Genomic DNA, 71930 nt, shown 5'->3' with positions numbered 1-71930 from the left:
AAGAAGCAGGAGGGCAATGGCAGAAACTGCAAGGATTCTTCGCTGGGCGGAAAATCATGCGATAGCAGTGTTCATTCCGGGAGTGGACAACTGGGAAGCAGACTTCCTCAGCAGGCACGACCTCCACCCGGGAGAGTGGGGACTTCATCTGGAAGTCTTCCACATGATTGTGAACCGTTGGGAAAGACCAAAGGTGGACATGATGGCGTCCCGCCTGAACAAAAAACTGGACAGGTATTGCGCCAGGTCAAGAGACCCTCAGGCAATAGCTGTGGACGTTCTGGTAACACCGTGGGTGTACCAGTCGGTGTATGTGTTCCCTCCTCTGCTTCTCATACCCAAGGTACTGAGAATTAAAAGACGTAGAGGAGTAAGAACTATACTCGTGGCTCCGGATTGGCCAAGAAGGACTTGGTACCCGGAACTTCAAGAGATGCTCACAGAGGACCCATGGCCTCTGCCGCTAAGAAGGGACTTGCTTCAGCAAGTACCATGTCTGTTCCAAGACTTACCGCGGCTGCGTTTGACGGCATGGCGGTTGAACGCCGGATCCTAAGGGAAAAAGGCATTCCGGAAGAGGTCATCCCTACCCTGGTCAAAGCCAGGAAGGAGGTGACCGCACAACATTATCACCACAGGTGGCGAAAATATGTTGCGTGGTGTGAGGCCAGGAAGGCCCCCACGAAGAAATTTCAACTCGGTCGATTCCTGCATTTCCTGCAAACAGGAGTGTCTATGGGCTTAAAATTGGGGTCCATTAAGGTTCAAATTTCGGCCCTGTCGTTTTTCTTCCAGAAAGAATTGGCTTTAGTTCCTGAAGTCCAGACGTTTGTCAAGGGAGTACTGCATATACAACCCCCTTTTGTGCCTCCAGTGGCACCGTGGGATCTCAACGTAGTTCTGGGATTCCTCAAATCACATTGGTTTGAACCGCTCAAATCTGTGGATTTGAAATATCTCACATGGAAAGTGACCATGCGGTTGGCCCTGGCCTCGGCCAAGAGAGTGTCAGAATTGGCGGCTTTGTCTCACAAAAGCCCATATCTCTTTTTCCATTCGGACAGGGCAGAACTGCGGACTCGTCCCCAGTTTTTCCCTAAGGTGGTGTCAGCGTTTCACCTGAACCAGCCTATTGTGGTACCTGCGGCTAATAGGGACTTGGAGGACTCCAAGTTGCTAGATGTTGTCAGGGCCCTGAAAATATATGTTTCCAGGACGGCTGGAGTCAGGAAAACTGACTCGCTGTTTATCCTGTATGCACCCAACAAACTGGGTGCTCCTGCTTCTAAGCAGACGATTGCTCGTTGGATTTGTAGTACAATTCAGCTTGCACATTCTGTGGCAGGCCTGCCACAGCCAAAATCTGTAAATGCCCATTCCACAAGGAAGGTGGGCTCATCTTGGGCGACTGCCCAAGGGGTCTCGGCTTTACAACTTTGCCGAGCTGCTACTTGGTCAGGGGCAAACACGTTTGCAAAATTCTACAAATTTGATACCCTGGCTGAGGAGGACCTGGAGTTCTCTCATTCGGTGTTGCAGAGTCATCCGCACTCTCCCGCCCGTTTGGGAGCTTTGGTATAATCCCCATGGTCCTTACGGAGTCCCCAGCATCCACTTAGGACGTCAGAGAAAATAAGAATTTACTTACCGATAATTCTATTTCTCGTAGTCCGTAGTGGATGCTGGGCGCCCATCCCAAGTGCGGATTGTCTGCAATACTTGTACATAGTTATTGTTACAAAAATCGGGTTATTATTGTTGTGAGCCATCTTTTCAGAGGCTCCGCTGTTATCATGCTGTTAACTGGGTTCAGATCACAGGTTGTACAGTGTGATTGGTGTGGCTGGTATGAGTCTTACCCGGGATTCAAGATCCTTCCTTATTGTGTACGCTCGTCCGGGCACAGTATCCTAACTGAGGCTTGGAGGAGGGTCATAGGGGGAGGAGCCAGTGCACACCACCTGATCCTAAAGCTTTTACTTTTGTGCCCTGTCTCCTGCGGAGCCGCTATTCCCCATGGTCCTTACGGAGTCCCCAGCATCCACTACGGACTACGAGAAATAGAATTATCGGTAAGTAAATTCTTATTTTTGCCTACCCTCACATCCTCTCACTTCTAACATCGTCTACTATAGTATTTCATTTCTGCACTCGTAAAAACACCACAAATATTCTACTTAATAATAATCTATTGTCGTTGTGCATACACATTAACCAACACTGTACTTTTACCTGCATTCCTGCAAATTTACTGCACCGTCTCTCATACAGCCACCATTCCTACATTATTATATTGTATACGGTGCCACAAGATGTCACAGGGCCGCACAGAGGACAAATACTTCCAGCTTTCCTCCCCCTATTTACCTCATCCACATCATGACCATCTTCATCCCCCCCTTCATTCAGTGTCTACCTAATCCTTTATTCTGCTGTTCCAACCTCTATTATCCCCCAAGGAGCACCCAAAAAAGAAATAAAAAAGCAGACATGTATTTAATGTGTGAAAGTTAAGCACACTGCACCCATAGATAATTAGCATCTTAGAGCTGCTGAGGAAGTCGGTCTTACAGTCTTAATATTACACGAACCAATGATGAATAAAACAAGTAGAGGGAGGCTGTCAGTGGGCAAAAAGTAAAGGCCACTCAGCTGCAAATTCAGTTAGCTGCGTAAACATCCGGAATGAGATCAGCCTACCGTAATTTGTTGATACTCCATATGCAGAACGCGAACTGATGACGGTAGCTCACGTGTAACTGCATCGGCCCTGTGCAAAGAAACATAGGGGCAGATGAATTAACCTGGAAAAAGCATAAGGAAGTGATAAGTGCAAGGTGATAAACGCACCAGCCAATCAGCTGCTAACTGTTAATTTGCATATTGGAGCTGATTGGCTGGTGTGTTTATCACCTTGCACTTATCACTGGTTTATCACTTCCTTATGCCGTCTCAGGGCTAATACATCTGCCCCCACAATGAGGTGTTACCAATTCCGTGCAAAGACATTACTTGTCATGTACCTTACACTTGTTCTAGATCAGAATATTACCTGGCATAAGACATACGTTAGTTGTTGGTCAGAGATGGAACTCACCTATTTAACAATCTACTAGTAATACGGACCGCACATATGCTGGGTCACCACCACCACCCTGCTATGCTGCCCCTGTGCCACGACCGTCGCAGCAGAGTTCTCCTCTCCGGGTTTGTCCAGTCTCCTTCGCTGCAATAGGTGCCGCCACTGCCTGTGACGGAGGCAGAACAGGTCACGGGGTCCTCGCTACATTCACATTTTTCATTCACTTTAATAGTAAGGCAATGTAGCCCTTGCCGCAGGGCCTGAAGCAGAGATGGACGCAGAAGCATAGCCACTGGGATTTTGCAATAATATGCTAAGGCCGCAGGAAGTGTTGTGTAAAATAGACCCCTTCTACCGGCTTCTCTGATCTGCTGCTGCTTCCAAAAGGTGCACCAGCGGGTCTTCTGCATGAACATCAGTCATCCAAGTACCCTCAGATTACTGAGGACGGCCAGTGCTTTCACGCTGGCGGTGCCAGTGACGCTGCATCCAAGGATGCAGCCGCTGGCCTCAGCACGCACTGAGGACAGGGCCAACACCCCTGCGTCTTAGGAGGCACTGCGCCGAACAGCGGAGGTGTACATAAACCATCTCTGAATTAGGCCCACAATTCCTAATTAGTGTTCACAAAACGCAGATTATACACGTCACAATATACCCACCACTTCACAGGGAGTATGCCATGTAAAAGACAGGGGCCCTCATTCCGAGTTGTTTGCTCGCTGCCGTTTTTCGCAGCGCAGCGATCAAGTGAAAAAGCGGCAATTCTGCGCATGGTACGCAGCGCGCATGCGCTAAGTACTTTCACACAAAACTTTGTAGTGTTACCCAAGCTCGAGTGACGTTTTTCAGTCGCTCGAGTGTTCGTAGTGTGATTGACAGGAAGTGGGTGTTTCTGGGCGGCAACTCAGCGTTTTCAGGGAGTGTGCTAAAAAACGCAGGCGTGCCAGGCAAAAATGCAGGAATGGCTGGAGAAACGGGGGAGTGGCTGGCCGAACTCAGGGCGTGTTTGTGATGTCAAACCAGGAACTAAACAGACTGCAGTCATCGCAAGATAGGAGTAGGTCTGGAGCTACTCAGAAACGGCATGACATTTTTCCTGTGCAGTTCTGCTAATCTTTCGGTCGCACTTCTGCTAAACTAAAATACACTCCCAGAGGGTGGCGGCTTAGCATTTGCACTGGTGCTAAAAGCAGCTAGCGAGCGATCAACTCGCAATGAGGGCCAGTATCTACACACATCGTAATACAATAAGTGTTTTTATCTAGATCAAGATTACAAGATGCCCTAAAAAAACTTCCAAAATAGTAAAACAAAATCTGTTTAGGCAGGACACACAACTTAAATTCCACGTCCCGGTTCTGAGGTAGAACAGCCCTGTCTAGTAACAAATTACCTGGATTAGGGTTAAAAAAAAAAAAAAAAAAAAAAAAAAGAAGGACAAAGCGACCTGTTTTTGCAAACCAGCTTAGTTCCAGGTATTTATCGGACACTGGCGCGAAGTTTATCACTGCATCTGATGGCCAACAAGCTAGCCCTCACCTGTGCCCCCACCTCCCCCCTGCTGCGTGGTCAGATTAGTTTGCCATAGCTTGCAACACACATTTAATATATCCACTGAAAGGTTACTATAGACACAGGACAGCACAACAACACGTGTTGTCTCCAGAAGGTGAGCAAGGTACTGGTGTGGGTCGTTCACAAATACAGCACATAATGTTCAAAACTGCACCCGTGAATAGGTTTTATTTTGTGAAAAGGAACACAATCTTTAGCAACCCTGATCTGCTGTGCCTACTTCCTTCCTCTTCTCACATTGTGGTTTGTTGTATTAGGAACTGGCTGTTCTAGGACTGAATCACTGCAGCTGGAACAGAGAAGTGCGAGATACAAACCTGAGTGTGGAAAATCCCCAGGACCGTGGCCCTGGGAGAGCAGACAGTGCATCTCTATGCGCAGATCTTACTCTGCCGCACACTACGGATCATAGCGACTGCTGACCCTCACTCAGAGTCACAGAGGGGTTTAGCCTGTGGATCATTGTCCTCCGGTGACTGTGTCCTCTTCAGGTCTACGGATTAATCATTTACTTAAGCACAGCAAGCAAGATGAAATAGCCTAATAAAAAAAGAAACATCCAAATTTGCAGATCCTCTTAAAGCATGATTTATGCCTGTTTGTTTATTAACAGTCATTTGCGCGCACAAAATCCGCAGGGCTTTACAGGGAATATTTGAGCCAATCACATCAGTCCCTGCCCCAGTGCGGCTTCCATGCTGCAGTCCCTGCGGGTGGTCTTCAGTATGCCGACTCACGGGATCCCTGCGCACAGTATACCAGCGCCGGCATACCGACACTTATTCTCCCTCGTGGGGGTCCACAACCCCCCTGGAGGGAGAATAAAATGCCCGTAGCGTGGCGAGCGCAGCGAGCCCGCAAGGGGCTCATTTGCGCTCGCCACACTGTCGGTAAGCCGGCGGTCGGGCTCCCGGCGCCAGTATGCTGGTCGCCGGGAGCCCGACCGCCGGCATACCATACTGAACCCGTCCCTGCCACACGGACAAACATGTACACTAGGATTAATTTCAGAAGCCAGTTATAACCCACCAGTATTCTTATGGGTATACGTTTAATTTGACGGCTGTCGGGTTCCCGGCGGTCAGGATACAGACGGCAGAATCCCGACAGCTGGCAATGCCGGCACCCGGAATATCGACGCACCAAGACTATTCTCACTCGTGGGCTGTCCACGACACCCATAGAGTGGGAATAGAACCTTTGGCGAGTGCAACGGGCCCACAAGAGGACTCTTTGTGCTTGCCCCGCTGCCGGCATACTGACAGCCGGCATCCCGGTCACCGGTAAATCATACCGAAACCTTCTTATGGAGTGTTGGTGGAAACCAGAGCACCCGCTGCAACCCACACAAACACTAGAGGAGAAGATACAAACTACACACCAAATAGGGCCTTCGTTGGGAAGAACTTAGTGCTGTGAGGCAGTAATGCTAATCACTAAGCGGCCCCACTAGTACACTGTAGTATATATAATATTCCTGCAGCTTGTAGTATAATATATATCCATAGATATAACAGTACTGCCTATATAGATGAAAGAAATATAAAGCAACAAGTCTGCCCCAAGCAAACCATACACCAATATTCCTGCTAAAAGAAAGGATAAAGGTCAAATGGGGTATGGGACTCAGGGTCGACATCAATTAGGTGGACACCCATTGGTCAACAGTTGGTAGGTCGACACTGGGATTAGGTCGACATGAAAAAAGGACGTGAGTTTTTTATGTTTTTTGGTGTAGTTTTCTCCGCCAAGTGACCGGGAACCCCAATTAGTGCACCGCGTCCCCTTGTATGGCTCACTTCTCTCGCCATACTGCGGGCAAGTTGCCCCGCTGCGCTCGGCACAGGTTACTGTTCCCACTCGTAGTCCGCGTGGATCGTAAAGTATGAAAGTCTCCCCCAAAGAAAAATTGTGAAAAACTCATGTCGACCTATTTCTAGTGTCGACCTACCCACTGTTGACCAATGGGTGTCGACCTGCAGTCGGGATACCGTTAAATGAACACGATACATGCTACAGTTTTGCTGTGTGCCCCACATTCTACCATGTTCATGTCCCAGCTTTTCTTCTCCAGGAAGGGAATGTTGGTCCCTACGGCTGTTGAATCTAAGCCCTGCCACAGTTGTCATTTCCTTCTATTTCGAATTAAAAAAAGAACAGCAATGCAGTTAATGGGGCTAAACACATCCGAGTACATAAACCCCCCTAATCCTCTCCTACTGCTGTCATTTTTCCAATTTCCATTTCAGTCAATGAATGGTGCTGGCAGCTACCCAAATTTGCTAAAAAAAATAAAATTAAATATTTAGGCTTATATAAAAGGCAATTCACCCTTTTGTAGAACAAAAGCCCATTCCAGGTTTGTCAATTGCTGCGTTTTAATTTCTAGTGAAATCAATGGAAAGTTATGTCACTCTAGATACGAAGGTCCGAGTCCTGCTTAATTTCTGAGCTCGGAATTGGCATGCCATGGCCGCATTATGCCGTATGCACACACGGTGATGTTTTTGGATCGGCTTCAGGTCGCTGGTAGCGGACAACTGCCAAAAAGTGGCCAGTTATAGGACAAATGCACTATTCTACATGAAATAATAAAAAAACAGAACCGTTTGCATGTGCATCATGGAACAGGGGATTTTTGTCGAAGGTTATACAACTTTCCTTTTTCTTTTTTTACTTTACTCCTAGTTCTCCTTTTATTTTACAGCCAAGTTTGCACAAGTCTGACAAATCGTCAGAGGTGCAATATGAATAATTAAAAACGATTAAAAAAAAAAAAAGCAAAAAAAAAAAAAGCTTTGACGCAAACATTTGCTGTGTTGGGTATATTTTTTTTCCGTAAAGGAGACCGGACATCACTGAATTTGTCATAGGAAGTCCCACAAAATAAAATAGGAATTTTTAATACCTACCGGTAATGCCTTTTCTCATAGTCCGCAGTGGATACTGGAGAACTGTACTTTATAGTACCATGGGTATAGATCAGGTCCACTGGAGCCTGGCACTTTAAAAACCTTTAGTGTGTATGTGTGTGCTGGCTCCTCCCCTCTACGCCCCTCCTACCAGACTCAGTCTAGGATACTGTGCATGAGGAGACGGACATATCACTAGAGAAGAAAACAGGTACAACAGCGATGAGGCACTAAGCCAACACACAACCATAACCGAAAAGGAGGGCGCTAACCAGAACAGAGGATAGCAACACCAACCTAACCAGGATAGCACAGCTATCTCAACAACATAAGGGGACCGCAACGGCGGGCCAACTAAACACTTACTCAGGTAAGCAGGAATTGAAGCACTGAGGCGGGCGCCCAGTATCCACTACGGACTACGAGAGAAGGAATTACCGGTAGGTATTAAATTCCTATTTTCTCTAATGTCCTAGTGGATACTGGGGAACTGTACTTTAGTACCATGGGGAAGTCCCAAAGCTCCCAAACGGGTGGCAGAGTGCTGAGACCCCTGCAAAACCGCCTGACCAAACTGAAGGTCATCCTTGGCCAAGGTGTTGAACTGATAGAACTTCACAAAAGTGTACGAACCAGACCAAGTAGCAGCTCGGCACAACTGTAGGGCCGAGATACCCCAGGCAGCCGCCCAGAAAGAGCCACAGATCTCGTTGAGTGGGCCTGAATAGACGTCGGAAAAGGCAAAGCCGCCGAAGTATAGGCTTGTTGAATGGTCAACCTAAGCCAACGAGCAATTGATTGCTTAGAAGCCGGACGACCAATCTTGGTGGCAAAAGACAAACAGCAAATCTGATTTCCGATGACGAGCAGTTCGTTTGACATAAACCTTCAGAGCCCTCACCACAGCCAAGGACTCTGGACCTACGGAAGCGTCAAACACCGGAACCACAATGGGTTGATTCACATGAAAAGCTGAAACCAGTTTTGCCAAAATCTGAGGATGGGTCCTGAGTTCCACCCTGTCCTCATGAAAAATCAAATAAGGGCTCTTACAGGATAAGGCCCCCAATTCAGAGACACGTCTGGAAGACGCCAATGCAAATTACAGCACCGTCTTCCGGGTAAGAAATTTCAACTCCACCCTATGCAAGGGTTCAAACCAGTCCCATTGAAGAAAGGACAGAACCACATTGATATCCCACGGAGCCGTGGGAGGTACAAAGAGCGGTTGCATATGAAGAACACCTTTTAGTTAAGTTAGTACTTCCGGCAACATGGCAAGTTGTTTCTGGAAGAAAATAGAGAGCGCCGAAATCTGAACTTTGATGGAGCCTAAACATAGGCCCATATCCACTCCCGCTTGCAGGAAAAGTAGAAAACGACCAATTCTAAATTCCACGGGTGAAACCTTTCTACTTTCACAACACGAAACATACCTTTTCCAGATACGATGATAATGTTTTGACGTAACCATCTTTCTGGCATGGACCATGGTGGAAATAACCCTGGAGGGAAGACCTTTCCTTGCTAGAATCTCTCTCTCAACTTCCAAGCCGTCAAACGTAGCCGCTGTAAGTCTGGATAGACAAACGGACCTTGTTGAAGAAGATCCTTTTGAAGCGGCAGAGGCCTGGGATCCTCCAGAGCCATGGTTAGGAGGTCCGAGTACCACGCCCGTCGAGGGCAATCCGGGGCAATTAAAATTGCTTGAACGCTTTCCCTTCTTAGTCTTTTTAGAACCCTTGGGATTAGCCGTAGAGGAGGGAATAGATACACAAACTGGTAAGTCCAGGGTGACATCAGCGCGTCCACTGCTACAGCCTGCAGATCCCTCGTTCTGGAACAGTAACGGCATACTTTCTTGTTGAGACGAGAAGCCATCAGATCTATCTGCGGGCAGCCCCATCGGTGAATTAACTGTTGAAACACCAGGGGAAGTAGGCCCCATTCCCCCAGATGGAGGTCGAGTCTGCTGAGGAAGTCTGCTTCCCAGTTGTCCACTCCTGGAATGAAGATGGCCGAGATGGCACTTGCATTGGCCTCCGCCTAGAGGAGTAATTTTGACACTTCTCACATCACCGCTCTACTTCTTGTTCCCCCTTGTCGGTTTATGTACGCCACCGTCGTGGCATTGTCCGATTGAACCTGGATCGCCCGATCCTTCAGGAGATTGGAAGCTTGCAGAAGAACATTGTAAATCACTCCGAGTTCCAGGATGTTTATCGGCAGAGCAGATTCCTGAATTGACCATATCCCCTGAAACTGGGTCCCTTGGGTCACAGCCCCCCAACCCTGGAGGCTGGCATCCATTGTCAGTAGAATCCACGAGTGGATATTGAAATTCCTGCCTTCTACCAGGTGTGGAACATGTAGCCACCATAAGAGAGAAATCTGGGCTTTCAGAGATGAGGTCACTTACCTGATGCATGTGAAGGTGAGACCCCGACCATTTGTCCAGCAGATCCAGCTGAAATGGCCGGGCATGAAATCTGCCGTATTGGATTGCTTCGTAAGCAGCAACCATCCTGCCCAGCAAGTGGATGCAAAGATATATGGATACCTTGCGAAGACGGAGCACTGAGCAGACCATAGCCTGGATAGCCAAGGCCTTGTCCATCAGGAGAAACACCTTTTGAGACACTGTATCCAGTATCATTCCCAGGCCTGAAAATGGAAATGGTCGTCCAAGATGGCAAACCTGAGGTAAGCCTGATGAGTGGGCCACATGGGAATATGTAGGTAAGCGTCCCTGACATATAGAGATACCAGGCATTCCCCCTCCTCCAGACCGGTCACCAATGCCCGCAGAGATTCCATCTTGAATTTGAACACCCGCAGATACGGGTTTAGAGACTTCAGGTTTAACATGGGTCGCACCAAACCGTCTGGTTTTGGAACAACAAAAAGACTGGAGTAAAAACCCCTGTTGTGTAACGGAGGAGGTACCGAAACCACCACCCTTGTCCGCAAAAGTTTTTGAATAGACTCTTGCAAGGTAACTTTTGCAGCAGGCAAAACTGGTAAGCACGATTTGAAAAATCTGTGCGGAGGAAGTGCTTGAAATTCCAGATGGTATCCCTGGGAAAAGAGGTCCCTCACCCAAGGATCCTGGCAGGACTTCGCCCGCACGTGGGCGAAGTGTTGAAGGTGAGCACTTACCTGAAAGTCGCCTTGCTGCTGGGGCCAACCGTCACGCGGAAGGCTTAGTGGCAGGGGATCCGGTGGTCTGGTCCAAGGATGCAGCAGTTGCAGGTTTACGCGACTTACTACGAGATCCTCTCGGCGTGGTGGAGACTCCCCGGCCCCTGCCTCTGAACCTTGCCACACGAAAGGAATGCAAGGAGGGTCATGTGTAAGAACGTCTAGCAGGTGGCGCAGCCGACGGCAGATAGGTAGACTTACCCGCCGTTGCCTGAGAGATCCATTTATTTAATTTGTCTCCAAACAAGGCATCATATGTAAAGGGAAGATTTTCTACCCCCTTTTTGGAACCAGCGTCCGCTGACCATTGACGTAACCACAGAGCTCTGCGTGCTGAGCCTGCCATAGTAGTAGTGCGCCCATTTATCTTACATAATTCCTTTATAGCCTCACTCATAAAATTTGCAGCATCCTATATGTGTTGCAGCAGAGTAATGACCTCATCCTGGGGCAGAGAGTCTAATCCATTAATAATATTATCAGACCACTTGACTACTGCCCTGGAAATCCACCCACAACCTATTGTGGGGCGCTGTGCTACGCCCGCTGCCGTATATATTGCCTTGAGAGTGGTCTCAATTTTACAGTCAGCAAGCTCTAGCCCATGGCACCAGCAGTACCAATTTTTTAGACAGTCTGGACACAGACGTATTGACTGACGGGGGGTGTCACATACCTTCCTGTCCTCCGCTGGGAGGGGAAAAGTAGATAAAAACCTCTGAGGAATTTTACATTTCTTGTCAGGGTTTACCCATGCCTCCCTGGCCAGGGAGTTTAATTCCTTAGACACAGGAAAGGTGCTGAGGTCTTGGGTCTAACATTAAAGTACAACTCCTCATCTGGTTCTGCTTCCTAATCTGGTATGTGACTAACCTCTCTTATAGCATAAATGAGGGCCTCCACCCCAGGGGACAGAGAGCTGTCCTCATCCATATCATCATCCACATCAGGCTGATCAGAATGAGACTGGAGCACCTGTGGCAGTGAGCGTTTATGTGAAACCAACAGAGGGGGCTGAGAAGCCTTTCTGATATCTGTTGCTTTGGCCATACAATCCATAGACTGTTTTAACACGTCTCTCCTTTTTAGCTGCAGCTAATTCTGAATGCCCATTCTGAATCATGCTTTTAAAATGATCTAGCCAGTCAGGTGTCTGTGCACTGTGTCCCTGTGGAGATAAGGAGCACTGTTCACACATAACCATGTCAACAGACATATTTACACAACAGTAATACAGCGCAGCTCACTGAAAAACACCTCCACACAGACTCTAGAGAGCCCCTGAAGTGACACTGAGGAACGGAGACCAGCACACAGCTGCGCAGTGTGTGAAAAGATGTGTATAACCTTATAGATGTGCAGCGGCGCTACCACTGGTGTGCTCCCCACTGCTATGACTCCATGGTACCAGTACAGAGTCTGCAACAGTGTGGGTCCGTGGAGGAGCAGCGTGCATGCGGCCATGATGATCCGCAGCAGGAGGAAATGGCGCCTTCCCACCTCTGGTCCCGCTCTCCGGGAAGCCCCGCCCCCTGTAATGGCGCACGGCCCCACTAATGTTTATACTGGCTGATTTAACTTAAGACAGTACACACAAAGCCTAATTGGAGCATAAGCCCGCTGAGCCAGTGTAGTCCGCGGCGGGCACTGCAGCTCGTGTCCCGTGACCGCTGTGTGACATGCCGCCAAACCGCACCGGGGACCCGCTAACCGGGACCCCGGTGTTAACACTCACCGCACCTGACAATCTTCGTCATCTGTTAGAGGGTGGCGGCTAGCTGCTGGCGTGGGCACACACAGTATGGTGTGTGGAACAGCACCTCAGGAGCTCAGTGACCTGTCAGCTGGGATTACGAACCATGAACCCTCAGGAGGTTGGTTCGCTCCCCCCTCTAAGTCCCACGAAGCAGGTAGACTAGTTGCCAAACAGTACTACCTGAAAATAAATAACTAAAATAAAAAATAAAGGAAACTCTCTGGAGCTCCAGAGAAATGCACCCGGCTCCTTGGGCACATTTTTCTAAACAGAGTTTGGTAGGAGGGGCATAGAGGGGAGGAGCCAGCACACACATACACACACTAAAAGGTTTTAAAGTGCCAGGCTCCAGTGGACCCGATTTATACCCTATGGTACTAAAGTACAAGACCCCAGTATCCACTAGGACGTAAAAGACAACAAAAGAAAACTTTATTACTTATTACACGGATTAGTCACATTATTATGACCACCTCCTACATTTGTCGGCAGCGCGTAGCCCGTGAAGTACGTCACGTGACGTGCGCTGGCTTGGTGGGTATATAAGGTGTGCGACAGGCCATCTGCACACGTATCACTAGTTGCCATCATGGGTAAAAGGGGCGATATAACAGGGTTGCATAAGGGATTATCATTGGCTTACAGGCCAAAGGTGGCAGTATTTCTGACTCAGCGCAGTTTGGGACCTGTACGCGTGCTGCTGTGGTGAAGGTGTATCGTGACTGGACAAATGGCACCACTGCAAATAACTGACGTGGAAACTGATTAGCACCACGTGCCATTGATGCGAGAGGTGAACGTAGGCTACGAAGGTGCGTGAGGGCCGACCGACACGCTTCATTGGAGCAGCTCACCGTCAAAATGTACCTGTGCCAACTTACCAACACCTTACTGGATCACTTCCAGCCCGTCTAGCTGCTGTCCGTGCTGCACACGGCGGTTACTCTGGCTATTAGCTGGTGGTCACAATAATGTGACTCCACCGTGTAATAATCAACATATAAAATATTAGCATTGTAGCTTCTCAGGAAGACTGTGCTGCTCCCACTCACAAGTAGATAGGCTAGGGGGAAAGAAAATCATAATTTATTTGAAATATATAATAAAAGAGTGATGGATTGTTTATAGTGGAAATTTGATGTCACTTTACACACGTATCTTGAAGGTGATGCTTTCGATTCCTAAAGAACACTGTATGAACATTGCAATTAGAGGGTTCGGACCTCAGGATGTATAGTCATGCACACAGGGTTTTGTAGAACGCAATTCACACGGCTGTAGCATACAAGAGAGATACAATGTAAATATAGATATGAATGATAATTAAATACAGAACTTCAGGAAAATGTCTGCCAGGTACAATACAACCCAGGCACGGCTTTTACTTTAGGACACAAACGTGGAGTGAATGAAACAATTTATTTGCCGATCGTTCCAGACACGAACGAAGGATACCATCTTCTGCGGGCACATGTACAGAGGGAGGTGGTCTCTGCCACAGATGGGTATCATCCTCAGAAAGGAGGCGGGAGGATGTCACACCGACCTCTGACCACAATGCAGATTATGCTCAATGTGAAAACGCATATTTACTAAGGAATAAACAGTCAATGAGCAGGAAGATACACAGCAGTGCAAGGGGGCGGGGCCACACAGGAGGAAGAAAAAAAAATAAAAAAGGACAACAGTGTCACCTTGGTGATGAACCATTGGCATTCGTCACCGTTGGCAACGCTGAAATCACAGTCTTCTGCCTGCAATGGTTTCAAAATAATAAGAATTTACTTACCGATAATTCTATTTCTCGGAGTCCGTAGTGGATGCTGGGGTTCCTGAAAGGACCATGGGGAATAGCGGCTCCGCAGGAGACAGGGCACAAAAAAGTAAAGCTTTACTAGGTCAGGTGGTGTGCACTGGCTCCTCCCCCCATGACCCTCCTCCAGACTCCAGTTAGGTACTGTGCCCGGACGAGCATACACAATAAGGGAGGCATTTTGAATCCCGGGTAAGACTCATACCAGCCACACCAATCACACCGTACAACTTGTGATCTAAACCCAGTTAACAGTATGACAACAGAAAGGGCCTCTTAAGATGGCTCCTTAACAATAACCCGAATTAGTTAACAATAACTATGTACAAGTATTGCAGATAATCCGCACTTGGGATGGGCGCCCAGCATCCACTACGGACTCCGAGAAATAGAATTATCGGTAAGTAAATTCTTATTTTCTCTATCGTCCTAAGTGGATGCTGGGGTTCCTGAAAGGACCATGGGGATTATACCAAAGCTCCCAAACGGGCGGGAGAGTGCGGATGACTCTGCAGCACCGAATGAGAGAACTCCAGGTCCTCCTTTGCCAGGGTATCAAATTTGTAAAATTTTACAAACGTGTTCTCCCCCGACCACGTAGCTGCTCGGCAGAGTTGTAATGCCGAGACCCCTCGGGCAGCCGCCCAAGATGAGCCCACCTTCCTTGTGGAGTGGGCTTTTACAGTTTTAGGCTGTGGCAGGCCTGCCACAGAATGTGCAAGTTGAATTGTGTTACAAATCCAACGAGCAATCGACTGCTTAGAAGCAGGTGCGCCCAACTTGTTGGGTGCATACAATATAAACAGCGAGTCAGATTTTCTGACTCCAGCCGTCCTTGCAATGTATATTTTTAAGGCTCTGACAACGTCCAACAACTTGGAGTCCTCCAAGTCGCTAGTGGCCGCAGGCACCACAATAGGTTGGTTCAGATGAAATGCTGATACCACTTTAGGGAGAAAATGCGGACGAGTCCGCAGTTCTGCCCTATCCGAATGGAAGATTAGATAAGGACTTTTATAAGATAAAGCCGCCAATTCAGATACTCTCCTGGCAGAGGCCAGGGCTAGTAACATAGTCACTTTCAATGTGAGATATTTCAAATCCACCTTTTTCAATGGTTCAAACCAATGGGATTTGAGGAAATCTAAAACTACATTTAGATCCCACGGTGCCACCGGAGGCACCACAGGAGGCTGTATATGCAGTACTCCCTTGACAAAAGTCTGGACCTCAGGGACAGAGGCCAATTCTTTTTGGAAGAATATTGACAGGGCCGAAATTTGAACCTTAATGGATCCCAATTTGAGACCCATAGATAATCCTGATTGCAGGAAATGTAGGAAACGACCCAGTTGGAATTCCTCCGTCGGAACCCTCCGATCCTCGCACCACGCTACATATTTTCGCCAAATGCGGTGATAATGTTTCACGGTGACTTCCTTCCGTGCCTTAATCAAGGTAGGAATGACTTCTTCTGGAATGCCTTTCCCTTTTAGGATCTGGCGTTCAACCGCCATGCCGTCAAACGCAGCCGCGGTAAGTCTTGAAAAAGACAGGGACCCTGCTGTAGCAGGTCCCTTCTCAGAGGTAGAGGCCACGGTTCGTCCGTGAGCATCTCTTGAAGTTCCGGATACCAAGTCCTTCTCGGCCAATCCGGAACCACTAGTATTGTTCTTACTCTTCTTTGCCGTATGATCTTCAATACCTTTGGTATGAGCGGCAGAGGAGGAAACACATACACTGACTGGTACACCCAAGGAGTTACCAGTGCGTCCACAGCTATTGCCTGTGGATCTCTTGACCTGGCGCAATATTTGTCCAGTTTCTTGTTGAGGCGAGACGCCATCATGTCTACAATTGGTCTTTCCCAACGGTCTATTAACATGTTGAAGACTTCTGGATGTAGACCCCACTCTCCCGGATGAAGATCGTGTCTGCTGAGGAAGTCTGCTTCCCAGTTGTCCACGCCCGGGATGAACACTGCTGACAGTGCTATCACGTGATTCTCCGCCCAGCGAAGAATCTTGGCAGCTTCTGCCATTGCACTCCTGCTTCTTGTGCCGCCCTGCCTGTTTACATGGGCGACCGCCGTGATGTTGTCCGACTGAATCAACACCGGCTTTCCTTGCAGGAGAAGTTCCGCCTGGCTTAGAGCATTGTAGATTGCTCTTAGTTCCAGAATGTTTATGTGAAGAGACTTTTCCAGACTCGTCCATACTCCCTGGAAGTTTCTTCCTTGTGTGACTGCTCCCCAGCCTCTCAGGCTGGCGTCCGTGGTCACCAGGATCCAATCCTGAATGCCGAATCTGCGGCCTTCTAATAGGTGAGCCTTCTGCAACCACCACAGAAGTGACACCCTTGTCTTTGGTGACAGGGTTATTCGCAGGTGCATCTGCAGATGCGACCCTGACCATTTGTCCAACAGATCCCTTTGGAATATTCTTGCATGGAATCTGCCGAATGGAATTGCTTCGTAAGAAGCCACCATTTTTCCCAGGACTCTTGTGCATTGATGTACTGACACTTTTCCTGGTTTTAGGAGGTTCCTGACCAGATCGGATAACTCCTTGGCTTTTTCCTCTGGAAGGAAAACCTTTTTCTGAACCGTGTCCAGAATCATTCCTAGGAACAGCAGACGAGTTGTCGGGATTAAATGGGATTTTGGAATATTCAGAATCCACCCGTGTTGTCTTAGCACCTCTTGAGATAGTGCTAAAGCTGTCTCCAGCTGTTCTCTGGACCTTGCCCTTATTAGGAGATCGTCCAAGTATGGGATAACTAATACGCCTTTTCTTCGAAGAAGAATCATCATCTCGGCCATTACCTTGGTAAAGACCCGAGGCGCCGTGGACAATCCGAACGGCAGCGTCTGAAACTGATAGTGACAGTTTTGAACAATGAACCTGAGGTACCCCTGGTGTGCGGGGTAAATCGGAACGTGTAGATACGCATCCTTGATGTCCAAGGATACCATAAAGTCCCCTTCTTCCAGGTTCGCTATCACTGCTCTGAGTGACTCCATCTTGAACTTGAACTTTTTTATGTAGAGGTTCAAGGACTTCAGATTTAGAATAGGCCTTACCGAGCCATCCGGCTTCGGTACCACAAATAGAGTGGAATAATACCCCTTTCCTTGTTGTAATAGGGGTACTTTGACTATCACCTGCTGAGCGTACAGCTTGTGAATGGCTTCCAACACCCTCTCCCTTTCGGAAGAGACGGTTGGTAAGGCAGACTTCAGGAAACGATGAGGAGGATCCGTCTCTAATTCCAACCTGTACCCCTGAGATATTATCTGCAGGATCCAGGGGTCTACCTGCGAGTGAGCCCACTGCGCGCTGTAATTTTTGAGACGGCCCCCCACTGTCCTGGGAAGGAGCTGCCTGTTGGTGTCTCTTCCCTCTTCCTCTGCCTCGTGGCAGATACGACAAGCCCTTTGCTCTCTTATTTTTGTAGGAGCGAAAAGGCTGCGGTTGAAAGGTCGGTGCCTTTCTCTGTTGGGGAGTGACTTGAGGTAAAAAAGTGGATTTCCCGGCAGTAGCCGTGGCCACCAAGTCTGATAGACCAACTCCAAATAACTCCTCCCCTTTATACGGCAAAACCTCCATGTGACGTTTTGAATCCGCATCGCCTGTCCACTGTCGTGTCCATAAGGCTCTTCTGGCTGAAATGGACATAGCACTCATCCGAGATGCCAGTGTGCAAATATCCCTCTGTGCATCACGCATATAGATAAATGCATCCTTTATTTGTTCTAACGACAGTAAAACATTGTCCCTATCTAGGGTATCAATATTTTCAATCAGGGATTCTGACCAAACTACTCCAGCACTGCACATCCAGGCAGTTGCTATAGCTGGTCGTAGTATAACACCTGCATGTGTGTATATATTCTTTTGAATAACTTCCATCTTTCTATCTGATGGATCCTTAAGTGCGGCCGTCTCAGGAGAGGGTAACGCCACTTGTTTGGATAAGCGTGTGAGCGCCTTGTCCACCTTAGGGGGTGTTTCCCAGCGCGCCCTAACCTCTGGCGGGAAAGGGTATAATGCCAATAACTTTTTTGAAATTATCAACTTTTTATCAGGAGCAACCCACGCTTCATCACACACGTCATTTAATTCTTCTGATTCAGGAAAAACTGTTTGTAGTTTTTTCACACCATACATAATACCCTGTTTTACGGTATCTGTAGTATCAGCTAAATGTAACGTCTCCTTCATTGCCAAAATCATATAACGTGTGGCCCTACTGGAAAATACGTTTGAATTTCTACCGTCGTCACTGGAATCAGTGCCCGTGTCTGGGTCTGTGTCGACCGACTGAGGCAAAGGGCGTTTTACAGCCCCTGACGGTGTTTGAGGCGCCTGGACAGGCATTAATTGATTGTCCGGCCGCCTCATGTCCTCAACTGACTGTTTAAGGGAAGATAAACCATCACGTAATTCCACAAATAAAGGCATCCATTCTGGTGTCGACCCCCTGGGGGGTGACATCTGCATATTTGGCAATTGCTCCGCCTCCACACCAATATCGTCCTCATACATGTCGACACCACGTACCGACACACACCGCAAACTCACAGGGAATGCTCTAATGAAGACAGGACCCACTAGCCCTTTTGGGGAGACAGAGGGAGAGTCTGCCAGCACACACCACAAAGCGCTATATATACAAGGGATATCCTTATATTAAGTGCTCCCTTATAGCTGCTTTAATATATATATATATAGCCATTAATGTGCCCCCCCTCTCTGTTTTACCCTGTTTCTGTAGTGCAGTGCAGGGGAGAGACCTGGGAGCCGTTCTGACCAGCGGAGCTGTGACAGAAAATGGCGCCGTGTGCTGAGGAGATAGGCCCCGCCCCTTTTTCGGCGGGTTCTTCTCCCGCTATTTTTCCAGTCAGGCAGGGGTTAAATATCTCCATATAGCCCCTATGGGCTATATGTGAGGTATTTTTAGCCTTGTATAAGGTTTATATTTGCCTCTCAGAGCGCCCCCCCCCAGCGCTCTGCACCCTCAGTGACTGCCCAGTGAAGTGTGCTGAGAGGAAAATGGCGCACAGCTGCAGTGCTGTGCGCTACCTTATGAAGACTGAGAAGTCTTCAGCCGCCGGTTTCCGGACCTCTTCACGCTTCAGCATCTGCAAGGGGGTCGGCGGCGCGGCTCCGGGACCGGACTCCACGGCTGGGCCTGTGTTCGATCCCTCTGGAGCTAATGGTGTCCAGTAGCCAAGCAGCAAATCCACTCTGCATGCAGGTGAGTTTACTACTTTCCCCCTAAGTCCCACGTTGCAGTGATCCTGTTGCCAGCAGGACTCACTGTAAAGAAAAAAACCTAAACTAAACTTTCTCTAAGCAGCTCTTTAGGAGAGCCACCTAGATTGCACCCTTCTCGTTCGGGCACAAAATCTAACTGGAGTCTGGAGGAGGGTCATGGGGGGAGGAGCCAGTGCACACCACCTGACCTAGTAAAGCTTTACTTTTTTGTGCCCTGTCTCCTGCGGAGCCGCTATTCCCCATGGTCCTTTCAGGAACCCCAGCATCCACTTAGGACGATAGAGAAAAGTGTTTTGTAGAGAATTGGGGCGAGGGGGGTCATAAGACGCCCTGTGTGTTTGGGGTTTTACCCATGATCTTTTTGGAACACTCCAGCAGGGCATTGTGTATGTCCTTCGCACAAGAGATCTGCGACTTGATCATGCTGAGATACTGGGTGTAAGGAAGGCTCTCCGTCTGCACGGCATCTGGTTTGGTAGCTGTAGGCACAAGCGTGGGGGAGTGCTTGGCGCTGTCGTAGCTCTGAGATAGGCACTCGTAGGCCAGTCGCTAGGGGAGGGGATAAGGGACAGGTCAGCACACAGCACGTACCCATTCCTCACTGCCAAGCCCCTGTGATCCCAACCTAACTTCTGCCTAGCCCCCGCCAACTCCCTGAAGTCACAGCCCCCTCACATTACTCCCCTGCAGCCCGCATACATCAATCCTCCTCCCTATGTAAGCAAAGAATCCCAAGTATGTCCCACCACATATCCGCCTGAGCCTGGTACATTATATTAACTACAGCTGTACAAGGCTTTACTGGAAAAGGACTTATGAGGTACATTTTTTTTTTTTTTTTAAAGATAGTGAAATCGCTGGCTCCTAAGCCGTACACTTACATTCCAAACATTCCCTGCTAGTACAGCTTCCAGTCTGGCCGACAACTATACAGCCAGCACAGAGGCAAACTGGATTCGGAAGAGTGTGAAAGCTTTGCCTGGGGAAAGAAAGAGCCTGCAACTAGCAATAAGGGTTTTCCACTCATGTGAGGCCATATTTAGTCTTTCCCCTAAGCTGAGGGCGCTCATTTTTAAGTCACATGGTGGTGCAACTCTGTGACCTCCATTACCTGGCCTGCAAATTAGCTCTCTATATAATATGTCACTGCAGGGAGCCCTATCTAACAGGGGCTTTCACAGTAATCAGGTGTTTAGAATATTCTGCACAAATGAGAACGTGTCCAGGCGTTACTCACCAAGCAAAGCTCCAGCTGGTCACACAGGGCATAGAACTCCTCCAAGCTCTTATCAAACCTCTGAACTGGGAGATCAGCAATCTTCCTGCAAGAAAAGACAGAGGAGACATGAGCATTATGCATGCAGGAGAGAGAACATACAAGAAACAACTACAACCCACACAGCTCTCTGTACCTGGAAAGGACTGGACAGGATGTGAGCAGTACTCGGCCCCTGGCTGGGGAAGGGAACAGAAGAGGCCTCGGCCCCTGGCTGGGGAAGGGTACAGGAGAGGCCTCGGCCCCTGGCTGGGAAAGGGTACAGGAGAGGCCTCGGCCCCTGGCTGGGAAAGGGTACAGGAGAGGCCTCGGCCCCTGGCTGGGAAAGGGTACAGGAGAGGCCTCGGCGCCTGGCTGGGAAAGGGAACACACGGGCCTCGGCCCCTGGATGGGGGAAGGGAACACACGGGCCTCGGCCCCTGGATGGGGGAAGGGAACACACGGGCCTCGGCCCCTGGATGGGGGAAGGGAACACACGGGCCTCGGCCCCTGGATGGGGGAAGGGAACACACGGGCCTCGGCCCCTGGATGGGGGAAGGGAACACACGGGCCTCGGCCCCTGGATGGGGGAAGGGAACACACGGGCCTCGGCCCCTGGATGGGGGAAGGGAAGGGAACACACGGGCCTCGGCCCCTGGATGGGGGAAGGGAAGGGAACACACGGGCCTCGGCCCCTGGATGGGGGAAGGGAACACACGGGCCTCGGCCCCTGGATGGGGGAAGGGAACACACGGGCCTCGGCCCCTGGATGGGGGAAGGGAACACACGGGCCTCGGCCCCTGGATGGGGGAAGGGAACACACGGGCCTCGGCCCCTGGATGGGGGAAGGGAACACACGGGCCTCGGCCCCTGGATGGGGGAAGGGAACACACGGGCCTCGGCCCCTGGATGGGGGAAGGGAACACACGGGCCTCGGCCCCTGGATGGGGGAAGGGAACACACGGGCCTCGGCCCCTGGATGGGGGAAGGGAACACACGGGCCTCGGCCCCTGGATGAAGAAATCTGTGGTCAGTAGGACTAGGGACCCTTTGGCCAAATCTGGCATGCAAATCAAGCAAAATGCTGCTGCCTCCTGTGGTAGCTGCAAATGTTTCACAGAACAGTTTATATTTTTCTGAAATCAGACCACGAAGCGTCTCTGTATCTAAGACAGATTAGTGGACTTCCCAAACATTCAAAGCCCTCAGTTTCTTAGAGAAACTACATTGCCACATAACATTACAGTAACACTGCTCAAATTAATTCCATATTTGTGCTCACTAGAGATTTGAAAAAGGAGAAAAGAAGGCAAACACATCCTTTGTATCAGAGCAGGCGATTTATTCAGATTGTGCTTCTCAATAACAGAGGAACCAGTGACATTGCCCCTCTTCCATGTTCCTCCCGGTCTGTGATAGGGTCCTACAGGTTTCAGCCTGGTTACATTCAAGACACAGAGGCAAAGGTCTTTAAGATTATAACACAGACCAGGGTAAATATGGAATGAAGATGGCCAGTCTGGTCGTGTTGTAAAGGCACCAGTTACTCTGACTAATAAAAAGAGATTGGTCTGATGCAAACAAATGTCATATTGCACAATCGCCTAAGATACAAAGGTCCATCAGTCTGAGAATTAAGTCAGTACAACCAGAATCTTTTCATCCAGGACACGGGTATGGGTTCATTAGGTTGACCACACTTAGGTCGACAGTCATTTTTTCCTTTTTCTGGTGTCGTTTACTTCGTAAAGTGACGGGGAACCCCAATTAGTGAGCCGTGTCCCCTCGCATGGCGAGCGAAGGCACGGTACCTCGCTCTGCTACTGCTGCACTCGGCGCGGGTTACTATTCCCAATCGTAGTCCACGTGGATCGTAAAGTATGAAAAAGTAAAACAATTTAAAACATTTAAAAAAAAAAACATAGGCTAATCAGTAACCGGTAATCAGGCTTCTAGAATAAAATATTTCCCCCTGATCGAGCGGTCAACCAAATGAGGTTGGTGAGTGGTGTCCTTCGAAAGGGTTCCCATCAGGCAATCTGCCACCACGATGCAGATTTATACGCGGTAGCCATGGAGATGTGCCACAATGAGCGATATTTCACATAAAGCGGCGATTGTACAGTAAAGGTTTCCTTGGAACAGCGGACAATCCCGCTGGAGGATGACTTCTATTTTGCATTAAGCGACGTAACAGATGTAAATACAACGTCAATCGTCTGAATGTCTGCAATGGTAAATAAACATTTAAATGATTTATGAATGTTATCAGTATTTATTGCTACATTTTATAATGAGCAGGCCCGTATTGGACTAAATGACACGGTAATAAAGGAAGTGAAGCCAGTTTTAAAACAGGAACTCAGAACTGTTGTGCGTATGCTAAGGAACGTGGGACAGAAAATATTACGGCTTATTCAGAGTTACTGACGTGCTGTTTGCTGAATGGACACTTTAGGAACCACTGAAGTAGAGTTACTAAAAAAAACTTCCAAAAAGGAGAAATGTAGGTGTTGCCCATAGCAACCAATATTGGTGTGGAGTTTGTATGTTCTCCTTCCGATTGCATGGGTTTCCCCCAGGTGCTCTAGCTTAACCGCTTAACTGGCATCATCAGATAACATGCAACTGTGCCGCCCCACTGTGTCCCCCAGTTTTTGACAAGAAGATCCGTTCTGCAGGTGTATATAATATAAGGTGTAAATATTTGAAAAAATACTTTAGAAACTATATTAAATAGAAAAAAAAAAACAATACATTTTAGGAATGATTTTGACAAGGAAAAATCGTCCGTTAAGTGGTTCAATGATAGCTAGAGTCTGATTAATTACCACGGGCAACATCTCCATTTACCCTTTTTAGAAATCTTAGTAAATCTCTCTTTAACTTTAGAATGTGGATGATCTGCTGGATCAGGCCTAAACCACTGACCTAATTATACATCTCTATATTTCTGCTGCTAAAAGCAGATTTAAACACTTCAATCTGGCCATGGCTTCACAGCTGACTGCGCTCATGCAAAACAAGGTACGCTCTCACTTCCCTTATATTGGCTTCATTAGTCTGTGGCGCCACCTTATGGAAGGATCAGAACAATCAGCTCAACAGTGCAAAGCATAACTGCTAAAGCATTCTCAATGGGTCTGGGACTCAGGATAGACAGCAAAAAGGTCGACAAACCTTAGGTCGACGCCAATTGGTCGACACACCTTAGGTCGACATGGAAAAAGGTCGACATGCGTTGTTTTTTTTGTGTCGTTTTCTTCGTAGAGTGACCGGGAACCCCAATTAGTGCACCGCTTTGCTCGCCATGCTTCAGGCATGGTGCATTCGCTCCGCTACCGCTTCGCTCGGCACAGATTACCGTTCCAATCGTAGTCCACGTGGATCGTTAAGTATGAAAAGGTTCCAAAAAATAAAAAAATCGTGAAAAACTCATGTCGACCTTTTTCCATGTCGACCTTGTTCCTGTCGACCTTTTGTCCATGTCGACCTAAGGTTTGTCGACCTTTTTGCTGTCGATCTGGAGTCCGGATACCATTCTCAATGCCTACACATAAGCGTGACAGCAGTTTCGTGGGCAAGACCCATGTACAATCAACGCCATACTGGCTAACTCTCTCAGTAAGTGTGGACGACTGCCAAAACATGGCATCATGGAAGCAGGGCCTAAATTTTGATTCCACCCCCCCCTCCAAAGTGGTCATTAAGTAGCTCTGCAGAGAAGTGTGGTAACAGATTCCAGCTGCCGTTTTCTTATACATTTACTATAAAATAAAGGGACTGTGTGTCCACGGTTCCCTTGATTACGTGTACCTGCTCGTTAATGCAAATATCTAGTCAGCCAATCATATGGCAGCAACTCAACACAAAGTGCCTAATTCAGGCCTGATCGCTCGCTAGGGTATTTTTGCACTGCGGCAAGCAGATAGTCGCCGCCCATAGGGGAGTGTATTTTTGCTTTGCAAGTGTGCGAACGCATGTGCAGCCGAGCGCTACAAAAAAGTTTTGTGCAGTTTCAGAGTTGCCCAGAACTTACTCAGCCGCTGCGATCACTTCAGCCTGTCCGGGACCAGAATTGACGTCAGACACCGGCCCTGCAAACGCTTGGACACGCCTACGTATTTCCAAACACTCCCAGAAAACGGTCAGTTGCCACCCACAAACACCCTCTTCCTGTCAATCACCTTGCGATCAGCTGTGCGAATGGATTCTTCGTATAATCCATTGCACAGCAACGATCCGCTTTGTACCCGTGCGACGCGCCTGCGCATTGCGGTGCATACGCATGTGCAGTTCTGACCTGACGGCAGCGCAGCGAAAAAACCTACCGTGCGATCAGGTCTGAATGACCCCCCAAAAAATTATGCAGGTATGGTTACGATGTTTAGAACACACACCAGAATGGGGAAGAAACATGATCTAAGGGACATTGGGCCTGATTTGGAATTGTACGGAAAGGCGAGAGGGTCACTTGGATCCTACCTAGCTGCTGTGTGCTGTTGTCTGGGGACGCCTGGTTTCTTTCACTACAACTACCTTTATGTCTGTTTGTATTTGTAGACTATAAGATCTGATAGGAGTCCAATCTTTTCCACCTTGAGGATTTTTTTTTCTTCATTTTTGTCTGATTTTATAAAATAAAACAACAGTACTACACTGATGTGAAAGCAAAGTTGAAAAAACAACAACTGGGCAAAACCATGTTGCACTGCAGAATGGCAGATGTAACATGTGCAGAGAGAGTTATAGGCCATACACACTGGCCGACATCAGTCAAAGATATGAACGATCTCGTTCATAAATGAACGAGATACCGTTCATATCTTTGAGTGTGGAGGCACCAGTGATAAACGATGCGCGGCCCCGCACTCGTTCATCACTGGTCCCCCGTCGGCTGTGCATGCAGGCCAATATGGACGATCTCGTCCATATTTGCCTGCACTTCAATGCAGCCGGGTGACAGGGGGAGTCACTGCCCCTCCTCCGCCGGGTCACCCGTCGGCCATATCCGCCGTCGGGCAGCTCGGCGGCAGATCGGCCAATGTGTAGGGCCAATTAGATTTGGGTGGGGTGTGTACAAAACTTAAATCTAAATTGCAGTGTAAAAATAAAGCCGTCTAACATTTGTGGGCTATGTGCAAAAGCAGCAGGTATAACCCTACATAGAAAACATAGAAATGTATTTCCTCCCCTTGCAAGGCAACATGTTGTTTTCCAGTACTTTTTCTGCCTTGCTTCCAAATCTGAATCAGGCCCTGCATGTGCTCCTGAGGGGTCCCCAGTACCTATAACGGAGGGTGGAGCCGTAGAGTGGGAAGCTAGAACCCGGAATGGCCAAGGCCCTCTCCCCTTCATGCGCTAGTCGCGGGGTAGCCAACCCTGGTCCTTGAGAGCTACCAACAGTTCACGTTTTCCAGGTCTCCTCACAGAATCACAAGTGAAGTAATTAGCTCCACCTGTGGATCTTTTAAAATGGGTCATTGAGTAATGAGTGCACCTGTACACCTGCTAGGTGAGCTGGAAAAACGGGAACTGTTGGTAGCGCTCGAGGACCAGGGTTGGCTACCACTGCGCTAGTGTCTACCAGAATGTGTAGCCCATGTCATTTGCTAGGAGTGTCTAAACGTTGTCTGGTTCTTGTCATCTTATCAGACTAAAAGGGGGGTACACACAGAGAGAGCCATGCTTAAATTCTAAGCAATCTGACTAATTGCTTAGAAATTAAGCACGGATCTCTCCGTGTGTAGGGTGCTGGCGACAGCGATCCCGTGCGTCGCTATCGCCGGCTCTAGATTTGGCATGCATGCCAAACCTAGTGAGATCGCTCATTTCATCGTTGGGTGAAATGAGCGGCCCCCCGCCTCGCTCAGCACACATCTCCCCCGTGTGTATGGGGCTTTACACTACTGCACACCTTTTTGTTTTCCCTGAGACATCACACAGGACACTATACTCTTAAAGGAATCTCACCTATGGAAGGATCTTCCCTACTGGAAGCAGAGGAATTGGATATGGACTTTTCACTTACTTAGGAATGTAATTAATTTGCTTATTAGCACCCATGTGGGTGTTCTCTTCTATACCAGTGGTTTCCAAACTTTTTTGAATCACGGCACCCTAGAATATCAGAATTTTTTTCACGGCACCCATAGGCCAAAAAAATTTTATTGAGAAATTTAGAAAGGGATATTACATTAAGTAGATCGCGTTTATATGTCATCCTTAGGGTCAGTTGTGTGGTGAGGGACAAGATTTGCTTCTGTTTGGCCACATATTTTATGACTGGCAGCCAGCAGCACTGGCTTTGCCTATTATATTGACCATGAATAATTTGAATTGGTTCTGGACCACCAACCCAGGGCACCCCTGCAAGTGTCCCGAGGCACCCCAGGGAGCCACGGCACAATGTTTGGGAACCTCTGTTCTATACGTTGGGTTTGTAAGCAAACCCGATGGTTTACATACAAATCCATATGTTTGGGGGTTTGCACAAGCACAAGACGTGTTATGCGCACATGCAGAACTGCTCCTGCGATATCGTTTTACAAAACGGAGGCGTATCACCCCATTTTGTAGGCATCTCACATCCGACAGATCGTCTGAGCAAGCTTCAGCTTACGCCAACTGACCGATGTGTGCTACTATTGCATCTAGCGACCGATGGTCACGATGGTGATCCGATGCTGCATCTTCAGAGGTAGCACTCTGAGCAATACCTTACCTAGGAATCAGGGCCATCGAACATGGGCTGCTGCTAAATCTGAAGTTTTATGCACAACCGTCTCTAGAGTTCACAGAAGATGGTGCAAAAAAACAAATAAGCACCAGTCAGCGGCAGTTCTGTGGGAGTACAGGCCAGGATAATGACGGAGGTCAGAGGAGAATGGCCAGACTGGTTCAGGCATAACAAGAATGGTATGGAGAAACGTACCTCTGAACGTGCAGCATGTTGAGCCTTGTGCCCACAGCTCTTGTTTTCCTCTCTCCCACTTTTACCTTCTTAAACCTATATTCAATGTTGCTGCTCGTCTCATCTTCCTGACTCAACTTCTCCTTTACGGGCACCACTTCCGCTACAGACGCCAGTTTAAGTTCCAACCCTGGGCCTAACTCAGATGCGGACGGGTGTGCTGTGCATAACGCAAAGCATCAATGTTTGGCACTTTGCATATGCGCAGGACGCAGCTCAGATCACTAACACAAGCAGGAGACGTGGGGCCTTCTGATGCATTACCATATTAGAGCTGCAGCTGCCATGTAAGTGACAGAACCTCAGTCCACATCTGAAGCAGGCCCCCTGAGACACCTTTTCACATCACTAGTCTTCACTCTAGCACCCTGCACCTCTCACAACCCGTGCAGTTCCTCCTTTCTGCCTGGGATGTCGCGCTCTGCTCTGGTGCTTCTAGCAGCCTACAGTCTGTGTCTCAGCACCGAGATATAGATCAGCATGTGCTAGAAGCCTCCGGAGCAGAGAGTGACAACTCAGGCTGGAAAGAGGAACTGCACAAGTTATGAGAGGCGCTAGAATGAACACTACATCACTCTCCCCATCTTAGATCTCTGAACTAATCTCAGTCCACGCTCCCTCTCACCCTCTACCTTCTCCCATATCCACAACATTTCCCACACTGCTCCCCTGTTCTGGAACTCGCTCCGCTGCCCTGTGAGACTCTTGTCCAACAACAAAAACAGGGAAAGATTGTCTCTTTGTTGGCGCACTTAAGAAACAATGAAAAAGAAAAATATTTATGTATTCTGAATTTTTATAAAATATAACTTTTATTAGTATTAAACTTAAACTATAGCAATTGAGAAATCTAAATGTGATTATGTGAAAAAAGTGAAAATATTTAATAATACTCACTATTAAAATAAGAATTTACTCACCGGTAATTCTATTTCTCGTAGTCCGTAGTGGATGCTGGGAACTCCTTAAGGACCATGGAGAATAGCGGGCTCCGAAGGAGGCTGGGCACTCTAGAAAGATCTTAGACTACCTGGTGTGCACTAGCTCCTCCCACTATGACCCTCCTCCAAGCCTCAGTTAGGATACTGTGCCCGGACGAGCGTACACAATAAGGAAGGATTTTGAATCCCGGGTAAGACTCATACCAGCCACACCAATCACACCGTACAACTCGTGATATGAAACCCAGTTAACAGTATGAAACAACAGAGCCTCTCAACAGATGGATCAACAATAACCCGATTTAGTTAACAGTAACTATGTACAAGTATTGCAGATAAACCGCACTTGGGATGGGCGCCCAGCATCCACTACGGACTACGAGAAATAGAATTACCGGTGAGTAAATTCTTATTTTCTCTGACGTCCTAGTGGATGCTGGGAACTCCGTAAGGACCATGGGGATTATACCAAAGCTCCCAAACGGGCGGGAGAGTGCGGATGACTCTGCAACACCGAATGAGAGAACTCCAGGTCCTCCTCAGCCAGGGTATCAAATTTATAGAATTTTGCAAATGTATTTGCCCCTGACCAAGTAGCAGCTCGGCAAAGTTGTAAAGCCGAGACCCCTCGGGCAGCCGCCCAAGATGAGCCCACCTTCCTTGTGGAATGGGCATTGACAGATTTTGGCTGTGGCAGGCCTGCCACAGAATGTGCAAGCTGAATTGTATTACAAATCCAACGAGCAATAGTCTGCTTAGAAGCAGGAGCACCCAGCTTGTTAGGTGCATATAGGATACACAGCGAGTCAGATTTTCTGACTCTAGCCGTTCTGGAAACATATATTTTCAGTGCCCTGACAACGTCTAGCAACTTGGAGTCCTCCAAGTCCCTAGTAGCCGCAGGCACCACAATAGGCTGGTTCAGGTGAAACGCTGACACCACCTTTGGGAGAAACTGGGGACGAGTCCTCAATTCTGCCCTATCCATATGGAAAATCAGATAAGGGCTTTTACAGGATAAAGCCGCCAATTCTGATACTCGCCTGGCTGAAGCCAAGGCCAATAACATAACCACCTTCCACGTGAGATATTTCAGATCCACGGTTTTTAGTGGTTCAAACCAATGTGATTTTAAGAAACTCAACACCACGTTGAGATCCCAAGGTGCCACAGGGGGCACAAACGGGGGCTGAATATGCAGCACTCCTTTAACAAATGTCTGAACTTCAGGTACTGAAGCTAGTTCTTTTTGAAAGAAAATCGACAGAGCCGAGATCTGTACCTTAATGGAGCCCAGTTTTAGGCCCATATTTACTCCTGCTTGCAGGAAATGCAGAAATCGACCTAGTTGAAATTCCTCCGTTGGGGCCTTTTCGGCCTCACACCATGCAACATACTTCCGCCATATGCGGTGATAATGAGTTGCTGTGACCTCTTTCCTGGCTTTAATAAGTGTAGGAATGACTTCCTCCGGAATGCCCTTTTCCTTCAGGATCCGGCGTTCAACCGCCATGCCGTCAAACGCAGCCGCGGTAAGTCTTGGAACAGACAGGGCCCCTGCTGTAGCAGGTCTTGTCTGAGCGGCAGAGACCACGGGTCCTCCGAGATCATCTCTTGAAGTTCCGGGTACCACGCTCTTCTTGGCCAATCCGGAACCACGAGAATTGTGTTTACTCCTCGCTTTCTTATTATTCTCAATACCTTTGGTATGAGAGGTGGAGGAGGGAACACATAAACTGACCGGTACACCCACGGTGTCACTAGAGCGTCCACAGCTATCGCCTGAGGGTCTCTTGACCCGGCGCAATACCTCTCTAGTTTTTTGTTTAGGCGGGACGCCATCATGTCCACCTGTGGACGACCCCATTGATTTACAATCATTTGGAAGACTTCTGGATGAAGTCCCCACTCTCCCGGGTGGAGGTCATGCCTGCTGAGAAAGTCTACTTCCCAGTTGTCCACTCCCGGGATGAACACTGCTGACAGTGCTAGTACATGATTCTCCGCCCATCGGAGAATTCTTGTGGCTTCTGCCATTGCCATCCTGCTTCTTGTGCCGCCCTGTCGATTCACATGGGCGACTGCCGTGATGTTGTCTGACTGGATCAGCACCGGCTGGTGTAGGAGCAGGGATTTTGCTTGACTTAGGGCATTGTAAATGGCCCTTAGTTCCAGAATATTTATGTGAAGGGCAGTCTCCTGACTTGACCATAGTCCTTGGAAGTTTCTTCCCTTTGTGACTGCCCCCCAGCCTCGTAGGCTGGCATCCGTGGTCACCAGGACCCAGTCCTGTATGCCGAATCTGCGGCCCTCCAGAAGATGAGCACTCTGCAGCCACCACAGAAGAGACACCCTGGTTCTTGGGGACAGGGTTATCAAGCGATGCATCTGAAGATGCGATCCGGACCACTTGTCCAACAGGTCCCACTGAAAAATTCTGGCATGGAACCTGCCGAATAGAATTGCTTCGTAAGAAGCTACCATCTTTCCCAGGACCCGCGTGCAGTGATGCACCGATACCTGTTTTGGTTTTAGGAGGTCTCTGACTAGAGAAGACAACTCCCTGGCTTTCTCCTCCGGGAGAAACTTTTTTCTGGACTGTGTCCAGAATCATTCCAAGGAACATTAGACGTGTCGTGGGGACCAGTTGTGACTTTGGGATATTCAGAATCCAGCAGTGCTGGCGCAGCACTTCCTGAGATAGTGCTACTCCCACTAACAACTGTTCCTTGGATCGTGCCTTTATTAGGAGATCGTCCAAGTATGGGATAATTAAAACTCCCTTTTTTCGAAGGAGTATCATCATTTCCGCCATAACCTTGGTAAATACCCTCGGTGCCGTGGAGAGTCCAAACGGCAGCGTCTGGAATTGGTAATGGCAATCCTGTACCACAAATCTGAGGTACTCCTGGTGAGGATGGTAAATGGGGACATGCAGGTAAGCATCCTTGATGTCCAGGGATACCATGTAATCGTCCTCGTCCAGGCTTGCAATAACCGCCCTGAGCGATTCCATCTTGAACTTGAATTTTTTTATGTATGTGTTCAAGGATTTCAAATTTAAAATGGGTCTCACCGAACCGTCCGGTTTCGGCACCACAAATAGTGCGGAATAGTAACCCCGGCCTTGTTGAAGTAGGGGTACCCTGATTATCACCTGCTGGGAATACAGCTTGTGAATCGCTGCTAGCACCGCCTCCCTGTCTGAGGGAGCAATCGGCAAGGCAGATTTTAGGAACCGGTGGGGTGGAGCCGCCTCGAATTCCATCTTGTATCCCTGAGATACTATTTGAAGGATCCAGGGATCCACCTGTGAGCGAGCCCACTGATCGCTGAAATTCATGAGGCGGGCCCCCACCGTACCTGGCTCCGCCTGTGGAGCCCCACCGTCATGCGGCGGACTTGGAAGAGGAAGCGGGGGAGGACTTTTGTTCCTGGGAACCTGCTGTTTGCTGCAGCCTTTTTCCCCTACCTCTGCCTCTAGACAGAAAAGACCCTCCTTTTCCCCGCTTGTTTTTCTGGGTCCGAAAGGACTGAACCTGATAAAATGGCGCCTTCTTAGGCTGTGAGGGGACATGGGGTAAAAATGCTGACTTCCCAGACGTTGCTGTGGAAACTAGGTCGGAGAGACCATCCCCAAATAATTCCTCCCCTTTATAAGGCAAAACTTCCATGTGCCTTTTGGAATCTGCATCTCCAGTCCACTGGCGAGTCCATAAGCATCTCCTAGCAGAGATGGATAATGCACTTACTTTAGATGCCAGCCGGCAGATTTCCCTCTGTGCATCTCTCATGTATAAGACTGAGTGTCTTTGATATGGTCAATTGTTAGCAGAATCGTGTCTCTGTCTAATGTGTCAATATTTTCTGACAGTTTATCTGACCACGCAGCGGCAGCACTGCACATCCATGCTGACGCAATAGCTGGTCTAAGTATAATGCCTGAGTGTGTATATACAGACTTCAGGATCGCCTCCTGCTTTCTATCAGCAGGTTCCTTAAGGGCGGCCGTATCCTGGGACGGTAGTGCCACCTTTTTAGACAAACGTGTGAGCGCTTTATCCACCCTAGGGGGTGTTTCCCAACGTAACCTATCCTCTGGCGGGAAAGGGAACGCCATTAGTATCTTCTTAGGAATTACCAATTTCTTATCAGGGGAAGCCCACGCTTCTTCACACACTTCATTTAATTCATCTGACGGGGGAAAAACTACAGGTAGTTTTTTCTCCCCAAACATAATACCCTTTTTTGTGGTACCTGGATGTAAATCAGAAATATTTAACACCTCTTTCATTGCCTCAATCATGCAGTGAATGGCCTTAACGGGCATTAAATTTGACTCATCGTCGTCGACACTGGTGTCAGTATCCGTGTCGACATCTACTTGTGCCATATGAGATAGCGGGCGTTTCAGAGCCCCTGATGACTTTTGAGACACCTGGACAGGCACGAGCTGAAGACTCGGCTGTCCCACAGTCGGCATGTCGTCAAATTTTTTATGTAAGGAGTCTATACGTGCACTCATTTACTGCCATAAACTCATCCACTCAGGTGTCTGCCCCCCAGGGGGTTACATCCCTGCTAAAGGCATCTGCTCCCCCTCCACATCATTATCCTCCTCAAACATGTCGACACAGCCGTACCGACACACTCCACACACACAGGGAATGCTCAAACAGAGGACAGGACCCACAAAAGCCCTTTGGGGGGACAGAGTAAGAGTATGCCAGCACACACCAGAGCGCTATATATATATATATATACAGGGACTAACTGAGTTATGTCCCTAATAGCTGCTTTTCAATAAAAAATATATATATACTGCCAAATTTAATGCCCCCCCTCTCTTTTCCCTCTTACTGGTACTGTAGATTGCAGGGAAGAGCCAGGGAGCTTCCTTCCAGCAGGAGCTGTGAGGGAAAAATGGCGCCAGTGTGCTGAGGAGATAGGCTCCGCCCCTTTTTCGCGGCCTATTCTCCCGCTTTTTATGGAATTCTGGCAGGGGTATTTACCTCATATATAGCCCCTGGGGCTATATATTGAGGTATTTTAGCCAGCCAAGGTGTTTTTATTGCTGCCTCAGGGCGCCCGCCCCCCCCCCCCAGCGCCCTGCACCCTCAGTGACCGGAGTGTGAAGTGTGTGAGAGGAGCAATGGCGCACAGCTGCAGTGCTGTGCGCTACCTTGGTGAAGAGTCTTCATGCCGCCGATTTTCCGGACCATCTTCTTGCTTCTGGCTCTGTAAGGGGGACGGCGGCGCGGCTCCGGGACCGAACATCAAGGCTGGGCCTGCGGTCGATCCCTCTGGAGCTAATGGTGTCCAGTAGCCTAAGAAGCCCAATCCGGCTGCAAGCAGGCGAGTTCGCTTCTTCTCCCCTTAGTCCCTCGCTGCAGTGAGCCTGTTGCCAGCAAGTCTCACTGAAAATAAAAAAATCTAAGACTATTACTTTCTAAGAGCTCAGGAGAGCCCCTAGTGTGCATCCAACCTCGGCCGGGCACGAAATCTAACTAAGGCTTGGAGGAGGGTCATAGTGGGAGGAGCCAGTGCACACCAGGTAGTCTAAGATCTTTCTAGAGTGCCCAGCCTCCTTCGGAGCCCGCTATTCCCCATGGTCCTTACGGAGTTCCCAGCATCCACTAGAACGTCAGAGAAAAGCTGATACACTGTGCTCAATCTCTTTTTAATCGTTTTATTATATCATATACCATATTTCATGTAGGTATTCTGTGCTTCAAGACAATAAAACCGATTTATTGTACTCAAACTGTTTTCGTTCGCTTAATTATATTATAAACATAGACAGCTCTAGAATTATTAATATATGTAATAATTATTAAACAAATATACGTATAGACTGATGCGGACATAAACTAATGAGACTGGAAGGTAGTTGGTTACTACCACATATATCTTAACACAGACTGGAACGATTATACAACCTCATTAGGAGGAGATTCTTTCCCCCCCCAATAAGATCACTCCAAAGTCTTATAATTATTTGGACCAAAATCAACTGACAAGTGATCCCATTACCACATTGTTTAATTATTCATAAGCAATGAGACCGTAGTTATCTTATGGATCTAATTATAACATGATCCACTACTGGTCTCTGAATAATAAATTGCACCAAACTTTCGTGCGTAAGTGGGGTCACGTCTTTTATTATGTCCTGTACGTGGTTAAAAGCCTTAATAGCTTTATTTATCACCACTGTCAATGGTTAACTGTCACACATCTCATCAGTTATTTATCAATGTCCCATGTTGTAGGGATAGCTTCCCAATATATTTCCTTTATAATAATTTTGACTGTATAATCATAAATGAACCCTATCCATTCGTCTATACGTGCTTCAATTGCTTTCTGAGCATACATTAATTTAGAAACCTACTGTATAGTTCCACTCAAGTTTGATATGCCACTTCAATTCTGTGCTAGGCCACTGTACCCGTAGAGGTGTGTTAGTAATACAGTAGCCTAGCACAGAATTGCAGTGGCATATCAAACTTGAGTGGAACTATACAGTAGGTTTCTAAATTAATGTATGCTCAGAAAGCAATTGAAGCACGTATAGACGAATGGATAGGGTTCATTTATGATTATACAGTCAAAATTATTATAAAGGAAATATATTGGGAAGCTATCCCTACAACATGGGACATTGATAAATAATACCCCTTTTACACTCGCACTCCCGGGATGCATTCCCGGGACTGACCCCTTTCACACTGCACTAAGACCTGGGATCGACCCGGGACAGCCCCATTCACATTGATCCCGGGATATCCATGCAAATGCATATGTATGTCATTAGAAATGGCCTTTTCTGGCTCACATGGATGAGGTCACTCTAGTCAACAAAAGGTAGGGGTGAAGAAGAATCAACACACGTTTGGCAAATTAAACTTTTGTTATTTTTATAGGGTTTGCGGTGTATCTCTGGGTTTTTGCGCTGTGTGTACTTTGTACCCCCAGCGCGGCGTTTGTACACAAAGTCCGTACACGGTACGGGACTCTGTACGCAAACGGTGTACAAAGTACGTAGGTTGCATACAGAGTATAGCGGCCGCAGCGGCTTTCTCTTACGCTTCCTGGATGCTCCCCAGGGCTCTGAAAGATGACTTCATCTTTTCAGAGCCCAAGAAAGCGCCAATCCGAGGCCTTTTAACAGTCCCGGGATAGTGAATACCGGGAAGGGCCCTTTCACACTACACAGCGTCCCGGGACCAACCCTGGACGAGACCTGGGTTGAAATCCCGGGATGCTCGTCCCGGGAAATTGACCCTGTACCCTTTCACACTGAGAAAAAACCCGGGATGATGCGCGTTCACGTGCAAAATCCCGGGATTTTCATGCAAGTGTAAAAGGGGTATAACTGATGAGATGTGTGGCAGTTAACCATTGACAGTGGTGATAAATAAAGCTTTTAACCACGTACAGGACATAATAAAAGGCGTGACCCCACTTACGCACGAAAGTTTAGTGCAATTTATTATTCAGAGACCAGTAGTGGATCATGTTATAATTAGATCCATAAGATAACTACGGTCTCATTGCTTATGAATAATTAAACAATGTGGTAATGGGATCACTTGTCAGTTGATTTTGGTCCAAATAATTATAAGACTTTGGACTGATCTTATTGGGGGGGAAAGAATCTCCTCCTAATGAGGTTGTATGATCGTTCCAGTCTGTGTTAAGATATATGTGGTAGTAACTAACTACCTTCCAGTCTCATTAGTTTATGTCCGTATCAGTCTATACGTATATTTGTTTAATAATTATTACATATATTAATAATTCTAGAGCTGTATATGTTTATAATATAATTAAGCGAACGAAAACAGTTTGAGTACAATAAATCATTTTTATTGTCTTGAAGCACAGAATACCTACATGAAATATTGTATATGATATAATAAAACGAGCAAAAAGAGATTGAGCACAGTGTATCAGCTTTTAATATTGAGTATTATTAAATATTTTCACTTTTTTCACATAATCACATTTAGATTTCTCAATTGCTATATTTTAAGTTTAATACTAATAAAAGTTATATTTTATAAAAATTCAGAATACATAAATATTTTTCTTTTTCATTGTTTCTTAAGTGCGCCAACAAAGAGACAATCTTTCCCTGTTTTTGTTGTTCTTCAATTTTATAGTCTATGGCAGCACCCCCAGTTTATGAAGGATAGAAGAAAAAACTTCCTGATTTCATATGATTTTGGGGAATTCCTTAATAAAATATGTAAACATTAAAAACTGTCTGGTGCAGAAGATATCCCTATCCCCCATCTCCTTTGTATTTACCGAGACTCTTGTCCGACCTGACCAGTTTCCAAAGTACTCTGAAAATGCTACTGTTTAATCATAGCTGGGCAAAACCATGTTGCACTGCACATGGGGACAGATGTAACATGTGCAGAGAGAGTTAGATTTGGATGGGTTATATTGTTTCTGTGCAGGGTAAATACTGGCTGCTTTATTTTTACACTGCAATTCATATTTCAGTTTGAACACACCCCACCCAAATCTAACTCTCTCTGCGCATGTTACATCTACCCCACCTGCAGTGCAGCATGGTTTTGCCCAATTGCTAACAACTCTGGATAACCCCCACAGTCCTAACTCCTGCCCTCTGTCTCAGGGCAGAGCCCTCTGTGTCTTCAGTGCACCTCCATTCAAATGGCAGATCTATCTTTTTCTGAAAAACGATATAATCCAGAAATCACTGCTTACTACTACTTAGACAACGTGTGCATATGTGTGTGTGCGTGTGTGCGTGTGTGCGTGTGTGTGTGTTGAGGAGGGCGGTGGGGTTGAAGCCAAGAAACATTCAGCTATGCTCAACATAAATATTGCAACACAGATGGGAAACCATATATCGGTCTGACGATGTTGCAAGTATAAAATGCTGCATTCATAATCTAAAACTGGATACACACTACACGATGTGTGACCAGCAGATAGGGCAATTCGATGTAACGGTACATCCCGCACAATACACTGTACGACAGTGTGATGAGACATTACAGCGTGCGTGTAACTGCATGGCATCGTTCAGTGCATCGTCCCATCTGATGTACAGCAAGAGATGGAAGATGCGGCGAACGACAGCGGTGCATGAGCAATTGGGCGTACACACTACACGCTGTGTCGGAACGATATATCATACGATAGTGTGTACCCAGCTCAGGCGCTCTCCTAGACCGTTATATTGGGGACACTTTCTCCAGGTGGCTCAGTTTATGGTGAACAGCATTGTCCAGAATAAACTTATATCCCTTTAGTGGTGGGGCTAACAGAGTAGATCCAGGACTGCTAATTGTACATGACAGACTGGTGACACAACAAAACATCACTTGTGTGTAGATATAACACAACCAAACACTTACTGTCCATTATCAATATTGGTGTTTTGGGCCAGGTTCAGGGCTGCAATTTTCATAAGATTCTGGGAAGAAAAACAGTAAAAAGAAAAAACAAAAAGGAATGAAACGTGTGTATCACACAACCTGTAATAGATCCAAGTGACTTGTGTTGGTGTATACAGACATAACACAGGAAACCAGTAACACTACCATGGCCTTAATCCAACTGACCGGAAAATGGAGACGCTTGATATAATAATAAAAATATCTATATCTCTCTCTCATTATATATATATATATATATATATATATATATATATATATATATATATATATATATATATATATATATATATATACACACACAGCTTTAAAGATTGAATAGGATTCAGTATGATTTGCCGGCGTATGGGGATGCTGGTGATCACAATACAGATGCAGACATCCTATAGTTGAAATCCCAACAGCTGGGAGGTAAGTCTGTTCCCCCCCCTATCCCCTACCCTCACTTCCTGCAGCCTGCCCCTAACCTCCCCCATAGTGCCTGAGCCTAATCCTCCATGCACCGCAGCCTAAGCCTACCCCCCTCCACCTTGAGGTGCCTAAACCTAACCCACCAGCAATACTTACGGTTGGGATGGCGGCATCAGTCTCCTGACAGCCGCCATCTTAACCACATCCCTTTGCACAAGTGCCAAACTTTAGATAACAGCATATAAAATGTTAGCATAAGACGAGCAGGAACAACAGAGTTACATGGAATAGTGGTGGTAATGTATCAAGAAGTGTAAAGGGCCCTACACACTTTGCGACGTTGACGGGCAATATGAACGATATATCGTGCTTATTTGTTTAGTGTGAAGGCACCGACGATGAACGATGCATTTACCCGCTGTCGTTCATAGTGGTTTTCCATTGTTTTTCAATGCAAGTCAATTTGGACGATAACGATCATCACTCAGATTGAACGGCAAAATCGCTGACATTGCTAAATATGTAGGGCCCTTAAAGCATACGTACAGACTTTCAGGCTGTCCCATCTGGAAGGGGGCAGTCAGGACGGCACAAATAAGGGCATGCCGTCATTGCAGCCCCACCCCCGCTCTACAATACCCAGATTACATGCACTGTAAGGCAAGGGTGGGGCTACGATGACAATTCAGTACGAATCACATCATCAGCCACCCTACAACAGACTGCCCCCCTTTCGTGAACGGCTGCAGGTTGGTTCTGCTTGCCTACTTTCCTGGGGAGAGGCGCCACCCCAACTTTCGTGAGCCTTCCCTGGCCGTTCCGGGAGAGTAGGCAAGTAGGGGGGGAGAGCGTGGAGAATTCTGTAAAATATCATATATCAACCAATCAGCTTCTATGGACAACTTCCCCACTCTTCCCTGCTTCATACATCACCCCCAACATCTCTAAGTCTTCCACATGGGGGATCTTTTTTCCCCATGCACACCAGACTTCCTGCCAGAGACCCCACTATAGGGATACGCAGCCTGCAGATAACAGAGGGAGACTATCCCGCACACACAATACACCCCAGCTGCAAGACCCCAACTCCCCACTACCTGCAGGCTCTCCTTCAGTTGGGGGATGAGCATCCTGTATCTCTGCACCGGGTCAAAATCCTGCTGTTGCTGCGGGAGACCGAGCTGCTGCTGCTGCTGTCCTCCCCCGGGGCCGAGCTGGGGCCCTGGGGCGCCGCCGCCCGCTGGGACCTGAGGGCCGACAGGCTGGTTCATGGGCGCCGCCATTGTGCGACCGCCGTTCCGTACAGCTGAGAGGAGCACGTGACCCGGCGGGAGGCCGTGCTGCTGGAAATCCGGCCGTCAGTCGGAGCAGGGAAAGCTGCAGCTTCTGCCCTCAGTGGGGCGGGGCCTGCTGCTACTGCGTCAGTGCGGGAAGGAACTAGGCAGCGCACCGCTCCGTGCTCCGGGGGACACAGCAGCTGAGGGACCTGATTTCCGGCCGTGGTGTCGGTGGTTCCGTGCTGTAAGCTATGGCGCCCACCATCCAGACGCAGGCCCAGCGGGAGGAGGGGCACCGGTCAGTATCTATATGAGTAGTATAGGGGCAGGGAGACTCTAGTATCACCATAGCCCGTGTGTTCCCTGCCTGACACACATACATAACATACAGGCACAGGACCTGTACTCCTGTTACCCGGGGCTGGGAAGTTACTGAGCATATTAGATCTGTGCTATTATATGTTATACAGCCCGCAGGGTCCGTGGGGTTGGGTGTGTTGTGTCTTTGCAGTTAATGTGTGTGTGTATATTATTATATAATCCCAGATGTTTATTAATGCAAGAAGTGATTTTTCACATCCTTTTGGATCCTTTTTTAAAGCTGGACAGGTTCCGAAGTTCTAAAACATCTCTGCTTGCATTAATAACCATCTGGGGTTATTGCAAGATACCTGGTTGTGGTTTCTTCATATGTCTGAGATATAGATATATATAGTATTCTCAACAAAGATGCTGCTGTTCATTACTGCTGAGCCTCCTCTTGACTGTTGATGTGCACTTTATTTGTGAATGCACCTGATGATTTGGATACAAAAGCATTTTTCTATGGATGTGCTGACTCCTGTTTTCTTGCTGTCTCTATAGAGTTGATTCAATTCAGAGCGAATTGAATAGCACCAGGAAGGAGCTCCCGGAGCTATTCAATTCAGCGTGATGTTGTCCCCGACTAGAGGATATGTGCTTGCCCCCCTACGGGGGTGCGAGTGGAAATCCAACAAAACTAGGCCAGCGATGCTGTTTTGTGCCTTAGCGCTGCGCAAACAGTATTGCAGCGAGGCACTTTAGCCGGAGAATGCCTGTTCTCGTAACTGAACACCTTGGACACTACGTCCACTTTTTGCTTTATAGAAGTTTTAGTAACTCTACGCTGTCTTCTTTTTCTAGATTCCCTATAAAGTTTAAGAAATCTTTTCACAGTGTAATATCGCAAGTTGAACCTGCAGCAGTAATTTATGGCATGCCTGATCTCTTCCCTTGCTATGTTTCAGGTCCAATTCCCACCGGACGGTTCCAGAACGGTGAGTCATCGGTGAGGACTGGGTGGCGGTGGTATGTATTCCTTGGCTTCTCTTACTCTCCTCTTGTATTCCTCTAGATCTGGCGTTGTATGTCGAGTGAAATATTGCAACAGTCTCCCAGATATCCCGTTTGATCCCAAGTTCATCACCTATCCTTTTGACCAAAACAGGTCAGCTTAGGGGGGGTGACAACTGCAAAGTTCAGGTAAACGTTGTCCCATCTCTTCTAACAACGTATCCTGTCTTCTGGCAGATTTGTACAGTACAAAGCCACTTCTCTTGAAAAGCAGCACAAACATGATCTTCTCACCGAGCCAGACCTGGGGGTCACCATTGACCTGATCAACCCTGATACCTATCGCATCGACACAAATGGTGAGAAAGAACACACAACTCTACATGGGCGAAATGAGCATTCATCCAGCTACGCCTAATACCGTCCTTTATTTGTAGTTCTCCTGGATCCAGCTGATGAGAAACTTCTCGAGGAAGAAATTCAAGCTCCCAGCAGCTCCAAGAGGTACTTCCTATAATCTCCTGTCTATAATCCGTGTCCTGCAGAGGCGTCACTCACCTCTTTTGCACCCAGTGTGACAGGGGGTGTGGCTTTGAGGGGAGGGGGAGCGACTAAGCACCCCAGCCTGCATCTTCGTCACTCCGGGGGGCCAGGACGAGTTGCAGCCTGCCCCGGAGACTGGCGTGTCTGCAGTGCCAGCTCCTGCATGGTGACAGTAGCCGGGTTGCTGCACGTAGTGCAGCACCTGACTCCTGTCACTGAGCAGGAGCCGGCACTTTGGTGTCACCCCTCGGCGGATGACACCCAGGTACGGGCCGCACCCACCTTGTGACGCCACTGGTGTCCTGTGTCTATTTATGCCTCACATTAAGGTCCTCTTGTGCACTTGCCCTGGAGACAGACTTATTGTGCTTTTTAGAGATGGGTTTGTGACTTCCTAATGTTCCGGCAGGTCTCAGCAACACGCCAGAGTGGTTCCTTGGATGAGGAAAACTGAGTATATCTCCACAGAGTTCAACAGATATGGTGTCTCCAATGAGAAGCCTGAAGTCAAGTAAGTGATATGTTTATCTCAGACTATCTCCCCCCTCCTACCCTTCCCCCTGCCTGCTAGGCTATTGATTGGTTATTCTTAGCTGCCCTTTAATAGTTTTCTGGGCCTGTACACGGCTTGCCGACATCCCCATTGGGATGAGAGAACACACATGATTCATCGCCGTTTTACAAAGCTTGGATGATGGTGCAGCGGAGGTTACTGTGCTTTATGGTGGATGAGGATTTGATGTAGTGGCAGGAGCAGCTATAGTATTAAGGTGGCTATGTGATGGTTTAAATTGGTTAAAAATTAAAATCCATTTTCTAGCGCTGTCTGCTCTGTTCAGAGCTTGAATGCAGTAATTCCTGGCATTTGTAGTTGCCGTGTCTTCAAGTCCAGAAGAGATTTCAGCAGAAATAAGTTAGCACTGAGGAGTGCCGCTTAAGTCAGTGCGCTGCCGCTGCGAGGACAGTTTATGGTGTGTCATGCAATATTGACTGATTAGTAGACTGTAGTACAAACTGATGGTAATGACTATTGGCAAATGGTGTAATGCTGTATCTCCTGATCACCGGTGAGGTGGAGGAGTTGTTATGATAAAGACCTGCTCAGTGAGTAGAAAATGGTTGCATTTGCCCCTGAGCAACAGCGACTATGGGGTATATTCAATTATAGTCGGATCCATTAGGACATGCATTTGTCGGAATGGATCCGACAAACCCTATTCAATGAGCGGCCAAATCTGACTATCGGATTTGAGCCAAATCCAACTGTCGGATTTGGCCATTCCGGTGTCCCGTCCTGCTGCTGCTGTTAGTGGCGGGCGGGGAGTACTGTCTGTGGCGTTGGAGCGTTGTCGGGAGTGAGGAGCCTGGCCGGTGGGAAGCCCTGCTATAGAGGTACCTGTGCCCTGCTGCCTCTACAGCCCCCTGCCCCGCTCCCCCGTCTCATGTCCTCAATCTGACTTTTTTTAAAGTCGGATTGCTCTTGTCGGTAAGGGGGCCAAACACTGGCGATTTGGCCCCGTTTCCGACAGAAGCACGCAGATTGGCGGCTATTCCGCCGATCCACGTGCTTTCCGACAAGTTGAATTTCCCGACTTGTCGGAAAACTGAGGGGGGATTGAATAGGCTGTGCTGCAGGACCGACGCGATATGTCTGTGAACGCCGTTGTTCAGACATTTCGTTCGTACACCCTGGCCGACGGGCATGCGATATATCGGCCGCTGTGTATGCTCTGTAACTACTGCTTTTCAGTTTGATCAACTTATGACTTTTAGTTGTGGCTATAGATACAGGTCATTTATGAATGAACACACTTCTGTATAACGGGGGTCATTCCGAGTTGATCGTAGCTGTGCTAAATTTAGCACAGCTATGATCTTCTTCCCTGACATGTGGGGGGACGCCCAGCACAGTGCTAGCCCGCCTCGCATGTCAGTCCGGCCCCCCTTGCAGAAGTGCAAAGGCATCGCACAGCGGCTATGCCTTTGCACTTCAAGAGTAGCTCCCGGCCAGCGCAGCTTTAGCGTGCTGACCGGGAGCTACTCATTGCTCCCCGGCCCGCAGCGGCTGCGTGTGACGTCACGCAGCCGCTGCGGCCAGCCCCCGTTTGGTCTTGCCACGCCTGCGTTGGCCGGACCGAAACGGCGGCCAAACGCCGCAGTTCCGCCCCCTCCCACCCAGCGATCGCCTCTGCCTGTCAATCAGGCAGAGGCAATCACATCCCTGCTGCGACCTTCGGCCGTCTGGCATGTGCCGACGCACTACGGCACCGTCGCATGCGCAGCAGGGTCCCGTTCGCTCTGTTGCGTTAAAACGTAGCGAGCGAACGGGTCAGAATGACCCCCAACATACAGAAACAGTATTGACTGACCGCATGCCACTTATGTCACATTTTCCTCGGCGTTCCTTACGTTCCACAGTCACCTTTTTAAAGCTCCAGTATGTGGCAATAGATGGCTTTCAGGGTACTTCCCAGCGCATGTTACAGAAAGAGGCAACTTGGTGTAATAAATGTGGACTCCACTCAGGGAATATGTACCCCTGGGAAGGGCATGTGGTGAGGAGGCTCTCTGATTGACCATTCTTTCTTTAAAAGTCTTAAACAGTCATCTACTGGTCACTTCAGTCACCAAACAAAACTGGAGGGGCTGAATGTCTGTTCCATACATTGGCACTGCCTAGTCAGACAGTTGCCCTTGCCCTAATCAAGACTAAATTATTTTATATTTTTGGAATTACCTGATTGTCCTTTGATCAGTTGCAGACTGGGCAGATTTTGTTAGTCTTTCTACACACACTGTTTATGTCCAGTACCATTTGACAACAAGTAGTTTAATGCTATATTTGTTTTTAAAATGTGACTATGTTCTTTTGGTCCTTGGCTAAATGGATGATGTTTGTCCGACCACAGGATCGGAGTGTCTGTCAAGCAGCAGTTCACCGAGGAAGACATCTACAAGGACAGAGACAGCCAGATCGCTGCTATTGAGAAGACATTTGAAGATGCACAGAAACCAGTAAGTGAAACGCGTCGTAAGCTGAGTAATGGAAAGGCTGCTGTTGGGTGCCTAGATTAACAATTTATTTCCTCTCTTCAGATTACGCAGCATTACAGCAAGCCACGTGTTACCCCAGTGGAGGTCATGCCAGCCTTCCCTGACTTTAAGGTATTGTTTACCAAAAAAAAAGGTTATGTCGCTAAATTGCTCTCCAAGTTTTCAAAGAAAGTAGAATTCAGAGTCGCACACATGCTACGGATGACTTTGGGCGACTCTATTGCCTTTTTCTTTCTATGTCTTCTGTTTATTTTCCACCTGTCTTTCCCTTTCCAGATGTGGATTAATCCCTGCGCTCAGGTCATCTTTGATTCTGATCCTGCGCCTAAGGAGGCAACTGGCTCGGCAGCGCTGGATATGATGTCACAAGCCATGATCAGGTGAGGGCTCCTCCTAGAGCTCTGTGAATAATGCGGGGCTTGTCCCGGCGTGACATATAGTTAGTGGGTAGTAATAAAGTACTTGGGTAACTATTCAGGTTAGATTAAATGAATGCCTTTTCTGTGTGTTTTTAACAGAGGTATGATGGATGAGGAAGGAAACCAGTTTGTGGCATACTTTCTGCCTGGCGAAGACACCATGCGGAAACGTAAGCGAGATCAGGACGAGGGCCTGGACTACATGGCCGAGGACATGTGAGTGAAACCCGTGTCGCCCTGTTTGTTTCTGTCGGACAACCTTCTGCTGCCTGTCCTTGTGTCTATAGGACTAATTGTCAGTGCTTCCCCGTATGCCCTCCTCATCGTATTCCTCATCTCAAATGTGGTGCATTTATTTTACAGATATGACTATAAGATCGCCAGAGAGTACAACTGGAACGTTAAAAACAAGGCCAGCAAGGGTTACGAAGAGAACTACTTCTTTATCTTCCGAGAGGGTGACGGCGTTTACTACAATGAGCTGGAGACAAGGTCAGTTTATGGCTGTAAAGCTACATACTAATGTGTTTGTGATTGTGAGAGTCTTGTGTTGGTTGGTTATGCGCTGCGGCATGGATTTATAAATGGCAGGAGGCTGGGGGGTAATTAGGATTCTTTTCTCATCTCTGCAGAGTGCGTCTCAGCAAGAGGAGGGTGAAGGCCGGCGTGCAGTCTGGAACCAACGCCGTCCTGGTGGTGAAACACAGAGATATGAATGAGAAGGAGCTGGAGGCTCAGGTACAGTTGTGGACATGGAGGAGGAGAGGTCTTATAGGGGAAAAGCACAAATAGATGCTGGAGGCAGAGGGGCAGTTACTGTAGAGCCATAAAAGGGGGTCAGTACCTGAATTCAGTTGTAGTGGGAGAAGTTTGTAGAGTTCTGCTAATTCACTGTTTTTATAGAAATGAAAACATGAGATGTTACATGTATGTGACGTGTCACGTGAGTGCGTCTGACCGTCTCCCCTGTGCTTGCAGGAAGCGCGCAGAGCTCAACTGGAGAATCATGAGCCTGAGGAGGAAGAAGAGGAGATGGAAGTGGATCGTGAGATTCAGCTATCAGGTACCTGATTATTCAATACAAACTCCTGTCCTCTTGGTACTGTCCTGTCACTCGCTTTCTATCTATCACACTCTGTCATATCCATCGTCATCCTCACTGAGTTTAAATGGGCTTTACACATATATTTTATGTATGTCATATGTGAATACCTGGCTGATGCTCTGGAAACTGAAAACAAATTCCTAGTATACATGTGTATACCTGGCCAATAAATTGATTCTGATATAATAATAATAATCATTATTATTATTATTTTTTGTTTATATGATGCCATAAGGTGTCTGCAGCGCTTTACAGGGATTATCAATAGAATTGTACATCAGTACGTAGGAAAACTATTGCCATGATACAAGTAAATGCAGGAAGGGTAGAGTGTCTCATTATTTCTAGTAATAATCATTTATGAGGGAGGGGTAAATAGTAAGTAACCTTTAAATATCCTGCACCCAACAAGTGGGTGGACACACAGGATCGGTTGTGGGTTAGGGATGGGAGAGAGATCTACCGGTGACTGGGATAGTGCTGGGACTACAGAACAGTGGATGCGGGACCTGCCCATTGCACTGGATGAGGCAGGGGTATAACTTACAGTAGGTGGTTGAACTGGGAAAGAGAGTAGTTGGGAGGAGCTGACTTGTACTCTGATGCGGATGGCAAAGAGAGGAAACCAATACAGAGCTGTGGGAGAGGTAAGTCGGAAGGGACGCAGCGTTGAGTATTGATTGTAGCAATGCGTGCCTGGAGAGAGAAGGTTGCAGTAGCTGAGGTGGGAAATGACAAATACATGGATGAGAGTTTTAGGGCATCGGTGATGGGAAATTGTGTTATTCTAGAGATATCACAAATGTGTGAACAGTATGATTGTGAGAGAGAATGAATTACATCCATGTAGCGGACTTTGGGTTAGATGTGAAGAAGGTGTTGTCAGCAGATAGAGAAGGGGATATGAGAGGGTCCTGGTTGAGCAAATTACAATGAGTTCAGATTTCACATGTTTAGGACATCAATAATTTATGGAAGCTTCTTGCACCTTTTTCACTGAGCCTTCATGTCGTCTAGACAGACTTCTTCATTTTACTTGCCCTTAGCTGAAATTTGCACACTATAGGCCTAATGCAGGTTGGATCGCAAATTGCGATCCAACCAGAATTTTTCGTTTCGGCCTGCGGGCACATGCGCAGTTCCTGTCCTGCGCATGCGCCCACACTTTCTGCGGGGGGACGACAAAAAATGCGATCGCCTCTGCCTGTCAATCGGGAGGGGCAGGCAACGCTCCGTTTCCAGGGAGAAGACTGAGCGTTGCGGGGTAGGTGCGGCATGAACGGAGGCGGCCGTGTGACGTCACACGCAGCCGCCACGATCAAGAACGTGGCGGTGGGACTCCTGCGTGCGCGGCCAAGCTGCGCCGGCAGGAGCCGTCCCCTGTTTCTGCTAACGAGCAAAAATTGCGATACGATTGCAATTTCTGCTTGTTGAAGTGGGGGGAGGCGGCGGTCAGCATGCTGGGTGGCCTTGCCCAGCGATGGGCGGCCCCCAGCATGCTGGGGAAAGGATAGAAAATTCTGCTAATTAGCTATTCTTACTGAATAAGGTCCTATGTACACATTATTCCACAGAAATGTATTGTGATTGGGTGCAAGAGCACAAAAAAATAACAAAAATAAACACTTGCTAGATGTAAAAGTTTTGAAAAACGCAGAAGGAAGGCAAAAACAAAAAAGCATTGTATGTGTTAAGTGATGCAAGACGGGGCATATGTACAAACCATGTCATCTGGAAATGAAAACCCAATTTGTCCTCTTCCTTGAAATAATGCACATTAAATTGTACTTCTCTGAAATGCTCGTTTGTTCTGATTCTTAACCTCAACTTTGTCCTCTAGATGCTGAAGACGGAGAGAAGGGCAGTGAGAGTGAGAAGGAAGGGAGCGGCGGCGAGCCCTCCGGCAGTGAGAGCGAACGGGAGGAGGTACAGGAGGAGAAAGACGAGGATGAGAAGGAAAGCAGTGAGGACGACAGGGCGGCCCGAGACAAGGAGGAGATCTTTGGTAGTGATGACGACGATGACGACAGCGATGAGGATGGGCAAAATGAGAGTGGTGCTGAGCAAGAAGACAGCGGCAGTGAGGAGGAAGAGAAAAGCAGGGGGCGCAGGAGCCGCAGCGCCAGCAGCAGTCCTTTCGGTAGCGACCATTCACAGCAGGACAATGAAGAGCAGAGCGCAAGCGAGCAAGGTTCTGCATCTAGCGACGGTAGTGACAGTGACTGATCTCCCAGCTCATAAGCAGAGTTTTGTATATAGTTCTTGTATTATAATTTTACTTAAATAAACACGTTTCAGTTACTGTTTGATTTATTAATGGTGACGGCTGTGAAAAAGAGCATATGGATAGGGGCGTTGAATATGCATAGCGGCATATAACTCTATGTATGGGCAAATATATAGATATTTTTATTCATAAATGTAATGTGGGTGTAATCATGGCTGATTTGTGGTCAATTCAGACCCTTAGAGAAGGCATTCCCATCCGCGGTCCTCAAGGCACACCAACAGTGCAGGGTTTAGTGATATCTTCAGCACAGATGGTTAAATCAGAATAACTGAGGTAATAATTAAGTCACCTGTGCTCAAGCCTGGATATCACTAAAACCAGGACTGTTAATGTTCCTTGAGGACCGAGGTTGGGAATGCCTGCCTTAGAGGTTTATTCAGTGTTCACTGTGAAAAATTATGTATTATTAGCAATAACTCTCCCCTATTAATATTAGTAATACTATAATACAGCTTGGCCACCTGTATAAATGATTCCACCTGTAACGTTTCCACCAAATATGGTAGCCAAACTCTTCTTCAACTTATAATGTCCCTATTGTTCTATATAACCCTGAGCATTTTCTAATTTCTCCTTGTTCTGATTTTGCAGATTACCATGGTGGCTCCAGTAATCAGCAGTCATTCATTGTTGGTGTCTATACACCCACTGAGAACCTTCTGTTATAGATAATCAGCTACACAGGGGCAGATGTATTAACCTGGAGAAGGCATAAGGAAGTGATAAACCAGTGATATGTGCAAGGTGATAACGCACCAGCCAATCAGCTCTAATATGTAAATTAACATGAGCTGATTGGCTGGTGCGTTTATCACCTTGCACATATCACTGGTTTATCACTTCCTTATGCCTTCTCCAGGTTAATACAGCTGCCCCACTGTTCCATATTGCTGTCTTCTCTCTTCTCCATGCATCCCTACCCCCGTCCTGACCATTGCAATTATGACCAATCACCCTGATAGATGCTGTAGATCTTACATGCTAGAGCAGCACTTAATACACTCCTAGTCCTCTTGTGCTAATATGAAAAGCCCATGTGGCACGTAACTAAGTCTATAAATTTAAAATTGTATGCAGCAAGAACAGTGCTTAGCTCCCCTTTCCTTTCCCATGCTGGTCTCTGCCCCTTCCCTGATTGGTCAACTGCCCATGTGCAGCACAAACAGGGATGTCCATTAATGGGTGAAACCATCGATAGTTTCCCGTTAATGGTTTTTATGCCATCGATGGTCAGCCCTCCAAAGGCCATGCTACTCTGTATTACAGTTATGTAGCGCTCATCACTTACAAGTAACACAGAGCTTGGATTTATTAAGAACACAGACTGAAGCTTATTAAATTTAAGTTTAATATGAAAAAAAGTCAGTGCTTAATGAAAATAGGATGGCAAAGGGGCATACAATAATATGCAGTAACGTTTCTTAGAATGGGAGAAAATCCAGAAATAGAAAATGTACTCCATTGCTTACTGATGTTGCTGGAGAGAATGCAGAAATCTGGGTCATTACCCAATCCTATTGGTATGCTGCTAAAATGAATTATGAAAGGTGTGTCTGTTTTATTAATTAAAAATATACACGTCCCCCCTCCCTTAGAGGTCACTCAGGATGGCAGAGTATATTACGGAGGTGGTTCAGTAAGTAAGATAACAAGATTTCTCACGTGTAATGTTCTCTCTCATTCTAATTTTGCTGGCGGTCAGATCAAAACATTGTTGTATTTCGACATTTCTAACCCCTCTGGGCACAGTTACTGATATATTATCTGAGTGGGCTGAGGTTGTATAAATGACAGGAGACAATATACATCTTATAGTGGTAGCTCGGGGCAGAGGTTGATAACTAAGAACCATTATTGTCCGCCATAACACAGTATAAGTAATAAAACAGCAGTAAGTGTAGTTTGTCTTCTGAGAAAATGGTCTCACCAGTAGCAGGTTTACTGCAAGGCAACCGCTTAGTTTTCCTAAAGAGCCCTCCTACAGGGCTGAATCATGGAGCCGGAGGACATTTGCTATAATGATTGATTTTTTGAAGTAATATACACTCGCTGCTGGGGTGACGGCGCCCCTAGGCACAACAGTAATGACCGCCCCCCTCCGCCAAATTGTATTATTTTTATAGTTTGGAACAAGCCCCCATTTAATGATAGCCAATTTCATTGAATAATAAAAACTGACCATTTTTATTTTAACATACTTACCAAGTGGGGCATCTTACAGGGGCAGCAAGTGCATGTCCCACACATTTACACTCCATTTAAAGTATCATATGGTACAGGACAGTGGAAATATTTAGCAAACAACCCCCCCCCTTTAAAAAAAAAAAGTAAGAATAAAAAAAATCTTAGCCAGTTATGCCACCATCGACACATTATGCCCCACACAGTAGTGCCCCAAAACTTGCTCGTTGTCGGGTTCTGCTTGCCCCCCTGCAGCCACAGCCGACTGTTCGTCAGGTTGCTTCAAGTAAAAGCTATTGAAAAAGTCCCTCCCAAAATGGCCGCCACCCCTGAGGACACAGTTATTAAAGATACTAGAGCCTCCTCTAGTATCTTTAATAACTGTCTCCTCTGAGGCAGTGGCCATCTTGAGAGGGACATTTTCAATAGAGCCTGCGGGCAGCGGCATAAGGTCCCCAGGCCTTCCCCTCTCTTTTAGAGAGGCTGGGCTTGGGACAGCTGTGCCCGCAGTACCCCCCTGATGACGGGCCTGGCTGCTTTGTAAAATTAACTATTTAATATAGTGCCTTGCATCTGCTATCATTGATATGTTTTACATATTGCTGCTGGAATATACCGTTAGTGTTGTTGATATATGTTATTGGGGAATTGCACTTACAGATAGCCATACATATAAGGGTATCCGGTCTCTAGGTCAACAGTAAGTAGGTTGACATGGTTTCTAGGTCGACATGTTCTAGGTTGACATGAGTTTTTCAATTTTTTTTCTCTAACGTCGTAGTGGATACTGGGTAATAGTAGATTACCATGGGGTATAGATCGGGTCCAGTGGAGCCTGGCACTTTAAGAAATTAATAGTGTGTGCTGGCTCCTCCTCTCTATGCCCCTCCTAGCAGACTCAGTTTAGAAAATGTGCCCAAGGAGCCGGGTGCATTTTGTTGCTCTCCAGAGAGTTTTCTTCAGAAATTTCTGTTAGTTTGATATTTTCAGGCAGCACTGGTTGGCAACCAGTCTGCCTGCGTCTTGGGACTTAAGGGGGGGACCCGAACCAACTTCCTAAGAGTTAATGGTTCGTATCCCCGCTGACAGGACCCTGAGCTCCTGAGGCGCTGTTTCTCACATCCCCAGGTTGGGAGCCTACGCCGGCAGCATGCCGCCACCCCTTAACAAATGCCAAAGTCGACGCGGTGCGGTGAGTACATACACCGGGGTCCCGGTTAGCGGGTCCACGGTGAACATGGTGGCATGAAGGAACAGCGGTTACCCGGCTACGGGCTGCGGTGCCCGCTGCATACCCCACACTGGCGATATATAGAAAAAGGATTACACACTTTTTTTCTACACAAAATGCAGTAAAAGCCAGTATAAAAAACATCAGGGGCCGTGCGCCATTGAGGGGGCGGGGCTTCCCGGAGAGTGGGACCAGAAGCAGAAAGGTGCCGTTTCATGCTGCTGCTGCCGAGTACAGACTGCATGCAGTGACTGCTCCTCCACAGAGCCACTAAATCACAGTTGTACTTGCCTTATAGTGAGGGGAGAGCCTATAGACGGTGGTTACACTACTGTGTGGTTAAAAAAAAAAAAAATATATATATATATATATATATATATATATATATAATGTATGTGCCAGTAGAGGAATGGGCGCACATGGGTTGTTTCTCTAACGTCCTAGTGGATGCTGGGGACTCCGAAAGGACCATGGGAAATAGCGGCTCCGCAGGAGACTGGGCACAAAGTAAAAGCTTTAGGACTAGCTGGTGTGCACTGGCTCCTCCCCCCTATGACCCTCCTCCAAGCCTCAGTTAAGATTTTGTGCCCGAACGAGAAGGGTGCAATCTAGGTGGCTCTCCTGAGCTGCTTAGAGTAAAAGTTTAAATAGGTTTTTTATTTTCAGTGAGACCTGCTGGCAACAGGCTCACTGCATCGAGGGACTAAGGGGAGAAGAAGCGAACTCACCTGCGTGCAGAGTGGATTGGGCTTCTTAGGCTACTGGACATTAGCTCCAGAGGGACGATCACAGGCCCAGCCATGGATGGGTCCCGGAGCCGCGCCGCCGGCCCCCTTACAGATGCTGAAGCAAGAAGAGGTCCATAAATCGGCGGCAGAAGACTTTCCTGTCTTCATAAGGTAGCGCACAGCACTGCAGCTGTGCGCCATTGCTCTCAGCACACTTCACACTTCGGTCACTGAGGGTGCAGGGCGCTGGGGGGGGGCGCCCTGGGAAGCAATGAATTTACCTTATGTGGCAAAAAAAAAAAATACATCACATATAGCTCCTGGGCTATATGGATGTATTTAACCCCTGCCAGTTTTCCAGAAAAAAGCGGGAGAAGAGCCCGCCGTGAAGGGGGCGGGGCCTATCTCCTCAGCACACAGCGCCATTTTTCCCACACAGCTCCGCTGGTAGGAAGGCTCCCAGAATCTCCCCTGCATCCTGCAACTACAGAAACAGGGTAAAAAAGAGAGGGGGGCACTTATTTGGCAAAATAACAGATATAAGCAGCTATAAGGGATAGACACTTATTGTAAGGTTGTCCCTATACATATATAGCGCTCTGGTGTGTGCTGGCAAACTCTCCCTCTGTCTCCCCAAGGGGCTAAGTGGGTCCTGTCCTCTATCAGAGCATTCCCTGTGTGTGTGCTGGGTGTCGGTACGTGTGTGTCGACATGTATGAGGAGGAAAATGATGTGGAGGCGGAGCAATTGCCTATAATGGTGATGTCACCCCCTAGGGAGTCGACACCTGAATGGATGGCCGTAATTAAGGAATTACGTGACAGTGTCGGCACGTTACAGAAAACTGTTGACGACATGAGACAGCCGGCAGCTCAGTTAGTGCCTGTCCAGGCGTCTCAAACACCGTCAGGGGCTATTAAACGCCCGTTACCTCAGTGGGTCGACACGGGCCCAGACACAGACACTGACTCCAGTGTCGACGGTGAAGAAACAAACGTATTTTCCAGTAGGGCCACACGTTACATGATCACGGCAATGAAGGAGGTTTTGCACATCTCTGATACTGCAAGTACCACAAAAAGGGGTATTATGTGGGGTGTGAAAAAACTACCCGTAGTTTTTCCTGAATCAGATGAATTGAATGAAGTGTGTGATGAAGCGTGGGTTACCCCCGACAAAAAACTGCTAATTTCTAAAAAATTATTGGCACTATATCCCTTCCCACCAGAGGTTAGGGCTCGTTGGGAAACACCCCCTAGGGTGGATAAGGCGCTCACACGCTTATCAAAACAAGTGGCGTTACCGTCTCCAGAAACGGCCGCCCTTAAGGAGCCAGCAGATAGGAGGCTGGAAAATATCCTTAAAAGTATATACACTCATACTGGTGTTATACTGCGACCAGCAATCGCCTCAGCCTGGATGTGCAGTGCTGGGGTGGCTTGGTCGGATTCCCTGACTGAAAATATTGATACCCTGGACAGGGACAATATATTATTGACTATAGAGCATTTAAAGGATGCATTCCTGTATATGCGAGATGCACAGAGAGACATTTGCACTCTGGCATCAAGAGTAAGTGCGATGTCCATTTCTGCCAGAAGAGGATTATGGACGCGACAGTGGTCAGGGGATGCGGATTCCAAACGGCATATGGAAGTATTGCCGTACAAAGGGGAGAAGTTATTTGGGGGCGGTCTATCGGACCTGGTGGCCACGGCAATGGCTGGGAAATCCACCTTTTTACCCCAAGTCACCTCGCAGCAGAAAAAGATACCGTCTTTTCAGGCTCAGTCCTTTCGTCCCCATAAGGGCAAGCGGGCAAAAGGCCACTCATATCTGCCCCGGGGCAGAGGAAGGGGAAAAAGACTGCAACAGACAGCTTCTTCCCACGAACAGAAGCCCTCCCCCGCTTCTGCCAAGTCCTCAGCATGACGCTGGGGCCTTACAAGCGGACTCAGGCACGGTGGGGGCCCGTCTCAAGAATTTCAGTGCGCAGTGGGCTCACTCGCAAGTGGACCCCTGGATCCTGCAGGTAGTATCTCAGGGGTACAAATTGGAATTCGAGACGTCTCCCCCTCGCCGGTTCCTGAAGTCTGCTTTACCAACGTCTACCCCCGACAGGGAGGCGGTATTGGAAGCCATTCACAAGCTGTATTCCCAGCAAGTGATAATCAAGGTACCCCTCCTACAACAGGGAAAGGGGTATTACTCCACGCTGTTTGTGGTACCGAAGCCGGACGGCTCGGTGAGACCCATTTTAAATCTGAAAGCCTTGAACACTTACATAAAAAGGTTCAAGTTCAAGATGGAGTCACTCAGAGCAGTGATAGCGAACCTGGAAGAAGGGGACTACATGGTGTCTCTGGACATCAAGGATGCTTACCTCCATGTCCCAATTTGCCCTTCTCACCAAGGGTACCTCAGGTTTGTGGTACAGAACTGTCACTATCAGTTTCAGACGCTGCCGTTTGGATTGTCCACGGCACCCCGGGTCTTTACCAAGGTAATGGCCGAAATGATGATTCTTCGAAGAAAAGGCGTCTTAATTATCCCTTACTTGGACGATCTCCTGATAAGGGCACGGTCCAGAGAACAGTTAGAGGTCGGAGTAGCACTATCTCAAATAGTACTACGACAGCACGGATGGATTCTAAATATTCCAAAATCGCAGCTGATTCCGACGACACGTCTGCTGTTCCTAGGGATGATTCTGGACACAGTACAGAAAAAGGTGTTTCTCCCGGAAGAGAAAGCCAGGGAGTTATCCGACCTAGTCAGGAAACTCCTAAGACCAGGCCAGGTGTCAGTGCATCAGTGCACAAGGGTCCTGGGAAAGATGGTGGCTTCTTACGAAGCGATTCCATTCGGCAGATTCCACGCAAGAACTTTTCAGTTGGATCTGCTAGACAAATGGTCCGGATCGCATCTTCAAATGCATCAGCGGATAACCCTGTCTCCAAGGACAAGGGTGTCTCTCCTGTGGTGGTTACAGAGTGCTCATCTCCTAGAGGGCCGCAGATTCGGCATTCAGGATTGGGTCCTGGTGACCACGGATGCCAGCCTGAGAGGCTGGGGAGCAGTCACACAGGGAAAAAATTTCCAGGGCTTGTGGTCAAGCATGGAAACGTCACTTCACATAAATATCCTGGAACTAAGGGCCATTTACAATGCCCTAAGTCAGGCAAGGCCTCTGCTTCAGGGTCAGCCAGTATTGATCCAGTCGGACAACATCACGGCAGTCGCCCACGTAAACAGACAGGGCGGCACAAGAAGCAGGAGGGCAATGACGGAAGTGGCAAGGATTCTTCGCTGGGCGGAAAATCATGTGATAGCACTGTCAGCAGTGTTCATTCCGGGAGTGGACAACTGGGAAGCAGACTTCCTCAGCAGACACGATCTTCACCCGGGGGAGTGGGGACTTCACCCAGAAGTCTTCCACATGATTGTAAACCGTTGGGAAAAACCAAAGGTGGACATGATGGCGTCTCGCCTCAACAAAAAACTGGACAGATATTGCTCCAGGTCAAGGGACCCTCAGGCAATAGCTGTGGACGCTCTGGTAACACCGTGGGTGTACCGGTCAGTGTATGTGTTCCCTCCTCTTCCTCTCATACCAAAAGTACTGAGAATCATAAGAAGGAGAGGAGTAAAGACTATACTCGTGGCTCCGGATTGGCCAAGAAGGACTTGGTACCCGGAAATTCAAGAGATGCTCACGGAAGACCCGTGGCCTCTACCTCTAAGACAGGACCTGCTCCAGCAGGGACCATGTCTGTTCCAAGACTTACCGCGGCTGCGTTTGACGGCATGGCGGTTGAACGCCGAATCCTGAAGGAAAAAGGCATTCCGGATGAAGTCATCCCTACCCTGATCAAAGCCAGGAAGGATGTAACCGTACAACATTATCACCGTATTTGGCGTAAATATGTTGCGTGGTGCGAGGCCAGGAAGGCCCCTACGGAGGAATTTCAACTGGGTCGATTCCTGCATTTCCTGCAAACAGGACTGTCTATGGGCCTCAAATTAGGGTCCATTAAGGTTCAAATTTCGGCCCTGTCGATATTCTTCCAAAAAGAACTAGCTTCTGTTCCTGAAGTTCAGACGTTTGTCAAGGGAGTACTGCATATACAGCCTCCTTTTGTGCCTCCAGTGGCACCTTGGGATCTTAATGTAGTGTTGGGATTCCTAAAATCACATTGGTTTGAACCACTCACCACTGTGGACTTGAAATATCTCACATGGAAAGTGGTAATGCTGTTAGCCCTGGCTTCAGCCAGGCGTGTATCAGAATTGGCGGCTTTATCCTATAAAAGCCCTTACCTAATTTTTCATACGGACAGGGCAGAATTGAGGACTCGTCCTCAATTTCTCCCTAAGGTGGTTTCAGCATTTCACTTAAACCAACCTATTGTGGTGCCTGCGGCTACTAGGGACTTGGAGGATTCCAAGTTGCTGGACGTAGTCAGGGCCCTGAAAATATATGTTTCCAGGACGGCTGGAGTCAGAAAATCTGACTCGCTGTTTATTCTGTATGCACCCAACAAGCTGGGTGCTCCTGCTTCTAAGCAGACGATTGCTCGTTGGATTTGTAGTACAATTCAGCTTGCACATTCTGTGGCAGGCCTGCCACAGCCAAAATCTGTAAAAGCCCATTCCACACGGAAGGTGGGCTCATCTTGGGCGGCTGCCCGAGGGGTCTCGGCTTTACAACTTTGCCGAGCAGCTACTTGGTCAGGGGCAAACACGTTTGCTAAATTCTACAAATTTGATACCCTGGCTGAGGAGGACCTGGAGTTCTCTCATTCGGTGCTGCAGAGTCATCCGCACTCTCCCGCCCGTTTGGGAGCTTTGGTATAATCCCCATAGTCCTTTCGGAGTCCCCAGCATCCACTAGGACGTTAGAGAAAATAAGAATTTACTTACCGATAATTCTATTTCTCATAGTCCGTAGTGGATGCTGGGCGCCCATCCCAAGTGCGGATTGTCTGCATTACTTGTACATAGTTATTGTTACAAAAATCGGGTTATTGTTGTTGTGAGCCATCTTTTCAGAGGCTCCTTCTGTTATCATGCTGTTAACTGGGTTCAGATCACAAGTTGTACGGTGTGATTGGTGTGGCTGGTATGAGTCTTACCCGGGATTCAAAATCCTTCCTTATTGTGTACGCTCGTCCGGGCACAGTATCCTAACTGAGGCTTGTAGGAGGGTCATAGGGGGAGGAGCCAGTGCACACCAGCTAGTCCTAAAGCTTTTACTTTGTGCCCAGTCTCCTGCGGAGCTGCTATTCCCCATGGTCCTTTCGGAGTCCCCAGCATCCACTACGGACTATGAGAAATAGAATTATCGGTAAGTAAATTCTTATTTTTTCCACCCAATATTCAATGGGGAAAAACAGCAGTCTCCCTAAGATATTTACTCCTAATTTGTGATCATAAAACCACATTTAGCATGTTCCATGTAAAAATTTATTACAACATAAAAGCAATGATACAAAATGGTATAGTATCTCTTCTTGCAGATAACACCATATAGTACAGAGGACCAGTTGAAATAACTTTGATAGATTTCTCCTTTGACAATTTGGAGATTTGTTGTTTATGAACAAATAACCCGACGCGTTTCGTCTTACTCTAAGACTTCATCAGGGGTATGTCTAAAAATATATATAAAATATTATATCAGAATATTATCCTGATTAAAACAATAATATGAGGGACATGTCAATAAACGAGGAAATTTTCTCACTTTAATGTTTAATCACTGTAACGATTTCAGCTAGTAACATAGGACTTATTCCAATATTATTTAAGGTTTTTAATACCCCAATCACTGCATTAGGGGAAGTGAGGTCACTTCTGTTTCCTATCTCCTATATAATAGCCCTATTCTGTGACTTTGTGACTCATTTGCTAACGCTGGGCGGAGTCACAACACTGGGCGGAGTTAGTCAAATGAGTCACAGATCTGGCCAAATCTATAGGAGACTAGGAGCAGAAGCAGATAGTATGGGCATGGCACAGGCAGGGGTGCATACCTCCCAGCTTTCATCAGGAGCTTTCTTCAGGCAGAAGGAGGGACACACACTCTGCGAAAAGGGGGCGTGGCTTCACGGGAGGGCCCCCGTTTTAGTCAGTGAGGGGGCATGCCCAGTGCTCTGTGAGCTGCTGGCATGCCCCCAGGGGCTGATTATGAGTCCGGGGGGCCCAGGGCACTTGAGACAGGGGACCCTATCTCATTGCTGTGCCTGCTGTGGGTTGGGGGCGTGGCCTAATCGCGGCCCGAGAGGCCACGCCCCCTTATGCAAATTCCAGGATTTATTTATTTTTTATGGAATTTTGGCCCCTCAGCTAGGGCTAAATCCAGAGGAGGTGGTCGCTCCCCCCTACACACCCGCACAGGCAGAAGAAAGCAGGGAGACTGCTGCCTCCCTGCAACACCACAGACCTGCCAATACGCAGCAGCGTGTGCTGACTGTAGGACAATGCTGCCGTTGTTGCTGGCAGGACGGGGGAGCTTGTGAGCTGGGACAGAGCTACTCCAGCCGGGAAGGCCCCTAAAACTGTGGGGCCAACGGTACGTACCCCCTGCCCCCCCCCCTCTTAATCTGGCTTTGCTGCTGGAACCCCCCATTAATCCGTACCCCCTGATGCCCCCTCTCCCTCTGTCTCCACTATTCACCGCTGCTCTGCTAAGCAGAACAGCCAGTACAGGAGCTTTCCAACTGCCCACCCCATCCCCACCACCACCGCGGGACACTGCGACCTGCGGGTGGGACAGCGAGACAGACCACCAAAAATGGGACTGTCCCACGAAAATCGGGACATTTGGGAGGTATGGGGGTGTGTGAGGGGGTATGCCGTACAGACAGACGGGCACCGGCTCACTGTGTGCTTGACCCCCCACATCAGCATACTCATTAGGGTCTCTCTGGCGCGGAGGAGCATCACTTTCTGGCACACTCCACGCTTCTTAGCTGCAGTTTTGTGGGGCACCTGCCGCTGTGCAGGTTCCGTACTGCCTCTGTAATCTCCAGCCCCAGCAACCCCACCGCTAGCTGCAGCGCTGCCACCCGCAGTGAGGTGCGCCCAGCTCCTTCACACACTTTAGCCGGCGGGTAGCGCTGCAGAAGTCCGAGCTGCTTGCAGGCTCCGACACCCTCCTCCCTCCAGCCGCAGCATCTCCTGGGGGCTAACCAGTCACTCCCAGTCTCCTATTACCACAGTGCCCGGCAGCTGCGCGAGGTCTGCGGTGTGTGACTGAGGAGGGGGGGAAGGATGCGGACGGGCAGAGGAAGCAGGACTCCAGCCTAAGAGAGTCAGCCATGCCAAGCCTCCACCAGCAGCAGATCCCAACGGGTTGGAGTGGAACAGCAGCAGTGACTCCGGTAAGACACATCTGTCTGTCACCACTGTTTTGTCCCTAATACCAATCTCTCCCGTGCCCTGTGTTCTGTCATGTCCCTGTCACCCCTGGCCTTGCCCTGCCACCCTTATCCTGGCCCTTTCACCCTTATACTGGCCCTGTCACCCCTGTCCTGGCCCTGTCACCCCTATCCTGTCCCTGTCATTTCTGTCCTGGCCCCGTCACCCCTGTCCTGGCCCCATCACCACTGTTCTGACCCTGTCACCCCTGTCCTGGCCCTGCTACTACATACCCTCCAACTACCTTTTTGGCAGGCACAGTACCCGCAGCGCCTCCAGACCTCTCCCCAATGCTCCGCACCTTCCCCTCCACCACATGCGGCACTCCACCCCTCCCCCACACGCTGTGCCTCCAGACCCCCTACACCACCCACGGCTCCCACTCCTCCGCCCCTTCACCACCCACAGCACCTCCAGGCCTCCTCCACCATCCACCCCCCTTATATGTCTCCCCCATACCTGCCCCCCTCCACCCGCAGCATCTGCAGACACCCTCCTCCATCCGCGGTCCCCCCCTCCCCCACCCCTCCCCCACCAATGGCACCCCCGCACCTGCCCCTCCACCACCTGCAGCACCTTCCCCATCCGGGCCACACCCCCACTTCCGCCGCCCCTCCACCCGCAGCATCTACAGACACCATCCGCAGTCCCCCCCGCACCCGCTACATTCTGTACATCGTGCCCTGCAGGTGCTGTTCACGGCGTCGCAAGGGGCTGCGCCTCCTTCACCATCGCACGCCCTTTCATTATGCAATATTTAGCCACTAACAAAGGAATGCAGGTAATACTCCATATAATACAAATATTGAACCCCAGAAAGGCATGCAAGGGTTAAGGGGGCGTAGCCCCTTGCGACGGTGTGAAGAGCGCCCGTAGGGCGCAATGAAGCACCTAGTGTGTATATATATATATATATATATACATATACACCCCCCCCCCCAATCCTCTTTATGGGGGTCATTCAGACCTGATTGCACGCTATCTTTTTTTGCTGCGATCAGGTCAGAACTGCGCATGCATATGCACCGCAATGCGCAGCCGCATCGCACGGGTACAAAGCGGATCATTGCTGTGCGATGGGTTTTACGAAGAATCCATTCGCACGGGCGATCGCAAGGAGATTGACAGGAAGAGGGCGTTTGTGGGTGTCAACTGACCGTTTTCTGGGAGTGTTTGGAAAAATGCAGGCGTGTCTATGCGTTTGCAGGGCGGGTGTCTGACATCAATTCCGGGCCCGGACAGGCTGAAGTAATCGCATCGGCTGAGTAAGTTCTGGGCAACTCAGAAACTGCACAAAGTTTTTTTGTACCGCTCGGCTACACATGCGATCGCACACTTGCACAGCTAAAATACACTCACCTGTAGGCGGCGACTATCTGATCACAGGACTGCAAAAAACTTCTAGCGAGTGATCAGGTCTGAATGACCCCCTATGTCTCTCCATTCAGGGTTGTCTGGTATAAGTGTGCTGTCTCACTAATACATACTTAACTCTGTTATCTGCTAAAAGCATATCTGCAATAAAGCGCAACGGAATCTACTGCGCTATATAAGAAACGTAATAAATAAATAAGTCTGTGTGTACTTCATGCAAGGCTAGGTTTACACCTTCCTCACAGGGGTCCCTAATGTGTACCCAATGTCCACTATCTTCACAGGGTAGTGATATGCAGGAACCTGAGTGGATGGAATCATTAAAACTTTGATTGCCAGTACACTATAATTCAGAGTTAACTACGGCTAGGCAAGAGAGGCAAACCCTGAAAAGACACTTTCATGTTTAGCTGCTGCCGACCACAGGCAGGCTATTCGGCCCCCCCTGTTGGTCTCTCATAAACGCACTCTCCCACAGATGTTGCAGTCTGATTCTGAACTACCAGAGTTAGATGAGGGGGATGCAGAGGTGGATGAGGATAATTCCCTGTCCCCAGGAGTTGAGACTCTCATTTATCCTATTAGAGAGGTCCTCAATATCCCACATAAGGAAGTAGAACCAGCAGAGGAATTGTTTTTTAATATGAAACCAAAGTCCTCTGCAACCATCCCTGTTTCTGAGGAATTAGATTCCCTGGCTAAGGCAGTGTGGATAAATCCTGACAAAATATTTATTACCCCAAAATGGGTACTAAATTAATTTCCTTTCCCTGCAGTGGATACCTCTGTGTCCAGGCTGTCACGTAACATTGTATACTTGTACCTGGGGCCATTTCTCTCAAAGACCCAGCTGATCGCAAAATTTAAACCACTCTTAAATCAATTTAGACTGTAGCAGGTAAAGCCTAACACCCTACCATAGTATGCGCTGGATTTCTAGAGCCATGGTAAAATGGTCTGATGTTATACATTACCTCAGGATGCGATAGTTACATTACTACAACATATCCAAGATGCAGCAAACTTTATGAGTGAGGCTGTTAATCTGAATCTGGTTGCCATGGGAAATTTCTCCACTGGCTCACTTCTCCACTTTTATCACTGCTTAATACATGTCCCCTTTAGTATCATTAACAGCTGTACCACTGCTAGGGCAGTATCTGCTCATAGAGTCCTGTGGCTGCGTCAATGGTCAGCAGATGCTGATTCTAAAAAAGAGGTTGAGAACCTTCCTTTTATAGGTGATGCCTTGTTTGGTGAAGAACTGAACAAGTGCATATCTCAGGCGACTGCAGGTGAATCTACATATCTGCCGTCTGCTACGCCACATGCTAGACGTCCCTATCCTGGGCCCTCTCTGCAGTCCTTTCAGGTGGCCAGATTCAGAGGCAAAGCCGAAGGTGCCTCCAATGCTGCTAGAGGAACTCATAGTAAGTCCTGTAAACCAGCTGCTGCTGGAACTTCGGACCAGACCTCCGGATCCTCTTCCACGAAGCCCTCCGCGTGACGGTGGGCCCCTGCAGCAAGGCGACTTTCAGGTAGGTGCTCGCCTCCAACACTTCGCCCACATATGGGCGGAGTCCTGCTGGTAACCTTGGGTGAGGGACCTCATATCCCAAGGATACCAACTGGAATTCCAGGAACTCCCTCCTCTCAGATTCTTCAGGTCGGGCTTATCAGCTTCTCCTGTAGCACGGGTTCCTTACAGGAACCAGTGCAAAAACTGCTTTCTACAGGAGTTACTGTTCCAGTACCTCCTCCGCTGCACACAAAGGGGTTTTACTCAAGTCTCTTTGTAGTCCCGAAGCCGAACGGGCTCTGTATGGCCGATCTTGAACCTCAAATCCCTGAACCCTTATCTTCGAGTGTTCAAATTCATGATGGAATCACTAAGAGCAGTGATAGCAAGTCTGGAGGAGGGGGAGTTTCTAGTGTCCCTGGATATCAAGGATGCATTTCTGCATATCCCAATATGGCTCCTCACCAAGTGTTCCTCCGGTTCGCTGTACTGGACCAACATTTCCAGTTTCAGGCCTTACCCTTTGGTCTCTCCACAGCCCCAAGGGTATTCACGAAAGTCATGGCAGAGATGATGCTACATTTACATGATGGGTATCAACATAATCCCGTACCTGGATGATCTCCTGATAAAGGCGGTGTCCCGGGAACAGCTGCTGCACAGCATCGACTTGACAACTTGTCTGCTTACAGAGGAATCTTCAATTTCCAGAAATCTCACCTGGAAGCGTCTCAGAGAATTCAGTTCCTAGGAACGATCCTGGATACAGTGTATCAGAAGGTTACCTTCCAAGGGACAAGGCTTTGACTATTCAGTCTATGGTCCGCTCGGTACTGAAACCACGCGGGATCTCAATTCATCTTTGCATTCGCTTGCTGGGCAAGATGGCGGCCTCCTACGAGGCAATACAGTATGGCAGGTTCCATGCACGGTCATTTCAACTGCATCTGTTGAACAAATGGTTGGGATCTCACCTGCACATGCATCGGCATATAACCCTGTCGCCAAAAGCAAGAATATCCTTGCTATGGTGACTACAAGTCCCCTATCTTGTGGAGGGTCGAAGTTTCAATACCCAGTTTTGGACTTAACAATGGATGCCAGCCTCCGGGTTTGAGGGGCTGTGACCCAAGGGGCGCAGTTCCAGGGGACATGGTCGTTTCGGGAATCTGCTCTTCCAATCACCAACCTGGAACTCAGAGCAATTTACAATGCTCTCCTACAGGCTTCATGCCTCCTTCGGTATCAGGCCATCCAGGCGCAGTCGGACAACGCCACGGCAGTAGCATACATCAACCGACAGAGAGAAACTAGAAGCAGGGGCGCAATGCAAGAGGTGTCAAGTATACTCCTCTGGGCGGAAGCAAACGCAAGGGCCATCTCAGCTATTTACATTTCAGGAGTGGATAACTGGGAAGCGGACTTCCTAAGCAGGCACGACCTCCATCTGGGGGAATGGGGCCTTCACCCTCAGGTGTTTCAACATCTTATTCACCGGTAGGGTTGTCCACAAATAACACTGATGGCTTCTCATCTCAACAAGAAGCTCCATCGTAACTGTCCCAGAACAAGGGACCAGCAGGCGTTAGCGGTAGACGCTCTGACGACGCAGTGGCCTTACCAGTTCGTTTACCTGTTTCCTCCAATTCCTCCCATTCCAAGAGTTCTGAAAAGACTCAAAACTGAAAGAGTTCAGGCAATTCTCATCGGATTGGCCTCGACGGGCCTGGTGTGCGGACCTCCTGACCTTGTCTCTGGAGGAGCCCTGGCCTCTGCCGCTTCTCAAGGAACTTCTTCAACAAGGACTGTTTGTCTATCCAGACTTACAGCGGCTACGTTGGACGGCTTGGAAGTTGAGAGGGAGATTTTATCCAAAAAGGGTCTCCCATCCAAGGTTGTTTCAAATATGATCCAGGCCCGTAAGGTGGTTACATCCAGTCCTTACCACCGTATTTGGAAAATAAATGTTTCTTGGTGCGAGGGTAGAAAACATTCCCCTGTGGAATTTTGTCTGAGCCGTTTCTACTGTTCCTGCAGGCAGGCGTGGATAAAGGCCTACGATTGGGCTCTATCAAAGTTAAGATTTTGGCTCTCTCTACCTTCTTCCAGAAACAGCTGGCGGTACTTCCTGAAGTACAGACTTTTCACAAGGGGGTTATGCACATTCAACCTCCCTTGGTCCCTCCCACGGCTCCGTGGGATCTCAATGTGGTCTTGACTTTTCTCCAGTCAGAATGGTTTGAACCCTTGCATAGGGTACACTTGAAATATCTATCATGGCCTTGTTGCTGGCCTTAGCCTCTGCAAGACGTCTGTCGGTAATGGGGGGCCTTATCCTATAAGAGCCCGTACTTGATATTTCATGAGGATAGGGCGGAGCTCAGAGCTCACCCACAGTTTTTGCAAAAAGGTCGGCCTTTCATGAACTCAACCAATTGTGGTTCCAGTGTTATCTGACACTTCCATTGCTCCAAAGTCCCTGGATATGGTGAGGGCTTGGAGGATTACATCAGAAGGACTGCTCGTCACAGGAAGTCTGATTCGCTGTTTGTCTTTATGATGCTACTAATATTGGTCGCCCTGCCTCCAAGCAATCTATTGCTCATTAGCTTAAATTGACTATTCAACAAGCCTATACTTCGGCAGCTCTGCCGCTGCCGAGTTCTCTGCAGGCTCACTCCACGAGGTTGGTGGGTTCTTCCTGGGCAGCTGCCTGGGGTGTCTCAGCCTTACAGTTGTGCCGGGCAGCTACTTGGTCTGGTTCGAACATGTTTGCCAAGTATATGGGTTCGACACCTTGGCCAAGGATGACCTTCAGTTTGGTCAGGCGGTTTTGCAGGGGTCTCAGCACTCTCCCACCCATTTTTGGAGCTTTGGGACGTCCCCATGGTAATCTACTATTCCCCAGTATCCACTAGGACATTAGGGAAAATAGGAATTTAGTACCTACCGGTAATTCCTTTTCTCGTAGTCCATAGTGGATACTGGGCGCCCGCATCAGTTCTTCATTTTCCTGCTTATCGGGTAGTAAGTGTTTCTTGGTTGGGTTTGCTGTTGCTTTCCCTGTTCCATGTTGGTTAGAGTTGCTATCCTTCTATAGTTAGCGTTGCTTTCCTCTGTTATGGTTAGCTGCTATCTTTGTTGTTATTGTGTGTTGGTTCGTTACCTCATCGCTTTATGGGGGTCATTCTGACCCGTTTGCATGCTGTGGTTTATCGCTGCGGTGCGAACGGGTGTGGAATGCGCATGCGCGGCGGCCGCAGTGCACGTGCGCGACGTTGATCGTTACGTCGCGACTTACAAAGGAAGCGGTCGCAGAGCCATCCGCTAAGAAGATTGACAGGTAGAAGGCGTGCCAGGGCGGATCCGGACCGTTTGGAGACGTTTTCGGGGAGTGGTGAGTAAAACGCAGGTGTGTCCAGAAGAATGGAGGGCGGATGTCTGACGTCAAAGCCGGCTCCAGCATCGCAGGGATCGTCGAACAGGGTACGTAGGTATAGGCCTAGTCTTGTTTTGTGTGATTTTTTTTTAGCTTAGCAGGGCTGCACAAGCAATCGCAGCCCTGCTAAGCTAAAATACACTCCCCCATAGGCGTGTACTAGTTGATTGCAGCTGCGATCAACTCGGAATGACCACCTATGTGTTTATATCCTTCTCTCAAAGTATGTCCGTCTCCTCGGGCACAGTTTCTAAACTGAGTCTGCTAGGGAGGGCATAGAGGGGAGGAGCCAGCACACACTATTAATTTCTTAAAGTGCCAGGCTCCAGTGGACCCGATCTATACCCCATGGTAATCTACTATTCCCCAGTATCCACTATGGACTACGAGAAAACGAATTACCGGTAGGTATTCCTATTTTTTTTTTTTTTTTTCATACTTAACGATCCACGTGGACCTCAGTTGTGAACGGTACCCTGTGCCGAGCACATGTGAGGGGACACGGTGCACTAATTGGGGGCCCTGATCACTGTACGGAGAAAACGACTTTAAAAAAAAGTGCAAAAACTCATGTCGACCTTTATGTCATGTCAACCTAGTACATGTTGACCTAGAGTCCCTGTTGACCTAGAAACCATGTCGACCTACTTACTGTCGACCAATAGTGGTCAACCTAGACACTGTTGACCTTGCATACCACACCCCATATAAGACGGGGACATTTAATGATAAGTGCTGGGCTGCATGATTGTTAGCAAAGAGTGATTAACACTGCCTATATATACGCTTGATGAAATGCAGGGTATGGGTCGTTGGGTCGACCCAACTTAGGTCGACACTCATTAGGTCATCCACTGAAGGTTGACATTGCCATTAGGTCGACATGTACTAGGTCGACAGGTCAAAAGGTCGACATGAGGTTTTTGACTGTTTTTGGTGTCGTTTTCTCCGTAAAGTGACGGGGAACCCTAATTAGTGCACCGTGTCCCCTCGCATGGCTAGCTTCGCTCGGCACAGATTACCATTCCAATCGTAGTCCACGTGGATTGTTAAGTATGAAAAAAAATCACAAAAAATATATATATTTTTTACAAAAAAACTCATGTCGACCTTTTGACCAGCTGACCTAGTACATGTCGACCTAACGGCCATGTCGACCTAATGACATTGTCGACCTTCAGTGGTCGACCTAATGAGTGTCGACCTAAGTTGTGTCGACCTAACAACCGTAACCCGAAATGCACAATCTAAAATATTCTGCAGTCACTCAGCTATGTCCATTATTGAACTGAATCCCTAAATTCTCTCTCTCTCTCTCTCTCTCAACTACATACAAGGCTTAATTCAGATGTGCAGAGAGAGTTAGATTTGGGTGTGGTGTATTCAAACTGAAATCTAAATTGCAGTGTAAAAATAAAGCAGCCAGTATTTACCCTGCACAGAAACAAAATAACCCACCCAAATCTAACTCTCTCTGCACATGTTATATCTGCCCCCCCCCCTGCAGTGCACATGGTTTTGCCCAACTGCTAACAAATTTGCTACTGTGATCAACTCTGAATTACCCCCACAGTACCGATGTCGTCCTGTGTGCACGGGCCCTTATGTTTGTCCTCAGAGCTGCTGAAACCCACAGAATGTTACATTTGTAACCACTAATAACTGAATGTGGGCAAAATATGACACACTGGGCAGGCCCGGCCCGACGCATACTCCAGCTACGCAGCGACGTAGAGCGCTGGACCGCTGAGAGCGCTGCTGCATTCTGTGACAGTGATCCGCCCACTAACAGTCTCCTCGTTGTACAGGGGAGACATGGAACCCCCTATACTTGCTACGCACATTTTAAAAGCTGTCGCCGCCCGTGACCACTCCACTCCCGTCACTTCCGCCATGGTGCTCCCGCGATGAGCAGCAGCAGTAGGCACCTCTAGCCCAGGACAGGACTGCTGCTGTCTTTGCCTTGGCTGCACTCAGAGGGGATCCAGTCAGCGGGTGGCAGGTACGTGTCACTGTGTGTGTGCTGCGCGGGAGGGGAGCGGGTCACTGTGTATGTGCGGGGGAGGGGAGCTGTGACTGTGCTGCGAGGGGTGAGCATTGGTGAGGAGAGAGGAGGTGAGCAGGTCACTGTATGTGCTGCCGGGGGTGAGTACTGGTGACATTGAGGGGGATATTATACATATGACACTGACTGCTATAATGTACATTGGGGGTAGATCATCCAAATGGTCCTGACTACTGTTATATACTACTTCACATTGACTGCTATTGAAATGTGAATTTATACTATTCTGTAGTCAGGCCCCTTCCCCATGAAGCCACGCCCCACTAAGGGGCGCCAAAATATATATTCGCATACCCAAAAAATTTGGCTCAGGCCGGCCCTGACACTGGGGTCTAGTCATGAAACAGTGAAAAGAATGGAGAAGTGAGCCAGTGGAGAAGTTGCCTATGGCAACCAATCAGATTTGAAGTAAAATTTATGAAGCGCATTCTATACAATTATATGAAGCGGCCGATTGGTTGCCAAGGGCAACTTCTCCTCTGGCTCACTTCTCCACTCTTTTCACTGCTTCATGAATAGACTCCATTGTAACTGAGACACTGAGCTATTTTCTACACTGTGAACTAACAGAGGGCTGATTATAATAAATATTGGAGCTCAACTAAAGGATATGCTCCAATTGTATCAATTAAAACACAGCCATATAGTGAATTGTGTGACTCTGTCACACAGAAGATATATGGGTGGTTTAAGAGTCAGGTAAGCTATTCAAAAGATTACTGTAGATATAGACCCTCTTATATACAGTATATGCCTGATTTAGTGGGCTAATAGAATTGGATGCCTAGAGTGATGTATGTAATGTTTACTACCCATACAATCTATGATCAGGAATGAATGGGAAGTAGTTACTATCCCGGGAGTCAGAATACCGACCCCAGGATACCGACCACCGAGAATACCGACAGCTGTGCTAAGGCTATTCCCACTCGCGGATGTCCACGACAGGGAGACCCACGAGCGCAGGGAGCCCGCACTGACAGCATTCTCGTTGCTGAGCGATGGATTTAATGAAGAATCCATTTGCACAGCCGATCGCAAGGAGATTAACAAGAAGAAGCCGTTTGTGGGTGTCAACTGACCGTTTTCTGGGAGTGTTTGGAAAAACGCAGGCGTGTCCAGGCGTTTGCAGGGCGGGTGTCTGATGTCAATTCCGGGACCAAAAAGACTGAAGTGATCGCAAGGGCTGAGTTAGTCCAGAGCTACTCAGAAACTGCACAAAATGTTTTACAGAGCTCGGCTGCACAGGCGTTCGCACACTTACAAAGTGAAAATACACTCCCCCATGGGCAGCGACTATGCGTTTGCACGGTGCTAAAAGTAGCTAGTGAGCGATCAACTCAGAATGAGGGCCTAGGCCCATTGTGTACATAGTGACTTACTGTCCCAGTAGCAACAGGAGCGACGTTGATGCAGTGAATTAAAAATATATTTAAAGTAGACACATGACAGACATTGGCTGTATATTATATTTTAGTTTGATTTTAGTCACACTTCTTACCTGGACTCACATATTCTTTATTCTGTATTTTATTATATTTTGCTGGGCAGCTGTCCCTATGGACACATTTTATGGAAATTAATAAAGGTTATATAGTAACTTACCCATGCACCATGTACCAGACCTCCTTTCTGGCTACTTTGTCTATGAGACTGAAGAGGGTGAGGCATGTGTCCTGTCACAGCGGCTGACTGCGCCTGACTGTGCCCAGTGCCTGCAGTGCGATTTTAAAAACAATAGTATCACTACCATCCACCTGCAACTACTGGGAGTATACACTGAACCATAGTATCACTACCATCCACCTGCAACTACTGGGAGTATACACTGTACCATAGTATCACTACCATCCACCTGCAACTACTGGGAGTATACACTGAACCATAGTATCACTACCATCCACCTGCAACTACTGGGAGTATACACTGAACCATAGTATCACTACCATCCACCTGCTACAACTGAGAGTATACACTGAACCATAGTATCACTACCATCCACCTGCTTCAACTGGGAGTATACATTGTACCATAGTATCACTACCATCCACCTGCTACAACTGGGAGTATACACTGAACCATAGTATCACTACCATCCACCTGCTACAACTGGGAGTATACACTGAACCATAGTATCACTACCATCCACCTGCTACAACTGGGAGTATACACTGAACCATAGTATCACTACCATCCACCTGCTACAACTGGGAGTATACACTGAACCATAGTATCACTACCATCCACCTGCTACAACTGGGAGTATACATTGTACCATAGTATAACAACCATCCACCTGCTACAACTGGGAGTATACACTGAACAATATTATCACAACCATCCACCTGCTACAACTGAGAGTATACACTGAACCATAGTATCACTACCATCCACCTGCTACAACTGGGAGTATACACTGAACCATAGTATCACTACCATCCACCTGCTACAACTGGGAGTATACATTGTACCATAGTATAACAACCATCCACCTGCTACAACTGGGAGTATACACTGAACAATAGTATCACTACCATCCACCTGCTACAACTGAGAGTATACACTGAACCATAGTATCACTACCATCCACCTGCTACAACTGGGAGTATACACTGTACCATAGTATCACTACCATCCACCTGCTACAACTGGGAGTATACACTGAACCATAGTATCACTACCATCCACCTGCAACTACTGGGAGTATACACTGAACCATAGTATCACAACCATCCACCTGCTACAACTGGGAGTATACACTGAACCATAGAATCACAACCATCCACCTGCTACAACTGGGAGTATACACTGGACCATAGTATCACTACCATCCACCTGCTACAACTGGGAGTATACACTGAACCATAGTATCACTACCATCCACCTGCTACAATGGAGGGGTATACACTGACTGGGGGCCTGCCTGCCTTCTACAATCCAGGAGGGGGCACACTGAGGATTGCTGGAGTAAGATCCTGGGGATCTCTTCGCTGGCCATGTGTGGCAGGAAGGCTATAAGCCTGCTTATAGCAATGAGCACTGTCACATCATTATGGCCACTGATGCAGTTAGTTGGCCCATCCTTTATACTGCAGTTATTATACTGTGACAGTCATTCCACAATGCTGCTTACTGAAAAAGGTCCAATTTTATAAGAAGTGTGGGATATTTATAGAGTATATAGACATGTATGAATGGTCTAAGGTTTTAAAATATTCAAATCTACTAACTGGTACTTATATGATCAGTTGTCTTAGGCTGTCATCCTGTACTGCACCACTTACACCAGGTGCTGTTTGACTCCATTCTATACCCCTCCACCCCATGT

The 71930-nt window shown here is 48.0% G+C and overlaps 2 protein-coding genes across 3 annotated transcripts; one reads left to right on the top strand and one right to left on the bottom strand.

Moving 5' to 3' along the window:
• Positions 1 to 13865: 13865 nt before the first annotated feature.
• Positions 13866 to 40021, bottom strand: MED29 (mediator complex subunit 29). 2 transcript variants are annotated; one of them, XM_063937960.1, is made up of 5 exons: positions 39739 to 40021; positions 38192 to 38250; positions 20859 to 20943; positions 19972 to 20170; positions 13866 to 14283 (listed from the first exon to the last, which is right to left on the bottom strand). In XM_063937960.1, exons 1-5 carry the CDS (start codon positions 39922 to 39924, stop codon positions 14270 to 14272), a joined length of 543 nt encoding a protein of 180 aa, XP_063794030.1. In that variant the 5' UTR covers positions 39925 to 40021; the 3' UTR covers positions 13866 to 14269. The 2 variants fall into 2 exon arrangements, with proteins under 2 accessions (XP_063794030.1, XP_063794029.1); XM_063937959.1 differs by lacking the exon at positions 13866 to 14283 and having other exon boundaries at positions 19843 to 20170.
• A 53-nt stretch (positions 40022 to 40074) lies between these two features.
• Positions 40075 to 48655, top strand: PAF1 (PAF1 homolog, Paf1/RNA polymerase II complex component). Its single transcript, XM_063937957.1, has 14 exons — positions 40075 to 40216; positions 41187 to 41216; positions 41294 to 41386; positions 41470 to 41591; positions 41670 to 41736; positions 42185 to 42286; positions 44685 to 44790; positions 44872 to 44940; positions 45106 to 45209; positions 45348 to 45464; positions 45612 to 45740; positions 45881 to 45986; positions 46227 to 46311; positions 48194 to 48655. The coding sequence occupies exons 1-14, from the start codon at positions 40170 to 40172 to the stop codon at positions 48577 to 48579; spliced, it is 1563 nt and encodes a 520-aa protein (XP_063794027.1). The 5' UTR covers positions 40075 to 40169; the 3' UTR covers positions 48580 to 48655.
• The last annotated feature ends 23275 nt before the right edge of the window (positions 48656 to 71930 follow it).

This window comes from Pseudophryne corroboree, chromosome 8, assembly GCF_028390025.1.
Source record: "Pseudophryne corroboree isolate aPseCor3 chromosome 8, aPseCor3.hap2, whole genome shotgun sequence".
Taxonomy (NCBI): domain Eukaryota; kingdom Metazoa; phylum Chordata; class Amphibia; order Anura; family Myobatrachidae; genus Pseudophryne; species Pseudophryne corroboree.
Note: the sequence above shows the minus strand (reverse complement) of the source record. Positions and strands in the feature narration are given on the sequence as shown.

What these genes read in the sequence shown, in the direction of transcription:
- MED29 (XM_063937959.1), bottom strand. Translation starts at nt 39,924, where the DNA reads ATGGCGGCGCCCATGAACCAGCCTGTCGGCCCTCAGGTCCCAGCGGGC. An exon ending in AACTGAAGGAGAGCCTGCAG is followed by an intron (nt 38,251 to 39,738) that starts GTAGTGGGGAGT and finishes TTTTCTTCCCAG; the next exon opens with AATCTTATGAAAATTGCAGC. An exon ending in ACCAATATTGATAATGGACA is followed by an intron (nt 20,944 to 38,191) that starts GTAAGTGTTTGG and finishes CTTTTCTTGCAG; the next exon opens with GAAGATTGCTGATCTCCCAG.
- PAF1 (XM_063937957.1), top strand. Translation starts at nt 40,170, where the DNA reads ATGGCGCCCACCATCCAGACGCAGGCCCAGCGGGAGGAGGGGCACCG. An exon ending in GCTCCCAGCAGCTCCAAGAG is followed by an intron (nt 41,737 to 42,184) that starts GTACTTCCTATA and finishes ATGTTCCGGCAG; the next exon opens with GTCTCAGCAACACGCCAGAG. An exon ending in TTGAAGATGCACAGAAACCA is followed by an intron (nt 44,791 to 44,871) that starts GTAAGTGAAACG and finishes TCCTCTCTTCAG; the next exon opens with ATTACGCAGCATTACAGCAA.